This window comes from Balaenoptera musculus, chromosome 4 (genome assembly GCF_009873245.2).
Source record: "Balaenoptera musculus isolate JJ_BM4_2016_0621 chromosome 4, mBalMus1.pri.v3, whole genome shotgun sequence".
Taxonomy (NCBI): domain Eukaryota; kingdom Metazoa; phylum Chordata; class Mammalia; order Artiodactyla; family Balaenopteridae; genus Balaenoptera; species Balaenoptera musculus.
In genome coordinates, this window is record NC_045788.1 from 140745294 (window position 1) to 140816772 (window position 71479).

At 49.3% G+C, this 71479-nt stretch overlaps 1 protein-coding gene across 5 annotated transcripts; it reads right to left on the reverse strand.

Moving 5' to 3' along the window:
- Window positions 1–614: 614 nt before the first annotated feature.
- Window positions 615–33727, reverse strand: TMPRSS2 (transmembrane serine protease 2). 5 transcript variants are annotated; one of them, XM_036850886.1, is made up of 14 exons: window positions 33558–33727; window positions 24759–24829; window positions 21774–21996; window positions 18206–18292; window positions 17407–17520; window positions 13596–13722; window positions 12319–12429; window positions 8810–8853; window positions 7611–7782; window positions 5445–5620; window positions 4667–4762; window positions 2570–2712; window positions 1988–2140; window positions 615–662 (listed from the first exon to the last, which is right to left on the reverse strand). In XM_036850886.1, the coding sequence occupies exons 2-14, from the start codon at window positions 24771–24773 to the stop codon at window positions 651–653; spliced, it is 1473 nt and encodes a 490-aa protein (XP_036706781.1). In that variant the 5' UTR covers window positions 24774–24829; window positions 33558–33727; the 3' UTR covers window positions 615–650. The 5 variants fall into 5 exon arrangements, with proteins under 5 accessions (XP_036706781.1, XP_036706784.1, XP_036706785.1 ...); XM_036850889.1 differs by lacking the exon at window positions 33558–33727 and adding an exon at window positions 31788–32479; XM_036850890.1 differs by lacking the exon at window positions 33558–33727 and adding an exon at window positions 31743–31826.
- Window positions 33728–71479: the final 37752 nt, after the last annotated feature.

Genomic DNA, 71479 nt, shown 5'->3' on the forward strand with positions numbered 1-71479 from the left:
CAGCACTGAACACATCTGCTCTGAGGGCTCTGTCTACACCCTCACCCCCCCACCAAGAAGGAAAAAAGGTTTCAGTGCCCTGACGAGTGGCTATCAAGTCATCACCCATGAAGGGCTGGTCCCTTTATTTCCAGCCACCTTCCAGGGCTGCTAAGAAGGCACTAAAAAATGATCAGCAAAATCCCTCATGGGGTGACAGGCCCTGGGGCTACCCCAAGTGGCCCTCACTGGCTATGGCCCCAGAAGGTGGCCCCCGCAGGTTCTACCTGGCTTCCTCCCTTCCCGTCTCAAGCCGTCCAACAGCTGAGAAGTCAGCAGCCCCATGTGCATCCAAGAGGGGCCCCTGGAGTGGGGCTTGGAAGGGAGGTCCCCGTGGGACAGACCCTTTCCCTCTTCTCTGCACTGACCCTGCGTGCCCACACCCAGCTGGGCCTCCCCTGTCAGACGAGGGGCCCGGGAGTGTGGGCCCAGGGTGGGGGAGGCCACGTGGCCTGCAGAGAACTGTGGAGCGTGCCAAAGGCAGATAGGTTCACTATTTAATAAAAACAAAAGGACCTGGGAGTCATTTCTAAAAATAATTATGCACGGTGATTAAAAATCAGCCCCTTCATTTTCTTGTGGAATGGTGTCAAGGACCCAGGCTGTATGGATTAGCTGTTTGCCTGTTCAAAAAGGAAAAAGAAACGATGTTATTTTCTTGAGACAAACAAAGGTAGAAAATTATTTTTTCCCCTAAATGAACGTGAGGCCCTTATACAGCAATGAGTAAGCTTAATAAGACAAAGGGATATTGTTTTTCTACAGCATGAAGGTCAAGGGGTTAGGCTGACAGTGGAGGACAGCATGTGCAAAGGCCCTGAGGCATAAGGGGGAACGGGGTGTGTAGGGATCCAATCATTCAGCACAGCTGGGACACAGGCCTCTCTGGGCAAACCGAGCGTGACCTTAGCCACTGAAAGACGTCAAGTGTCTAATTAGTCATGCTTTCTACCCCACTTTCTCTGCTGCTACCCAGCCCTCTCGCTCCCCGCTCTGGCCGTGCTGAGCCACCGGCAGTACCTTAACACACCTTGCCCGTTTGCTCTCTCATCCTGGAGGGACAGTCTCCCCTTGGCCTGGCTCACCTCCCTCAAGGGGTCCGGGCTGCCTTCTCCTCCCAGCCCCACCGCAGCCCCCCAGCTTCCCTCTACCACATAGCCCGCCGCGGGTCAGAGGGGGTCATCTATTTCCAGCACTCGGCCCTTTGTGGGGTGGGGACTGGATGGGCCCCATGGCCACTTGAAGGTGTTAGGTCCTATGGTTTCACTCTCGGGAGATGCAGGCTGGACCTTATTGGGCAATGCCCTCTGGTTCTGCACCTGGGTACCTTTGGAGACTTGAGAGGGGACAGAATAGAACTTTTTCTTCCATCAGGAGCCTACCCCTAGAAGGAGCCGAAATCTGGGAGCTCTGCCAGTCCCGAGGCCCGTGCGATGGACAGACATCTGGTCCTCACCCAGGATCCAGGCAGAGCCCAAGGGCTGGGCTCCGTTATGTGTTTCAGGCCAGACCGGGAGCCCGAGGTGGCAGGGTCCCCGGGAGCCCCTGGGATCTTTCCCCTCCTCACCACCTCTCCTTGTACCAGAGAACCCCAGCTGCTCCCCTGCCCCAGGGCGTACTCGATAGCCCAGAAAAGGACAGGGCAGAGTCACGGCTGGCTGACCTGCCTCTCCCTGCTCTCTGCCCATCACCAGAAGTTTGATTCAGTGACGCCTGGGTGGGTAAACAGAACCACCTGAGCCAGAACTAAGCGTGGTCAGCAGAGCACAAGGAAGCCCATCACAGTCAGCTCTGGACCCTGCAAAGCTGAACCCCAGACGTTTTCATCCAAACACCAGTGGTGGGCCCTGGACAGTGGGGGAGGGGATGCCACCTGGCACGGGGACCGCACCTCCTAGGCTTTGACACAGCGAGTCAGAGAACCCACTCAGGAGGACGGGAAAGTTACCCTCATTTGTTGATAAATCCAGTCTGTAAACATGGTCACGTTTCCGTACACTCCCGGTCGGTAAGCCTTAGCACAGCCAGAGCCCCAGCTCGTGTCCCCGATCAGCCACCAGACGCTGCTCTTCAGAGTGACCAGAGGGCCTCCGCTGTCACCCTGGGGGACACAGCAGGTTGCAGAGCAGAAGTGAAACCACAAGCCGTACATCACAGAGGGCAAGGAGGTGGGGGTAATGGGAGGGTCTGCAGGTCTCCTCCAACGAGGTGATAGTAATATAATCCCCCAAAGAGACTGTACCAGCGACGGATTTTAGTCTGCATCAGTTAATAGTTACCAAATAAATGGCTGTCCATACTTTTAAATAGTCAAAATACTTATTTCTGTGGCACTGACACTGCGACCACACAGCGCCTTCCGGAGGAAGCAGCGGCGTGCATTGTTGGCGGTACCAGGGCTTTCGCACCGTCCATGGCCGTCACTTCCCACGGCCACCCCCCGGGCCCCAGGTCGGGGACAAGGCGCTCCTCACGGGCCCCGTGGGAGCTAGGCAAGGCCCAGAGAGGCCGAACACAAGCTGGTCATCACCTGGCAGGAGTCGACGGTTCCCTGCAGGTACCCCGCGCAGATCATGGCCGGCGTGATGAGATCGCCGTACACTTGCTTGCTGTCGCACCGCCAGGGCTCGATGAGCTGCACCATCGCCGCGTTCAGCACATCCGAGGTTTTCCCTGCCACAGAGGACGGCCTGGCTTTCCCAGGGAGCCTGGACTCCCTCCCGGGGGCATGGAGAGACCCCCCACGCCCCTCCTCCCATACCGGCTCCTGGGGCACCGGGGTATCTTCCAGCTGCTGGGGCCTGTGTTTAAAGCGGCTCCAGATTCGGTTTTGGGGCAGACTGCCTGCCTCTGGGGCTGGGGAGCCCCACCTGTGTCCTAGAGTCATGCTCTCCCGTCACCCCGCCACTTGGTTCCCTGGGATCAGTTTTCCTCCTCCATTGCTCCCTCTTCTCTGGACCGTTCCCAGGGCCACCCAAGGGGCCCTGTGTCTCCACCTCAAACACCCGGCCGTCCTCAACCCCACACGATCCTCCACTCTGACCACCTGCCCTCGGCTCCCGGCAGGCGGAAACTTCCTAGACGCTGGCTGGGACTTGCGCTCTCTGTCCCCCGGTTGCTACCTGGATGTCTTCTGGGCTCTGTGGGCTTACCGCGCTGAAGCAGTGCCTCTCCTAGAGGGCTCCTCCACCCCCAGCCACACCGCCCCGTCCTCCGGACTCGGGAAATGGTCCCACCACCCACCGGGGGGCTCAGGTCACAGCCGGAAGCCGCCTTCCCGTGACTCCTCACGCTCTCCCTGCTGACACTCCATCCATCAGCAGATCCGGTGGCTCCGTCCCAAACGTGCTCCCACACCACCCACCCTGCTCTGAGCCGCCTTCTTGTCTCGGAGGACACAGCACTGGTCCCCTCACCATGCTGTTCCGTCTGCCCTCACCCCTAACCCTTCCGTGACTCCCTACGCAGCTGTCAGATCGAGTCACTCCAGTGTCCTCATTATAGCCTAGAAGGCCCTATGAGAGCTGGCTCCCGCCTGCCCCTCACCCTGGCTCATCGTGCCCTGGCCGCACTGGCCCTTCTGTCCCTAAGGCACTCTCGTCATGCAGATCTTGGCTCAGGTGTCCTCTCTTCCGAGAAGCCTTCCCTGACCACCGCTCGCTGTCGCAAACCTCCGCTGTTTGAAAGCACCTAGTTCAGTTATTCATTTCCTGTCTGAGCACATCCTGCCCCCACACATCCATAGGAGAATGTGAAGTTCCTGCGGGCAGAGATTTTTGTCTCATTTGGTTCACTGCTGCATTCCCAGCTCTTGGTAGGTGCTCCACAAATCGTGGCTGACTTTCCCTCTTGTCTTGGATGCTGGGAAACCTTGCTCACAGTTGGAAGGCTCAACCCAGGAGCTTTCTTTAGACCAGATGCCGGGACACCCAGCGCCACCACCATCTCCCCCTACCTCCCCAAACCACCCCGCCTTTGAGCTATTCACCGTGCTTTAAAGGATCCCTTGTAGGTGTGCCCTAAACACTTTTGGAAGGATGTAAACAATATATAAATGTACGACTAAGCCCATCCAATGCTCCATAAGAATTCAACAGCAAGGATCCCTTCATTTGAAAAACGTTATCTGAGATGAAAGCAAATCATAACTGAAGGCAGCTGGGCCAGCCTGCGTCAGGAGGGTCTAGTGCCTCTTCCCTGTCTGTGGTGTCAGGGCAGGAGGACAGAGCCTCTGACGCCTGCAGCTGGCATTGCCAGTCACACAAGCCCATCCTCACTGAGTCCGTTATCCCTCAGCCATCAAAGGCAGGCAGACTTCCGGGCGGCCTGTTAGCGACCGTGGGATACAAACGTAGGGGGCCGTGTGCCCCTCACATTTAGGTGGCCTTCACCCTTCAAAAAGCAGTTTCCGCGCATTGTTCCATTTGGTCTTAATAAGGGCATGGGGTAGGTAGGGCAGCTAGGATTTTCCCATCTAGCGCGTGCGGAAACAGGCAAAAAGACTGGGTGAACTGCCCAAAGTCGTCCAATCATTTAGTGGTGGAACCAGGATCAAAACCTAGACCTCCCGCTTCAGGACCCAGTGCTCTGCTCCTGAGACCCGCAGATCCCCTGCTGGGAGCCTCACCTTTCTCGTAGGTGGACCCCCACCCGGAAATCCAGCAGGACTGTGTCGGTTCCAGCATCATGCCGGGGTTGGGCAGACACACTGGTTTCACTCTGTCTGTTTCAAGAAGGGAAAACAACGTGAGCGGTTCCGGTCTAACTGAAGGCCTTGGGAGACAGTGTCTGCCTGGATCTTCCCTGGGCCTGGGACCACCAGCCTCCTGCCCAAGGAGACTTCTGGATTCCAGTGTGTCCTGGCATCCCCTTTCCTGTCCCTGCCAGGACCCTCCTTCTAACAGGCAAGACGTCCCCCTCTGGAAGTGAGGGTTTTGGAAGATTGAAGATCGAGAGTCCTGTGATGCAAATAGTTGACACTGGACGTGGTAGGGCTGCATCAGACTAAATTGATGAGGATGAAGGTAAATGATTAGCAATTTATAATTAAACTCACAACAGGTGCAATTGCAAACCAGTACCGAGTGAAGTCTGACCCACCAGATGCTGACTATGAAACAACTTTTCTAGACGTTCACGTGTGCTGATTACGTCGTCACCGTGCCGAGGAGGAAAAGCGCCACAGTGAATGCATCCCTCAGTGGCCAAAGGCACATTTTGGGGTGACTCGGCCTCTGCTGAGCCCTCTTCTAGCAGCCAACCCCTCCCCTGGCTCCACAAACTACAACTCAGTGCAAATTCCCTCCTTCTGGTCATCACGGCACATTTTATTTCCAGTCAACCTCTCCTTAAGATGCGGTCAAAACTGTTCACATACGCTGGGCTGTAGGAACACAGCTACGCACCGTTAAAAGTCAGAGGCGTCTGCAGCTTCATAAGAGCGATGTCATTGTTCTTGGTCTTGGAATCGTAATTTGGGTGGGAAATCACTTTTGCTACTCGGTATCCGTTTCCATAGAACATGAGAGATTGTCTCAAAATTCCTGCAAAGGCTGTCCAAATCTTGGGATTGTTAAGAGGTCTGGAAGACAGAGATGAACACCACTCAGCATGTCAGAACCACAGACATGAAACGCTCATTTGACGGTCTTCAAAAGTCATCCGCCGGAGCCAAGGTCTCCAAGGTGGCGTGATCTGTCAAAAGCCCCAGGACAAGACTGGCCAGGTGGTCTCAGGCCCTTCCCCCTCCCCACCTCACACAGCCTCCCACTCCCCTCCTTTACCTCATCAGTGAATCCTATTCCTCCCGTGCTTCCGCGCCAGCCTGCAAACCCTCGCAATTCCAAGAACGCTTATTCCTGCGCCTAAGTGCCTTCCTGAGGTTTGAAACCCCATTTCTGGCGTGGCTGGGTCTTACTGACTTTTACATGCTAGAGCATTTCCTGGCACACAGTAGGTGCTTAATAAGTGTGTACTGATGAATAGACTCTGAGTCTAATAGCCATCCAGGCATTACCTTTATCTGGGTGTTTCCCTTCTAAGAAAATCCTAAATCCTACAGCCCATGGAATACGGTGGATGGAAGGAAGGGAACGCTCTTGGGCAATAAACACTGCTTTCTTCAACCATACAACAGCCCTTGGAGCAGCACACCTGTCTTACAGGTGCAGATGCTACAGCCAGACACCTCGAGGGAACTGTCTGAAGCCACTCAGCCAGAGAATGGCCAAGCCAGGCCCGGCCTCACTCTAAAGAAAATTAGCTCTGATGAGTGAGGCTTTTTCAAAATAGCCATGTGGGACTTCCCTGGTGGCGCAGTGGTTGAGAATCTGCCTGCCAATGCAGGGGACATGGGTTTGAGCCCTGGTCTGGGAAGCTCCCGCATGCCGCGGAGCAACTAGGCCCGTGAGCCACAACTACTGAGTCTGCGCGTCTGGAGCCTGTGCTCCGCAACAACAGAGGCCGCGATAGTGAGAGGCCCGCGCACCGCGATGAAGAGTGGCCCCCGCTCGCCGCAACTAGAGAAAGCCCTCGCACAGAAACGAAGACCCAACACAGCCATAAATAAATAAATAAATAAATAATAAATAAATAAATAAAATTAAAAAAAAAAAGCCATGTGACCAAAAAACAAACAAACAAAAAAACCAAAAAAACCCTCCATGTTTAAGAGAAAAGGAGGGGCAACAGTATCTTCTACAAAAGCTGACACTATAATGATGGCTGCCCTCGTCCCTCCCCCCACCTGTATGGGCAGCGCTGTGGCCCAGGGTGTTTAATGGACCAGAGAGAACCTTCCGGCATGGCAGCGTGAGGTCTGAGTGTCTCTGAGTGCACCCTCTCTGGGGACGAGCACCCAGGGGAGACCAGGCCTCCCAAGAGGGCAGGGGCCTCAGGAAGGGTGGGACAGAGCTGAGAAGACTGTGGGCTAGAAGGAGTTCTTTTTTTTTTTTTATAAATTTATTTGTTTTATTTTTGGCTGTGTTGGGTCTTCGTTGCTGTGCACGGGCTTTCTCTAGTTGCGGTGAGCGGGGGCTACTCTTCGTTGCGGTGAACGGGCTTCTCATTGCGGTGGCTTCTCTTGTTGCAGAGCACGGGCTCTAGGCGCGCGGGCTTCAGTAGTTGCAGCACGCAGGCTCAGTAGTTGTGGCTCGCGGGCTCTAGAGCGCAGGCTCAGTAGTTGTGGAGCACAGGCTCAATTGCTCTGCGGCATGTGGGATCTTCCCGGACCAGGGCTCGAACCCGTGTTCCCTGCCTTGGCAGGCGGATTCTTAACCACTGCGCCACCAGGGAAGCCCCTAGAAGGAGTTCTGATCACAGCATCACCCCAGCCCCACACCGCATCCCTGTGCCAGACCCCGCGAGTAATGGACACACGCTGAAGGGATGGTCTTGGCCACGCGCTTCACGAGTCATTTGACCTTCCCAGCGAGGCAACGACCTGGGCGCCTTTAGAATCCCCACTTGCCCACAAGGAAACCGGAACTCGAAGGAGTCGGAGACTTCACTCAAGGCCGCAGGGCCCAGAGCCTCCGCCTCTCAACCCCGGGACCCGCCCCCTCGGGACTTACTCCTCCACACAGTGGGCGGCGGTCACGATCCACTCGGGGGTGATGATGGAGCCTCCGCAGACGTGGGTACCCTGCACGTGCAGGCTGACCTGCCAGGGCCAGTCCCCCGGGGCAGCGCTCGACCCGCCCACGATCCGGCTCTGGCGTCTCGTCTTCCCCGAGACCCCGCACTCTGAGGGCGACAAGCACAGAGCAGCCGGCCAGTGAGCGAAGCAGGGCCGCCCCCTCCCGGCCCCCTGACGCCCGTCACACCGAGTGCCCAGACGGCCCCCAGGCCGAGGGTCCTGCCTGGCCGGAGGGTGATTGTTGTCTCCTCTTGCTGCTGTTTGTTGGGGGTCCGACTTTCAGAGAATGTGTCCTGGTCTCTTTGGGTTGGGGGGTGGGGTGAGAGGACAGCCCTCCAGCCCCCCCTCCCCCCAGGAAGCACCACTTCTGCTGGCACTGTGTGACCCTGCTCCTTGGCACTTGTGCGATTCCATCGGCGTCTCCCGTACACCCGGGGGCGGGGGGCGTGGATAACAAAGGCCCTGGAACCCCCTCGAATGCTCAGAGGCCCCAAGATTCCTGAACAGAGCTAAGCAGGCTTTTCTCATGTGTGCTGCTCTCAAGCTGCCAGGAGGTGGATGGCGTAGCGTGCGCGGGAAGGCAGGGCAGGCACCATGCTTTCTCCATACCTAAAGAAACTTGAGCCAGCCTGGGTGGGAAGGTACCAGCGGGACCACTGGGGCATGCGTCCACCTAGGGGCGTCTGCTAGCTTCACCTGTTCAAACTGAAAAGCCAAGCTTCAGGCCTGAGACCCGTATGGGAACAGGATGGGGCTGTCCCAGAGGAGGGAGCGCACGGACACTGTCCTGCATACCAGTAGGAGGTTTGGAAACTATAAATAATCCAAACACAGGGATGGGGACACCCACAGGCCTCCAGCTCCAGCATGGGGATGCCCTAGAGCGAGGCCCCGTCAGTTTCTTGAGCTTGCCCGTCCTCATGGGACAGCTGCTTCTTGGACTTGAGGCTGAAGGCGTCTAAAGTGCATCAGAATTCAAGAAAGGAGCCCCTTGGGCAGAGTGCTGGGCATGTCCTGACCTGTTACCCCACCTCATCTCTCCACATCCCCCAGAGACACAGGGAGATACATTTCTATAAGTACCAAATGTTTCCTATTTTAGAAACACAAAAAGGAAAACCAAGAATCACTTACCTATACAGCGTAAAGAAACCACAGTTTTTGAAGAACAGACATCACTACAAAAGAAAAGGGGAAAATTCTGGTCACTCTAACAAACGAGACACTTGATTCTCAAAATACTTAGAAATAAATATTTTCTTCCACTGTTCTCCCTCTCTGCCTCCCCAGACATAGAAGAGTCCACAGCTGAAGACTTGAATAAGGAAAGTCAATCTATATACATAGGGGACAGTAGTAAAGAGCAGACACTGAGTCAAAGTGCAGGGTTCATATCCAAGCTGTGTGACCTTGGACAAGCTTCCTAACCTCTCTGTGCCTCAATTTCCCCATCTGCAGAATGGGCTAATATAGTACCAACTCATAGGGTGGTTGTGAAGATAAGCACACATCCTATCAGTTGTTATTATTTTTCCTTGGGATTTAAAATCATCTTTAATTTTGTAAGGAAGACATTCGTAAACTTCCAGGTTCCTATAACTGCTTTACATTTACCGCACAGGAAACTATACAGTCAGTCATTTGCCTGGGAACAGAAGAAAAGTTACTCATTTGGGGGGCAGACATTCCAGGTTACATATGAAAAAGAAACAACCAAGGCGTTCCACTGTACACTGAATTTTCCCCCAATATGCTGAGGAGAAGAGAAACAGCCCTGACATCCACGTGCTCGAACCTGGCCATGTTCTGTTGAACGTAAGCAGTTCCCAGGGCATCAACATGCGGCCAGACCACTGTTACACGATGGAGCAGGAAGCAGGCCCGCCCACCGCACAACCCCATGAACCTGGTCCAAACCACACAGTGACCAACAGGCCCCTATGCTGGCTGACACGAGTGGCCGCACTTCTTTGCCAATCCCAGCCATAGCCTGGCTTCATGCCTGCCACCCACCTTCTAAAAAAAAAAAAAAAAAAAAACCATTAAGGTACCAACTACAGAATCACCCTCACTTCCGGACAGCATCCAATGCAGGGCAAAGCCCTGCTTCCTGGAACCTTCCCCAAAATGACTCAACACAAGCCCACATCCTGTAATAAGTCCCTTCTCACCCCGTTCCATGGAGACACCCACAGTTCCAGGACAAGGCATGTCCTGGTGGTCTCTGGCTGGGGGGCATTGGATGCCAAGAGAAGACACGTTCCCATTAAGAGAAGATGCTTTCTAAGCATCATGAGGTCGTTCTCCTCTGCATTTTCCTCTGCACACTGTGCAGCCACCAGCACCAGGGCACGAAGCAGCCACTCAGACAAACCCTGCGAGGACTCAGGTATCAAAGAGCAACTTCTGAAAGCAAAGAGGAAAGAAGTTCTCCCACCTCACGCCGTGCATGCCAGGGACACCGCATGCCAGGCAATGACCTTCTCTTCTTTCCTCCAAACACTGCAGCCACCTTGTGAGTTACCGAGAGGTGGCAGCCTTCCCTGCCCTGCTCAGCCCTGATTCCACGTAACCAAAGACGATGAAGAGACAGTCGGGGGCATTTACAAAGAGCCCAGGCAGCTGTGTTTAGCTTCTCGGGAGGGCAAACCACGGCCTGCTGTTTGGATGGGCACACCTGGCCGTGTGCACTCCTTCTTCTGGGCTCACCCTCTCACATTCCTGGGGACAGCCAGACCAGGCGCCCCAGGCAGAAGTCAGCCCCCCCGGGCCACCAGGAACGCAAAGCTGCTCCCAGCCTCCCACTCACAGGGGAGGAGGGGAAGTGTGACCCGTCCATCCTCCCCTAAATGCAGCATCTGGCACCTGGCCAGCAGGGTGGGTGACGGCCTGGCTGGCCACCTGGGGATGGGAGATAGGGACCTGGGAGCTGAGGAAGACTTAAGCAAGAAGGACACTGTGTATCTTTCACGTTAAGGAACATTCGGATAGTAATAATGATCCTAGGAAGACTGCAACCATTTTAAACATATGCAACACAAAATGAGTAGCTCAAGCCCAGCCCTCTCCCCCACGCTCCTAACCAGTTAAGCCATCAGCCATGGGACCAGCTCAGGTTCATTTCCACCCACCAGACGCACTGTGACCCGCCCAGCGCTGCAAGTGGGCCTCCAGGTAGAGGAAACATTGGTGCACTGGACCAGCCACTCGCTCCCAGGCCCACCCCTTGCACAGCATCCTCTGACACGATTGCCTGGGCTGGGGGACCAACCACCCCTGCTGCCTGGGGCTGAGGGGCTTCTTGGGAAGCAGGATTTCCAGTGTGAAACTGGCAGAGTCCTGGGCAAACCAGGATGAGTTGATCACCCCAGTGGGGACCCTGAGACATTCTTTTGGACTCCTAGACACACACCCTGACACACAGTAAGGTACATGTCTAATGTCCGGAGAGAGAAAAAAATCAGGAAAGAGGAATTTCAATTGTGCCATGTTACCCAATACCATGGAGGGCAGAGGGCAGAGGGCACAAACAAGACGGCAAATAGACCTTAGCCACTTCCCTAGAATAAACCCAGAGCTGCTGAGAGGGACGGGTCCTACTTAAAGTCCAACCTCCTCCCCATGAGAAACTCAGACAAACCCACAGCTGCAGCAGAGAAATCAAACTCTGGACAATGATTCTCCCTGACGTCTCGTGCTCGTTCCCATTACACAGTTTTTGAAAGGAAAGAGGAAATCACCATGGCCAACAGGCACGTGAAAAGATGCTCAACATCACTGATTATTAGAGGAATGCAAATCAAAACTACAATGAGGTACCACCTCACACCAGTCAAAAAGACCATCATCAAAAAGTCTACAAATAACAAATGCTGGAGAGGGTGTGGAGAAAAGGGAACCCTCCTACACTGTTGGTGGGAAGGTAAATTGGTGCAGTCACTATGGAGAACAGTATGGAGCTTCCTTAAAATACTAAAAATAGAGTTACCGTATGATCCAGCAATCCCACTCCTGGACATATATCTGGACAAAACTACAATTCGATAACATATGTGCACCCCAATGTGCATTGCAGCACTTTTTACAATAGTCAAGACATGGAAACAACCTAAATATCCATTGACAGAGGAATGGATAAAGAAGATGTGGTACATGTATGCAAGGGAATATTACTCAGCCATAATAAAGAATGAAATAATGCCATTTACAGCAACATGGATGGACCCAGAGATTATCATACTAAGCAAAGTAAATCAGAAAGAGAAAGACAAATACCATATATCACTTATATGTGGAATCTAAAATATGACACAAATGACCTTATCTAAGAAACAAACTCACAGACATAGAGAATAGACCTGTGATTGCCAAGTGGGGAGGGAGGTGGGGGAAGGATGGATTGGGAGTTTGGGATTAGCAGATGCAAACTAGTATATATAGGATGGATAAGCAATAAGGACCTACTGTATAGCACAGGGAACTATGTTCAATATCCTGTAATAAACCATAATGGAAAAAGAATATGAAAAAGAATGTATATATAACTGAATCAGTTTGCCATACAGTAGAAATTAACATAACATTGTAAATCAACTATACTTCAATGAAATAAATTTTAAAAAAGAAATCACCAAATTAAATACCTGTGGTAGAGTTTTTTATAGAGATCGATATTGTTGGCACTGACATTCAGCTTCATGAAGCTTGTGGCCCCGCTGTCATCCACTATTCCTTGGCTAGAAAAAAAACTGTTCCTGAAAAAGACAGAAAATCTTATTTAAAATAATGGGTTTTTTGGTGAGCATTCGTTAATCCTATGTTATAGCTATATCAGAATATGACATTCTGGTTACGAGGAACACCTTAGCATTTGGGAAAACAAAAACACAACTTCCAGTCAAGTGACGCTGCGTTATAACCATCTTTCCATCCGATAAGCCTGAAGTGTCAGGGAAAAGTCCTCCATCAGTTGTGTTTCTAATCTAATCTGGATTAGGATAAAGAAGCAGTAAGAATAAGGATGTGTGAGTACATATAATGTAACAAAATTACACATGTTAAAATGCTCCCAGTGATAAAATACAGACCCTGAACCACGATGGGGCCTCACTACGTCATTCACGGTGACATGCGCTGCTACTGGGGGCTGGCATTTTGAAGTATTTCACTAGCTAAGATGCCAACTTTCTTATCAAGCGGTAATTCATTTTGAAAACTGGCATAAAGGCAACACACTAGAATTGCACAGAAGTCACACGGTGACACCCCCAAGGAAGAGACGGTGGCAATGAAATTGCACAGCCTTCCCCTGGGAGGCCAGACGGCTGCCACGCGTTGACAAGGATGGTCTGGTGTGTCCCTGGCTGGAATCCCGAGGAGGGGGCACTCCCACCCCCCTCTCCCACCTCCTCTGGTGGCTGCATGAGGAATGAATTCTCTAATGGATAAATCTGTTGATCAGCTCTCTTCTGTTCAAAGGCCTCCAGCAACTTCTGCACTCATGCAGTGAAGGTTATACAGATCTGTTCCCTCCGACCTTCCCTGCAGCCCTCCCCTCTCGCCTCCACCCAGGAGGTGAGTGGAGTCAAGGCTTCGACCCTGCCTGGGGGCTCCTTAGGAAATGAGCCACCCAAGGCCCTCGGCCAGCACCCTGGACCCTGGTGACCACAGCACTGGACAGCCTCGAGTAACCAGGAGCGGGTGGAGGCCCCAGAGGCAGGGCTGGGGGGTGCCATGGAGGGGGATGGGGCAGTGTGGTGCCCACAGTCCCCTGCCGGTTTCCCGGAGCAGCTCTGGAAAGGAGACAAAGGTTCATGGTGCCCCTGTGTTGGCACTTCCAGGGAGGGGCAGAGGGAAGCACTGATCTTATGTTTCTGTGCCTGTCACCATCATCACGGAGGCCACGGGGCTCGGAACTCACGGGTAGCCCATGTCCTGGCACGCTGCTCTCCCGTAGTTGTCACTCCAGTCATCCTGGCACACGGGGTGCCAGGACTTCCTCTGAGCTGAGTACACCTGAAGGATGAAGTTGGGTCCGTAGAGACGAACTGCAGGAAGGGAGATTCTGGTGAGTCTCAAACCATCGTCCTGTCCGCCACATGAGCCCCACCTTCCCTGGGACACAGAGGCCCTGGGACCCAGAGGCAGGGCTGGGCTCCCTCTTCCCAAGGCACCAGCTACACATGAGGGATGCCGAGAACCCAGCCTTTCCCCGCAAAATATGCCCTAAAGAGCTGAAAACAGGTATTCAGACAGAAACGAACATTGTACACAAATGTTCGTGAAAGCATTATCCACAAGAGCCAAGAGGTGGAAACAACCCAAATGTCCATCTACTGATGAATGCACAAAATATGGTCCATCACATAATGGAGTATTATTTGTTCATGAAAGGGGATGAAACACTGACACAATACAACACCCATGACATTCTGCTGAGTGAAAGAGGCCAGACACAAAGGCTCACACACTGTATGATCCCATTTCTGTGAAACGTCTAGAGAAGGAAATCTATAGAGACTGAAAGTAGATTAGTGGTCGCTTAGGGCCTGGCATCTGGGGCTCATTCTGCTGTGGAATGACCAGCCTCGGTCTGATCATTTCCTACGGCTTCTGTGATGAGTGATTCCACACACCATGTGAGTGGATAAGCAAACTGTAGGACATCTAGACAATGGAATACGATTCAACACTAAAAAGAAATGAGCTATCAGGCCACGAAGAGACGTGGAGGAACCTTAAATGCACATCATTCAGTGAAAGAAGCATCTGAAAGGGCTCCATCCTGTAGGATTCCAATTCTAAGACACCTGGGGAAAGGCAAAACCGTGGAGACAGTAGGAAGATCAGTGGTTACTCGGGGATGGGGAGTAGGGGATTAAAAGGTAGAGCTCAGAGGATTTTTAGGGCAGTGAAACTACTCTGTGTGATACTGTAATGATGGATACATGTTAGACATTTGTCCAAACCTACTGTCCAGATGTATACATTGTACATTTATCTGCAATACCGGGTAAACTTTAATGTAAACTAAGGACTTTAGTCAATAATAATGTATCAATATCGACTTATCACTTACAATGCATGTACCACCCCAGTGCAAGATGTTACAAACAGGGGCGACTGTACGTGAAGGCAGGGGTGGAGGGGGGGAATGGGAACTCTGCTCGTTCTGCACACGTGAAACTGCTCAGGACTCCGTGCAAAGGAACACTGCGAGGGCAGCAGAGGGAAAGGGGAGGCTCACGTCCCAACAGAACAGTGACTTCCAGGATGTGTCATCAAGTCCTGAGGAGTCAGCTGGACGGTAACCATCGGGAAATGGGCACATTAACAATGCAAACACATGTTTACTTTTTCGTACAAAAACTCTGTGCAAGGAGAAGCAAGATACTCTTATTAGTTGCCCCTAAGGAAAAAACATGATTGGCTGATGAACAGGCGTGTGTGTCTGTGTGTGTGTGTCTGTGTGTGTCTGTGTGTGTGTGTCTGTGTGTGTGTCTGTGTGTGTGTGTGTGTCTGTGTGTGTGTGTTAGAAAAACTACCCCGTTCTTTCCTCTTCCTCGCATCCTTGTTTCCTGTGTGTCTTCTTTACTGCTCACACAGAACGTGTCACTCCTGACACGGCTGGTCACCAAATGTGTAGGGGGTTTTCTCCACACCGAGCAATTCTCCACGACACCAGCTGGGCGTCCTACAATTTAATTCTGACACTCTTTACCTGGAGATAGTGTGAGATTCCACAGGTTGAGGGCTCAGTCCCACAAGACTGACCCCCGCCCATTTCAGATGCCAGCCCCAAGTCCAGATTGTCACCTGTGCTTCTGACCAACCAGCTAGAACTCAGAGGTTCCCACGACCCCCTCCTCAGGTTCAGTTAATTTGCTAGAGCAGCTCACAGAACTCAGGAAAACCATTTACTTACTGTTTACCAGTTCATTATAAAGGATAGGATAAAGGACACAGATGCACATCCGGAGGAAGAGAAGCATAGGGCAAGGTACGTGGGGCGGGGCAGGAGCTTCCGTGCCCTCTCTGGGCACACTGGTCTCCCCAGATCTTCATGGGGTCACCAACCCGGAAGCTCCCCAACCCTGTACTTTTGGGATTTTATGGAGGATCCATCACGTAGGCATGTTCAATCATTAACTCCATTTTCAGCCTCTCTCCCTCTCAAGACAACGGGGTGCGGAGCTACAGTCTAAGCTTCTAACCATGGCTTGTTCTTTGTGGTGACCAGCCCCCATCCAGGAGCCATTCAGGAGCCCACCCAGAGTCACCTCGTTTGAACAAAAGACACTACTATCATCCAGGAAATGACAAGGGTTTTAAGAGCTCTGTGTCAGGAACTGGGGTCAAGGACCCAATACTAGAACCAAAGATGCTCCTGGTGGTCTTTTCACTTAGGAATCACCAGAGTTTCAGGAGCCCTGTGCCAGGAACTGGGGGCCAGAGACCAATACCTATTCTCTATTATCTCACAGTGTGTGAGTATATATTATGTGTGAATATGTGAGTGTGTGTGTGTGTTATGTGTGAGTGTGCAAGAGTGTAAGTGAAATGGGGGAGATGAGATTTTTCACTGCATACCCTTAGGGACTTCCTGAATTATGATCTATTTGAGTACATTAACTCTCAAAGTATTTAAATAAATACAACTTCAGTATTAAGAAGAGAGAGAGAAAGTCTCTCCAGGTAACATGAGTTTGTCTTGCTGGAGTTTATCAACACATGCACGTGCACAGGTAGGAGAGCATCAAAGGTTATTCCGCCTGATAGCTAAACCACGTCTGCTCAACCTCAAAAACTCCCTACTTTACTTAAGAAAATGGTGACAAATGTATTATCACCAAAATAAAGGCAAGGCACTCTGTCGACAGTTTACAGAGTGAGAGAGTCACTGCCAAGTGCAAACCCTCTCCGGGAAGGAACTGCAGGAGCTCGGCGCTTAGAGGCCAAGGCACCAGCGTGGACGCGGCTCCGTGCAAGTGGAACAGAGGCTGACCTCCGGCCTAACGCCCAACCCTGAGGATGCCACGGCCAAGTCCACACTGCGTCTCACACAGGTGCCCTGACCTGGAAACGGGATGTACGGGAGATCCATCCCGCCCCAGGATGGCTGCAGAAGGAAGGTAGAGGGGGGGTAGAGCCCGGCCTTTGTCTGGCATCACCTGCATTCAGAGTTAACAGCTCCCAGAGGACGCAGCAGGCTTTAGGCTCTGGGTATGGCCCTCGGTGGGTATGAGCACAAGCCTCGTCCTCAAGCATCATTTTCCCTGGCGTGACCACTTTACCACCCATGAAATAATTCATTGAAAATAATAAAAGCAGAAGAGGTGCCCACCCCGTGACAACAGACATAGATCACTTGAAAGGCAGCTTGTTTAGAAAACGCAGAGCCCACTCCCAGCTTTATGTTTTAAACAGTTTGCCTGTTTTAGTGACTTCCTGTGGCAGCCGGGGCAGGCACGTTGGCCTGGCCCTGGGCTGTGGTCTCCCTTCCCCCATGCTGTGCGATGCTGGTGGAGGGCTGGCGCTCGCCCCCCTGAGCCTGTCTCCTCATCTGAAAACCGGGCTTAGACGCAAGGCTCGGCCTCCAGGAAGGGACTCAGTTGTGGAACGCTCAACGTTCGGGACACAGGTCTGACACCGTCACGCCTGCCCTGCTGTGGCCCCTGTGGTGGGGCAGAGCGGTCCCCTCCCGAGGCGGCCGGCACGACCCCGCCACTCACCGCACCGGTTCTCGTCCTCGCCGCCGGGACAGTGCAGGATGCCGTCGCACCAGTGAGAGGGGCTGACGCAGGTCCCCGAGGAGCTGCATTCCATCCCCAAGCACTGGTCCTCCACTGGCAGAGAAATGGAAGGGAGATGTCCGTCAGGCTGAGAAACCGAGAAAACCTCCTAGCACCCAGGTGACAAGAGGGAGTGAGCTTCTCCTCCTTTAGTGTAAAAGGAGGGGCTGAGCCCTTACCGACAACGTACGTCACAGGAAGCGGGGCTGGCCGCAGGGATCCTGACCCCCTCGGGTCTGTCACTGTGGTCAGGGGAGGACCCCTAGCCTCAGATCTGGACAGCACCCGCCCTCTCTGCCACACAGGTGAGTCCTGGGATCCACAAACCCTGCCCCGGGCTGATGGAGGAGACCTGGCTGCGGGTACGGGAGGGGCCTGTGGCAGCCACCGCTGTACGCTGAGACACAGGGACCAGGTGTGGCCCCGAGGCGCTGCACTCACTGTGCTCACGAGTGCCAGGTGCCACCTAGCACCCTGAAGCACGGGGTAAACTCAACGTGCTTCTCCCACATGTATCAATATCACACCCAAAGGGCATGGGATCTTGACAACCCACGGATTAGGAGGAAGCATGCAAACGAGATTGGCCGCTTCCGAGAAAGGTTGTTCATGCGTCACGTAACCAAACAGGAGGAAAGAGATGAGGAATTTCACGAGGGGCTGTCGGTGAGCCCCCAGCCCAGAGAGTAGGGCCGCTAAAGGGCCGGCACACCACGACTCGGCCCTGGACTGCACTTACAGAGCTCCCACAGCAGCACGGCAGCCAGGACTGCTCCCGCCAGCAGGGCCCCCAGGGTGAAGGTGACACACAGGACTTTCTTAGTCCCTGGAAGAAAAGAGTCGAGTAAACAACTTAGTCGCCAAGTTTCTTAGAAGTTAGACTCTCAAATACATATGGTATATCCTATCAAGGAATAATCATTTCTTATACATTTAAAAATGTGACTTTTCTCTTTAAGAACGTATCCTGGGAGGTCTTACTTCTTCCACAGCACTGAACTTCAGGCTTTTTTGAGAACCGAAGCAGGAAGCCGTGATATGAAGCAACATACATTAAAATTAAGCTCTTCAAAAAGTATGGCCTGAAGGTAGTCAAATAAATGCTGAATGTAAAAAAATGGCTGAAAAAAGGAAACATACTTTGTTCCGGTGATTATAAGCATAAGCAAAATACTAATAATGCTCCTCAGACTATCATCTCCATGTCAGTGGTACCCAAGGCAGCAGGAAAAAAGCCTCTTCCTCAAGGTGGTTTAGGGAGGGACGGGACAGAGTCACACTGACTCATTTAACAGTCACTGGTCACATGTGGCTATTTGCGCTTCAATTAATTATCGTTAAATGATATTAAATCGTTCTGTAAATTCAACTACTCAGTGATCCCATGTGACCAGTGGCTACTGCACGGGACTGTGAAGAGGCAGGACATTCCATCACTGCAGGAAGTTCTACTGGGCAGCGCTGGCGTCGCTCCCGGGTCTGGGGGCAGGAACTCTGGGCTCACATTTCAGCTAAGAATACAAGTCTTTGGAGAAGGTCACCAGCACTCTCTAGTCAAAACAAACCAACACGCCATTGTTGGTCAGAGTGTAAGCCAAACGTCATGCCAAGGTTCAGAGGAAGGCACCCACCACCGCCGCCCTCAGCAGTTCCTGTGCAGAGAGCAGCCCCAGGCCCAGGGCTCCCTTGGGATAGGCGGAGAGGCGGAGGGAAGAGTCGGGGCGAAGGCTCTCACACAGAACCTCCAGCTCCTTAGTTCATACAGGAGGACACCCAGGCTGCAGAGGTGGAGTGCGGGGGGGCCTTGCGCCCCACCTGTGCACATTCTTGCTTCCAGAGGTCCACCGGACCAAGACGTTCAGCTTCTGGAGTTGATAGACCAGAGCTGACCCATCTGATCAGGGCTCAAAGCCTCGCCTCTCATTTTGTTACCATGTTCTGCAAATTCCACAGTCTGTGCTCAAACCGGCTTAGAAATCACCGGGGAGCCTGTTACCCAGAGATTCTGACTCAGCTCGGGGGAAGGAGGCGTGAGTCTGCAGTGCCACAGGCTCAGGGGTGAGGTCACAGCCGCCGGTCTGAGGAGCTCCGTGTGCCGCCAGCCACATTATCAGGACTTGGCACGGTGGTTGCGTCTTACCGAAGGCAGGGCAGGGTCACCAAGGAAGCTCAGGGGAAATTCCAAATGGCCAATTTGACCCATTAGTCAAGGACGATTTCATCCTTTAGGAGACTTTCCTATGTGTCATCTTACCCAAGATAAAATAACGTGCCTGGTGAGTTGAGGGATATTAAACTTAGGTATCCTGAACCTCTCATTGAGAGGGTGGCAACCTGCCCAGCCCTCACTAGGAGCGTGGGCAGCGGGAGCCCCGGATCTCACCGTTGGTGGACAGGCATTTCGGAATCATTGTCTGGTCGATCAGACATGACTGGGTGTTGGTTTGCAATTGTACAGATTGTGAGTGTCATTATAACTGACTAATCATTTACCTTCATTGTTATCAATGGTTGATGCAGCCCTATCGTGTCCAGGGTCAAGTGTTAGTATCACAGGATTGTTGACCTTCAGTCCTCCAAAGCCCAAACATTAACATGTGTATGCATTGTGGTTCAATGTGAAACACCTATGACTCTTGCTAAAACAAATAGAGCCATTAAGATAAAAATTTCCCTTGTATTCCTGCTGGGGTTCTCTTGAGTTTGTGCTGTTTAAGTAACTTGCAAAATACTGTCAAGGCTCTGACAGGCTACATGCTGCATGATTCCAACTCTACATTCTGGAAAAGGCAAAACTGTGGAGACAGTTAGATCAGTGGTTGCCAAGTGTTGGGGAAGAGAGGGAAGGATGAGCTAAGACCATGATAGGCTAAGACGAGGGGTCCTCAGCTGGGTACCATGGACATCTTGGCTGGGTCGTTCTTGGTGGGGGAGTGGTCATCCTATGCCCGGGAGCATGTTTAGCAGTGTCGCTGGCATCTACCCAGGAGATGCCAGGAGCACCCCCAGCCCAGTTATAACCGCCAGAACTGTCTCCAGACATTGCCAGATGTCCCTGGGGGTCAGAATCACCCCGATTAGCAGCCACTGGTCTCAATCTACCAACCACCACCAGAGAGACATTAGTGCAGAGACAAGTGTTTCCTTGATCCGAGACAAATTAATGGAGGGAAAGAGAACCACACAGGAAAGGAGCAGGGGCAGAAAACACAGGAATGTTAGAGAGTAGCGGTGGGGAGAAGGAAGGATGGAGGAGCCATCTGTGAATTGTGAAGGAGGCAGAGGCAAGGACTGAGGCAGAAATCCAAGGGCGACGGCACTTGTGAAGAGCTGGAGTGGTCTGCGGAGGGGCATCTTCAAAGGGTGCGGGTCTTATTCACTATCCCTTACTGCCATTATTTATGGCATGGTGGTGGCGCGTGGAAATTCACTCTGTCATTAATCTTTAACTGTGCAAGTTGTGTGCATAGGTAGGCATGTCTCATGAATTAAAATAAAAACGTTATCAGTGAAAATGTTCCTTGGTCCAGCCACTGTACTAGCTCTGTGCTCATACTAGTACTGGCAGTACTACTCCTGCCTGGGCAGTTCTTACCACGTCAACTAGCCTGCATTAAAAGCTTGGGGAGGGGTGCGACAGGAAGGGGTCTAGAGGGAGAAGAGGTAAAATGCAATGCCAAGAAAGCAGATGAATGAGAGGGTAAGAAAGATATGGGATTAAGGTGATGGGCAGAGGACACACCACCTTCAGTCCCTCCACCCTCCTCCGAGGCCCAGTCAGGTCTGGCTACTCTGTCGAGCCAAGAGAAACGTTGAAGAGGCTTCTGTACAACAATTCCACCGGCCACTTCCTTCACCAAACACAAAATACACAAGCTACTCTTTGAGCACCTTGAATGTGACTTGCAGTGCCCAGGGAATGGTACACAGAGAAAGGTGAAATCGTTTCTCCCTGCATTGGGGTTTACCATCTACTCAAGATGATTCAGCGATAAACCACGAGGACAAGAAGCAGTTCAGAGAAGCCCAGCTAGAAAGACCACCCTGGGTGGTACAGGCCAAGCCAGTACCAGAGCATAAGTGGGAGATGAAGGTCTTAGCAGCCAAGAGGCCCCCAAAGGCCCACAGGAGGCGAGACCCAGGCCCACAGCTTTGACACAGAGAGGTGGAGGGGAGAGGTACGCAGAGCCAGACCAGCCTGGCAGAGGAGAGCTGGCACCAGAGCCGGTGGGGCAGACGGGCCGCCGGAGAAGGCGGACCCAAAACTCGGGCTCCATTAGAGGAAATAAATGCAAAAAGGGTCCTACTTGAGGTGCATGCTGTCCCCGACGGGGGTTTGGGCTGCATGAGGATGACGGGTGTCGAGGTGTGCGTCTGAACCCTCGGGGTGTACTGGGGCACCGCGGGCGGGTAGTACTGAGCCGGGTACCCCGCGTAGGCACGGCGGGCCATGGGCGGCTGTGGAGGGTAGAGGCTTTCGGGTTGGAATCCATGGTTCTCATAGTAAGGCCCGACACCTGGTGGTGATCCCTGAATGATTAAAAAGAAGATGAATGACACAGCATTGTAAAGCAACTATACCTCACTAAAAATTTTTTAAAAAAATTAAAAAGGAAGATGAATGATACAAAACATTAATTATCCTGAAGGTTAAATATACACCCCATCACACTCAGACAAGACATTGGGACAGCGCTGCAGATTCTTTTTTTTTTTAACATCTTTATTGGAGTATAATTGCTTTACAATGGTGTGTTAGTTTCTGCTGTATAACAAAATGAATCAGCTATACGTATACATATATCCCCATATCTTCTCCCTCTTGTGTCTCCCTCCCACCCTCCCTATCCCACCCCTCTAGGTGGTCACAGAGCACCGAGCTGATCTCCCCGTGCTATGCGGCTGCTTCCCACTAGCTAGCTATTTTACATTTGGTAGTGTATATATGTCCATGCCACTCTCTCACTTCGTCCCAGCTTACCCTTCCCCCTCCCCATGGCCTCAAGTCCATTCTCTATGTCTGCGTCTTTATTCCTGTCCTGCCTCTAGGTTCTTCAGAACCTTTTTTTTTTTTTTTAGATTCCATATATATGTGTTAGCATACGGTATTTGTTTTTCTCTTTCTGACTTACTTCACTGTGTATGACAGACTCTAGGTCCATCCACCTGACTACAAATAACTCCATTTCATTTCTTTTTATGGCTGAGTAATATTCCATTGTATATATGTGCCACATCTTCTTTATCCATTCATCCGATGATGGACACTTAGGTTGCTTCCATGTCCTGGCTATTGTAAATAGAGCTGCAATGAACATTTTGGTACATGACTCTTTTTGAATTACGGTTTTCTCAGGGTATATGCCCAGTAGTGGGCTTGCTGGGTCAGTGCTGCAGGTTCTTTTAGGACATCTTTAATTATGCCAAACACTGAACTCACGTAGAATGAAAACTCACCAGCGTTTCCAATTAATTGGCAATAGTTTTTGGGTTTGTTTGTTTGTTTACTATGCATCTTTTGAAATAAAGAAAAAAAACAAATGGCTGACACTGAGACTGAGTAAAAAAATGTGTAGAAGTCTGGGAATGAGCCAATACCCTATCCCCTGAGAGCGGGGTACAAAGTTATGGGCTAGCAATGCCAGAATTGTAATGAGAATAATAATAGCTGACATTCGAGAACTCACCTGCTTTGGGCATCTGTATTCATGCCCTCCTTGAAGCGTGACCATAACCCCCTAAGATGGTACAGCTGTGATGGATATACCCATTTTGCAGACAGGAACGTGAGTGACAGAGATTAAGAAATCTACCTGAAGGATTTACAATTGGGGGGGCGGCTAGCAGATCTGCTCCCACGAGCATCTTTCTAGGGCACGTGCGTTTATGTTGAGAGTGTGTGGAGTTCAGCAGCTCCGTCCCTGTGAGTGGAATTTCTGGGACACAGTGTGTACACACATAAACGTGGAAAGGGGGGCCCAGCTACTCCATTTCCCTCTCAGCTCCATCCTTTGGCTGGTTTCTATCTTCTTAGAATGCCCTCCCCTCCCCCTCTGCCTACTTAAAAATTGCCCTCTCCAGGCCCTGCCCCCCACTGGACACTCCGGACCCCCGCAGCCTGCCGCCTTGTCCTGCTTCAGCCCCCTGAACCGCCCACTGGCTGGGCCACTCCGGGAGCCACACTTGCCCTCTTATCTGAGTGTCCACGTGCAACACTCCTCCCCACTCAGTAATTTCTCCCCTTGCTCCTTGTTGACTGAGAGCTCAGAGAGGACCAGTATTCTGAGCAGAGGCAACCTGATGCTGAGAATTTTAAACAGGGCCTCCAGGGCAGCGTGATTAGAAAGCAATGGGCCAAATGCGAGTTTAATAACTCACCAATGCGCTCCCTCCAAAGTCCAAAGATTACACTCGAAACCAGAGCAGTAACAGAAAGGGAATACGAAATGTAATCTCTCATCTAAATGGGGGAACCAGAGGCCAAAAAGCGGCGCAGGCATTTGGCCTCTATCTGAAGCATCTAAGAACATGCCGTCCTTCCCAGGAAAGGTGGGAGCCGGCACAGCAGTTTGGCCCAGTGAATTCCTGTGCTGTGGATTTAAAATTTAAAAAGGATCTAGTATAAATAAATACATAATACTAAATAAAGGGGCAGGGGAAGCAAACGTCTATTTTCCAGATACAAGAGAGAGAAAACTTTTGTCATTAACCAGTAGAATAACTACTAAATGCACTTATTCCCAGGTATGAGACGATGAGTGAGATGCGATGGGGAATAAAGATAGTGCGTTTGTCTCCAAAGTGTGTGTGTTGGGGGGGGGGCAGGGTCGCAGGGAGAGCGGCAGCAAGGCCAATGCCCCATATGCAGCCATAGCCTGTCCCAGGCTACCAGGAAGCAAGGCTACTCTGTGCTGTGCTGGCCGGCGGTGTCCCAAGCGCTCTTTTCTCCCCAGGACTCACTCCCTCTCACCACTGTCCTGCCCTATCTGTCCCCACACCCTCACCCCTGTCCCTTGCCCCACCCCAATCTGAGCAGGAAGAGAAGAGGCCCAGGGGAGAATCACACAACCACACCCCCTCCAAGAGCTCTGAGATGCCCGGCTGTGCAGCTGTCACGTGGTTTCCCCCCCCAACCCCTGCTCACCCCTCACCCCAAGAATGCCTTCACAGCACCCAGGGAGCAAAGGCAGTCCTGCAAGCAGCCCTGAAAACGCTGACCCACACATAGCTGGAAATAACAGAAGGAACCGGGAACAGAGGAAAGGCCAGGAAGGTAATGATTAACCACTTACTGAGTTTAAAGCCATCCTGATTTTATCAGCAGCATCAGGTAAAGGGAGGTGTTTGGAACGTCCAAGCTGACCTAGAAGAAACAACGACAAGACTGTGCTATTTCCGTACTGGTGAGTTGGCAGATGATGAGTCGAGAATGGAGTAAAGGATCACCTCTCGCCAGAAGCACGGCGGTTCTGCCCGCTCACCTTCGCCTTCACCTCCCCACCTCCTCCTGCCACTGTTTGCCCTGAAGAAGACTGGGACCCACTTGCTTGTTAAGCTCAGGGCCTGCGGCACTCACCCAGCTCCCACCGGGAGGCCCAGACTTCCCCGACGTCACCTCCACCCCAAGGAGAATCCAGGAAAAGAGAAACATGCACAGGGACTTGTAGACCGTTGAGTCAGGTGGAGGTGAAGGAAGGCAAAAATCCAGGTCAGCTCCTGGCAGTGTCACACCCTGAGGTGTCCTTGGGCAGCCGACCTCTCTGAATCTCGGACAGAAGCGGACGCAGCTGTCACTCTGGATTGCTCAAGTGAGGATTTAACACGAGGGCGCAGGCAGACACCGCACGTGCCCAGGCCATGGCAGGTGTGATAAGATTCTGCAGAGCATCCACTGGGACGATGGAGCCGCCACCGACCCCACCGTGGAGCACGTGGTCTAGAGCTTAGACCCACGTGGGGGCCACGCCTGACTTTTCAAATAATCCGCACGGAACCGCCCCAATCTTAATAAACAAATATATTGAGAAATTCCATAAAACACACCCATACCCACGTGCTACTCCACTCACTATCCCAAATCCAGAAAAGAAAGAAATTCAGAACTAACCACTTGGGTGGTTTCTAAGGATATCGGTAATGAAGAGAAAGCCCTGGGTCACCTTGTTTGCAGACGTTTGTGAACAGCAGTATCTAGAAAGACCATCAACGTAAAAAGTTTTATAGTAAAGGCTTATCTGATGTCACTCTTCCCATCATAAGCAAATAATGGCCTTTGTCCACCACTCCTGGCTGCCCTGAATTGACCAAACAATACTCCAAGAAACGGCCTTCACAATCACGCCTCCACAGGACCCCATCCACAGTGAGAAAGCTCTGGGTTTCAGAGCTGGCCAGATCAGGTCTGATCATTTTTCATCTGTAAAGTGCCTGGCACACAGCAGATGCAGACAGCAAGATGACTAGACTCTGGATCCAAACCCCAGCTCAGTCACTCACTACCTGTGACCTGGGGCAACTCAGTTAATGTTTCTGGGCCTTGGTTTCCTTGTTTGCAAAAGGGGTTAACAGTAGCACCCACTACAGGGTTGTTAGGGCCGTAAAATGAGTTGATAAAGAAGCTCTTAGTGCCTGGCACACAGGAAGTGCTACATACGCTTTTGTTAAATGAAAGTGAGCAGAAAGGGCTTCCCTGGGGGCGCAGTGGTTAAGAATCCGCCTGCCAATGCAGGGGACACGGGTTCAAGCCCTGGTCTGGAAGATCCCACATGCCACAGAGCAACGAAGCCTGTGCGCCACAGCTACTGAGCCCGTGCTCTAGAGCCCGCGAGCCACAACTACTGAGCCCGCGCTCTAGAGCCCGCGAGCCACAACTACTGAGCCCGTGCTCCGCAACAAGAGAAGTCACCGCAATGAGCAGCCCGCGCACCGCAACGAAGAGTAGCCCCCGCTCACTGCAACTAGAGAAAGCCCGCGCGCAGCAACGAAGACCCAACGCAGCCAAAAAATAAAATAAAATAAAATAAAGTGATCATAAAGCTGATAAATGTTGAACAGCCCACAGAGGCAGGATGGGCCTGATTGGTAGCATTTGCAGATTTGCAGATTTGCATCTGGAAAGGGTGCTCAAGATACCAACTCCACCAGCTCTGAAAATCCAATGGAGCCAAAGGCAACTGAGCCAGCTCCTGCCGGGCACTGCCTCTCTGACTCCAGAGCAAAATTATTCTTTGACTCGTTACATTAAAAAAAGAAAACCCTGGGGACATATGTAAATGTATAGCTGATTCACTATGTTACAAAGCAGAAACTAACACACCATTGTAAAGCAATTATACTCCAATAAAGGTGTTAAAAAAATATTAACTTGCTATAAATAAAAATATAAGTATGGCTGTTTAATCTCAGGAAACCTCGTTGAACAAGTCACAAGAAAGATGCACCAGATCATTTATTTACTCTTCATGCAAAGATAAAATAAAAGAACCCGTTTGTACTGATAGCTTTCAGATTTTTTTAAGATTTAAAAAAAGAGTCAACACTTTTCCGAGTATGAGGAAATAAACCTGAGCAATATACAGGAGGAAGAGATCACCATTCAGAATATATATGACGTTTAAGCCTTTAAGTGGGTGTGATTATCACATATTAATAACCTTTCCTACGTCTGCTCTGTAAAGAGAGAGGGTTCTGAGACTTGACAGCAGCACAATACCCTCTAGTCTAAGCAGGAAAAGCTCGCACCTTCCTCGGATTAGTTTCAGGCGAGTCCTGCCCCAGCGAACATTCTAACCCCTGGTTTCTCTGCCCTCGGTGACTGTCACTCCTGTGCCTCTGAGCTATCTCGCCAGTTATAGGGCTGGTTGAAGTTTCAGGAAATGAAAATTTGATCCCACTGGCGGCTTTCCCAGTTTAAGAGCCCTCTGAAAGGAGTGATGAATCAGTGCCCGAAATCCACGCTCCCTATTCATTCAAGATCCCTAACAGCGGGAGACCAGGAAGCCAGGAGCTCCAGGGGCACCGGGAGCCGTGGCCGGGAATTGTCCCGTAAAAGCCCAGGACCCAGAAGCAATCGCAGCACAAGCCGGTCTCACCCAGCGATCCCACGGCCCACAAACCCTTAGAACCCGGAACACCAAGTGTGCCCAGGTCGGCTGCATGGACTTTGGAAGGAAAGACGAGAGTTCTGCACCCTCTAACTCTCTGTGGCCAAAGACAAAGGAAGGGGGAAATGTCTCTCTCGGGAACTGGACCTGACGGGAGACGCACTGCTGTCCAAAAGGACCAGGAGATCACGTTCCGTGTGGTTCGTCTTTGAAACAGGCAATTCCACGCCCACACAAGATAGTAAATCTCTTTAACTGGTTTCTGAAAGGAGAAAGACAACCCAGATGGTGAGAGACAACACTGCTTCTCCAACGTTTCTTCCTGTCAGTTAAAGGACACAGATGATTGCCCGCGATTCCAGAAAGCCAGCCTCAGTGAAGCACTTTTCCTTGAAGCGACAAAGAGCACGTGTGCCGAAGCTTGGTCCCCCTCTTTGTTCCCGGCGAGGTCCCGCTCCAACTTCACCCACCTGAGTCACACAACGGAGCACGGCTGTCCCGGGCCACCCCGGGCTCCCCTTTCAGAGGGCTGGCTCATGCCTCGAGTCACCTGCCCGGCCACCACTCAACAGAATGCTGCCGTGGAATCCTACCAGCTTCCCATGAAGTCATGAAGTTATTTCCAAACAAGAAGAGCCTCTCCTTACACTGTCGTGTCTTTCCTCCGGACCTCAGAACGCATTTGCTGGAGGTTTATTTTGAAAGCTACCAAACCAACGCAAATGAGGTCAGCCTCATAGATACTGACCCCCATCCGGGGGTCAGGGGTTTTCCCTGTAATGAAGGCTCCACTGACTTTCCCCCGACACACCGTTCACACAGGGGCTCCTGCACTGGGCCCCGCCGGGTACCTTCGAGATGCTGGTGGTGTGATGAGGTGTGATGGGAGGAAGAAGCCCCACCTTCCTTGACCTCAGATCCAGTATCCTTTCTGCAAACTCCAGACACCAACAGACACTCCCTATCCGATGATCCCTGACCAATGGAACCCCTTATGCCTCAACCACTGCATAAAATCACCTTACATGTAAAGATGTTTTCGTGTCCTGTTGGGGACAAAATGCACTGTTAGAGGGAAGGTAACAGACCGTGGTGGATTTAAGTAACAGTTCAATATAAACAAGTATAAGCCCATCAGAAAAATGGCACACACTGTGATTGACACAGGAATGAGAGAAAGAGGGAGAGAGAGACAGCAGCTCAGAAGTACTGCCTGCATCATCCAAGTTTCTTTTTCTATGAATGCCTCATGGTGCAAACGAGATTACAAATTTTTAGGGCAGGAATTGGGTCTGGTCCTTTTTTTTTTTTTCAAATCTAGCTTTGTACCATACAAAGAAAGCATTCCCATATATATATATATATATATATATATATATATATATATATATATATATATATATATATATATATATATATTTGCATCCCAAAGGCCAAATGAGTAGGATGAAATTTAAGAGAGAGAGAGTGCCGGAAAGCCTGCACCTGGACAAAAACAGCCTCCAAATTGAGGATGTGGGTGACATCACATGTCCAGGTGTACAGAGCTGACTGCATGCTGAATATGACAGGCAGGCCGGAGAGGTGTCCCAATCCCTCAGGGAGGGAGGGGGCCTTGACAAAGTGCAAAAGCCACTGTCTAAGGTTTGAAGAACTTGCCCGAGTCAATCTGTGAAATGGGCATAACACGTCAATGGGGTTTTTGCCAGGATTAAGTGTGTACGTGTCCTAGCACCGTGCCCTTCACATGATGAGCCCTCAGGAATAACATAATGATAGCAGCTAAGGGACTGCTGTGTGGAAAGGGGACTCGATTTTTTCTGTGAAAATCCAAAGGAAGAATCCAGGATCAAAATGGTCAGAAATATCAGGAAGGCAGATTTAACTCAATCCAGGGAAACCAAGTTTCCAACAATGAGAAAGTTTCAATATCGACTGGGTTGCCTTGGAAGAAACAGTTCCTCAAACCAAAGAAAAAGTTTGATCCAACACTGGAAGGTCGTTTCTCCAGCACATTCTAGAACCAAATTAGGCTTCAGCTGTGAGACCAGACATGACGATCTTTTATTCTTTTTGATGGGAAATGCAAAGGATAAACTCCAAATGCATCCCTAGAAAACACAGGCTCCATGTGCCCTATGTACAGATCAAGTCTCCAATGAAGCCAGGTGTGAGCCCTGCCAGGAGGGCCCCTCGGGAATCAAGGACCTTAAAGGGATTCTGACATGGGGTCACATACAAACAAGTAATCACAAAGCCTGGGCTTAGTCTCATCTTCCAGATCAGAGCTCACTAGAAAATATTTCTCTAACAAACGTCCACTGGAAGGCCACGCGCGGTCTCTCTTCCCAGGCCCACCTGGTTGGGCTCCCAACGATTCTGTCCACTCTGCCCTTGCATGAGTTCCTAGACTTCAGCTGGTGCCTTTCAAACATTTCCTGCTTTCATATCACACTTCTGCACCCTCACCCCTCCTGCACCCTACCCCACCCCACTGATGCCTGATGGTACACACAAACTAAATGCCTGCAGTTTCCACCCACAGAAAGTCCTTCCCTCCTTCTCCTCGACTTGCCTCTAACAGGAGCAAAAAGCATGTCCTTGGGTCACCTTCCCTCTTCAAAATCCACACTGTTTACAGTCCAAGGAACTGCCCACACCCTCGCCAGAATATCGGCGTCTGCCGTTCTCCCTGGATGTCTGTAAAGCTGCCCGTGACACTTTCCACGCTCCCGATTCCTCTTCTCCTAACCGCTGTCCAGTGGCCGGCGCAAACCAAGTCCTAGGTCACCTCCCCTTCCTCCTGACCTCAAGCTCTGTCTCTGGGTTGTTCCCTGGAACTGCCTGTGTGATCCGCCGAGCCCTTTGCTACTCCACGTGCAGTTGGATGGCCAATGGCACAGGGGGCACCCGGAGTCCCCTCCCACACACCCAGGCCTACAGCCCCGGGGGGCTTGCAAGCCAGGGTTCCCCAAGATGGCTTACGTATAGGGCTCCCCACCCCCGAGCTAGGAAGGGGCTCACCAAGCCTGGCCCAATTCACATCTCAGCACTCAGGTGTGTGACACCCTTGCTCCCTATCCCCAGAGGCCACTTAGCTTGTCCTAGGGCCGGCCCAGCGGCAGGGGTCCCCTGGCAGGTGCCCAGGAAGAGCAGCAAAGGCTCAGCAATTGTGGGAAGCAGCAGCACCCCAGGAGACCCAGAGCTGTCAGAGCAGCAGAAGGCAGATGGGTCTGTGGGACTTGAGTGCCCTTCTCCATCCCCCACTCAAGCAGGGCCAGCTTCCCCTCCTTAGGTAAGCGAGGCTGAGCAGACACTATGTTGAGCCAGTCGCCTTTCCTTTCTACTTCCCTGCCTAAGGCTCAGGCATGCCCTGGTTCGCAAGCCTGGAACTTTCTAGGGGACTTAGAAAAACAGATTTCCTATTCCTTCCGAGTCTGATGCAGCAGTTGAAACCAAGGCAATGACCCCAAATGGTTACAAAGCCCCCAGGACCCCTGCCCCAGGCTTAGGTGGAAAAGAGTGACAGACACCAGCCCGGAGCCCTGGCTTGCACATCCTGATAGACCCCCGTGCCCCAGGCCAGGCCCAGAGTCGCGGTCAGTATGCTTACAGGATGATGACGATGACAAGCGACATAATGTCCTTCGTGTGTCTAGGCTTCCTTGCCTGCAAGACATTTTCACCCTTGGCCCCATCACCCGGGGAGGTCAACCTTCTGCATTGCCCCAGCCTCTCCTGCCCGGGTCACCCCGGAAGCGGGCAGCACGGAGCCCAGGTGGGGCTGGGTCATGGGGAAGCCAGCCTGGCTCGCGAGCAAGTCCCCCTCCCGCGAGGATTCCAGGCATCGCTCAGCTTCCCTGGAGACAGGTGGCCTGCCTGCATCCGCAGTTCTCCCTACAGGCCATGGGGCCTGCAGCAAGTTAGTTCACCCCTCTGCCTCAGTTTCCTCTCACCTGAGTTAAATACGTCATAAAGAGCTTGGAATGATGCCTGGCTGGAAGAAAACGCCACATCCACATTTGCTGTTATTATGATAACACCAGTGCAGTGCGGCCCAACTTTCTCCTACAATTAAGGCGACTGAGCCCAGGGTGCCGGGGGCCAAGCTCCACGCCATCTCCTGGGCTCTGTAGGCTCCCGGCAACTACACAAACTTGCTAGAAGACTGACCTTGGAGGCGTCAATAAGAAAGACGTTGCTGGGGACGCTGTTCACCAGGTGATATTTTTCGAAGCAGAGAGGGAGGTGTCCGCGGCCAGTCTCCAGGCAGAGGCCTCCACCGCAGCTCCCGGACTCCTGTGTTGAGTACTTGCTGGTGCTCCCCGGCCTTTCAACCTGACCTCGGGGGTCCAGCAAGCTTGGCCGGGGCGGGGGGACACAGGCCTGCCCCGCCCCTGGTAAAGCTGAGGAAGGCAAGCATCCCTTCAGTGGTCCCCTGGGCCCCCCCAACCCCTCCACCTCACTCAGCTGCAGCAGAGCCTGCGCCCCCAGGTCCCTTGGTTGTGTCAGCCCTGCGCACACTCCCAGCCCCCATTCTCCTCCGGCTGCGGTGGGCTGTTGGCTCCACCCTCACTTCCCGGAGAGCCTTCTCCGGCCTCCCAGGCTAAGTCAACAACCCTCCCCTCACGGCAGGTTTTCTAAACACCTTGAAACTCTCCTTAGCAGCCTGTGTAATTTTCCGTCATTTGTTTGGCTCTCTGCAGCCCGGAGCTCCGGCAGACCCTGGAGGCACTGGCGCCCCGGTGTGCCCCCTACCGTACTTGGCCCGGGGACTACCGCGCGGGCTTCGATCCGGGCGGGCTTCGCAGGCTGGAGGCAGAGCCCTGGGGGACCCCAGCCCGATAGGCAGACCTCGGGTCGCAATCCTTTCCCTCCCAAACGATCCACTGGGATTCCACCTGACAGGCCCGCCGCCGCCTGGGCGTCCGAAACGGAATTGAAACGGATTCGGGATTGGGGATCACCGCGCTGCGCCCTTCGGCGCGGCGGGCCCTTCGCAAAAGCCCGGGCTCAAGCCGGTGCCGGCGGCCACCTGCAACCAGGCCCTCTGGGGCCTGGAAGCACGCAATTTGGGGCCATAAGGCAATTCTTCCGCAGGGCCCACGAAGCCGCGGTAGGGGCGCCCACTATCCGGCTGGCGCGCTCAGCCTCCCGGCCCCGGTCCGGGGTCCTGCCGTGGACCGAAGCGCCCGGGTGCCCGGCCCTGTCCCTGGCGGGGAGCGTGCGCCTAGAGACCAGGACCACTCCTCCCGGGGCAGGGGTGCCCGGTGTCCGGGCGGCCCAGCCCTGATCGTCGCCTCCGGGTCGCCGCAGTGGGGCTCGGGCTGTGGGCAGTGCCTTCCCGGGGCTACCGAGCCGTTAGCACCTCGCCCGGGGGCCCTGCGGGCCCGTCCCCGCCGCGCCGGTCGTATCGCTCCCGGCATCTCAGAGAGTTTCCAGTTTCTCCCTACTTCGGGAGGGAGCCAAGAAGCAGGAGTTCAGGTAACACTACGGGGCTGCAGAGATTTTCCCGAAACAAAGAAGCGGAGGGACAAGCCTCCCTCTTCCTCGTCCCCAAAGGGAAAAGGCGCAGCCCTCGTCCCCGGCTCGGGGCCCAGAAGCCAGGGGAGCAGCAGCCGACTTCAGCCGCGGGGACCCACCCCAAGGGACCCCGCGGCACTCTTGTCTCCTACCAATTGGCTAAGGACCCGCAGGGCAACCTGTCCCGGGCGAGTGATGCCAACGGGGCAGCCGGGGGCCTCTGACCCGCGCGCCAAGGCGTCCCAGGCGCGCGCCGCCCTCTTGACCTCACGCGGGTCGCTTTGCTCGGCTCAGCCCCGTGCGTCCTGCGGGCGGGAGGACGCACCTGCCGGGCAGGAGCTGCTCACACCTGACTTCACCTCCCGCCACTCCCACCCAGCGCGGGGGGCGGTTAGCTCGCTCCCCGGCGCCCAGGGTCTCCCTCGCACCCTGGACCCCCAGGAACCCACCGCGCGCGCCGCTTACCTGCGGAGCTCCGGGCCCGGCGCTTCCCGCCCCTCTGCCTTCCTCCTCCTCCTCCTTCTCCTCCGCCTCCGCCGGAGTTCGCGTCTTCCTCGGCCCAGCTCGGAGTCCCTGATCCTCCCCGGCTCTCGCTTTAATCCGGGAGGCGGTGTCCGAGTGCCCAGGGTGACACCCCCAAGCGCCGGTCCCGGGTCACCTCGGGCAGGGGGAGGGACGGATCGGAACGGCTGTCCCGGGCGAGGCTGGTCCGGGCGGGGGCGGCAGGAGGAGGAGTTTCTTCCTGGGAAAGCCCGGGACGCGCTCTCGGCGGGACCCAGAGGGAGCCCGGGGACGCTTTCGTCCCCAGCCGGCCTTTTAGGGTTGGGGAGGAGCGCATCTCCCTCCCCACTTCCTCTGGACCGAGCCTGTCGCCGGCGCTTCGCGCCCGAACACTCAAGTCTGGATTCAGGAGGGAGATTCTGGGGAGTGCTGACCGAGTCTCGTATGACCCGGCCGAGCCCTGGCGCTGGGGACCCGCTTGGCCTCTGTGCCCTCGGAGAGGACCCAGGAGTCTGCTCCCAAGGGCCGCTGGCCCGGACACTAGAGCCCAAGACGCAGCCCTCTTCGCCAAGGACCCTCCCCAGTCCTCTTGGGCGGCTTTTCTCCGCCCTCAGGTCCCAACTCCCTCCTCCTCCCTCAGAACGTCCCCAAGAGTGGCTTGAGGTCTTCCCGCCCACCTAAGGCAAGAGACAGGGGGTGAGGAAAGAGGGTAAGATAAATCTTGCCTCCTTTTAAGAGGCTCTTTTCAATGCTGTTTGCAATACGCAAATTAACGTGGATTGCTTTAGAATCAGGTAGAAGCTGAAGAAAGCCCGATTCATTCCAAGTCACATGCTGCGTTGGCTCAGTGCTCCTTCCTGAGCAGGTGACCTGGGACTGGACTTTCCTAGTAAGTTCTTTTCACCCTCTCCTTTGGCTCCCATCCTTATATCCACAACAGGAGACCATCCTGTGTATGCCCCAGCCCTTCCCATCTCTCTCCCATCACTGGTGTCCAGGTTGTCCAAGTAGAAGACCCTTGAGGACCGTCTCCAGCAGATAGGTCAGGTCAGGTGGTCTTCTGGTGGCGACTCACGTATTTCTGTTTTAAACAGCATAATTGGAGCCCTCTGGGAATGGCACCATTGCTCCAGCAAACCCCAAAGTCCACCTACACACCAGGCGGTATGTGCGTCTGTACCTTCATCCCTCTTGTGGTTGTTTTCTCACTATTCATTTTCCCTTCTTTTGGCAACTTTCCCGAACTTTTGTTGGGGTTTACACATCTCCCAGGAGCAGATCACCGGCTTGGGGAGCCAACTCCACCCCACTGCTAGAGGGGAGCACGTGGCCAGTGTCTGGCTCAGCAGCTGAATCCCATCCGTGCCCGAATTCGTGCTTCAGGGAGAACACACAACCCACTTTTGGCCAGTGAAACTTGGAAGAGAGGTTTTCTGAGGTTTGGGGTCAGGGTGGGGAAGCTGGTATTTTTTTACTCCTCTGCTGGAGCTTCCAGAGACCCTCTTCCTTATGCTTGGAGGAAGAAGAAGCAAGTAGTCACAGGAACTGTTGATAGCCATCTTTCCATCACCAGGGAGCTAGTACCAGGATGAAGATAGCTCCTCCACCAAAAAGCACAGCATACACTTCACACCAGTCAGAATGGCCATCATTAAAAAGTCTACAAATAACAAATGCTGGAGAGGGGGTGGAGAAAAAGGGAACCCTCCTACACTGTTGGTAGGAATGTAAATTGATACAGCCACTATGGAGAAAAGTATGGCGGTTCCTTAAAAAACTAAAAATAGAGTTACTATATGATCCTGCAATCCCACTCCTGGGCATATCTCTGGAGAAAACTCTAATTTGAAAAGATATATGCTCCCCAATGTTTGTTGCAGCACTATTTACAATAGCCAAGACATGGAAGCAACCAAAATGTCCATTGACAGATGACTAGATAAAGAAGATGTGGTACATATATACAATGGAATATTACTCAGCCGTAAAAAAGAATGAAATAATGCCATTTGCAGCAACATGGATGGACCTAGAGATTATCATATTAAGTGAAGTAAGTCAGAGAGAGAAAGACAAATATCATATGATATCACTTATATGCGGAATCTAAAAAAATGGTACAAATGAACTTATTTACAAAACAGAAATAGATTTACAGACATAGCCAACAAACTTATGGTTACTAAAGGGGATAGTGGGGTGAGGGAGATATAAATTAAGAGTTTGGGATTAACATATATAGACTACTATATATAAAATAGATAAACAGCAAGGACTTACTGTATAGCACAATACTCAATATCATATAATAACCTATAATGGAAAAGAATATATATATAAGTGAATCACTTTGCTGTACACTTGAAACTAACAGAACTTTGTAAATTAACTATACTTCAATTAAAAAAAAAAAAAACCCACAGCATAGAGGTGACAAGAAACCCAATTCTTTTTTTTTTTTAAATTATTTATTTATTTATTTATTTATTTATGGCTGTGTTGGGTCTTCGTTTCTGTGTGAGGGCTTTCTCTAGTTGCGGCAAGTGGGGGCCACTCTTCATCGCGGTGCACGGGCCTCTCATTATCGCGGCCTCTCTTCTTGCGGAGCACAGGCTCCAGACGCGCAGGCTCAGTAATTGTGGCTCACGGGCCTAGTTGCTCCGCGGCATGTGGGATCTTCCCAGACCAGGGCTCGAACCCATGTCCCCTGCATTGGCAGGCAGATTCTCAACCACTGCGCCACCAGGGAGGCCCCAAGAAACCCAATTCTTGATGACAGCATTGAACAACTGAATCCAACCAGCTCTGAAGCTAAGCACCCTTTACCATATCTTCCATGAACACAAGTGGAAGTCAGAATTCTCGACCAAGGGGAGTAGCCATAATACAATGAAAACAAAACAATATTATTATAGGTTAAAAATAAGTAGCAGAATTCTGTTCATGGCAATGTGCAGGCCAGATATCCTGAAATAATGCTCATACTACAAAATAACCAAAAGGGCTCGATAGAATATATATTGTTACTATGCTTTAAAATTACAGCTGACTTTGCGAGAAAACTTGGAAAATACTCAGACACAAAAGTGAAGTGGGAGCAGATATGCAGGGAAGTCAGGGTCGTGGCAGGCATCCTGAAATCACCTAAACACCTCTAGTCCTGCAGAGTTTTGTGGGCAGGGGGTGGGGTGAATGACAAACAAAGTCACAGGCCTCAGCAAGGTGGGAGGTTGCTAGGATACCACAACGTCAACACCCAAAAGCCGTACCCTCAGAAAAAGGATGATTAAAAAATAATTGTATCTACCCCACTGATGGGTGTTGACCAATAAACTTGTCTATATCTTAGTCCTAGCTCTCAGCAGAGGGGGACTAATGCTCTCCTGAGAATTGATAACTACCAGCAAGTCCTCTTACGAGAATTTAAGTTTTGAACCCTAATTCCCACTATCTTTGTAGTCAGAAAAACATCAAGTCAAGAATTTATTCAAAAGTCGTCCCAGATTGGCAATGCCCCAGGCACATGGCAGAAGCAAACTCATAGCCTCTCTAGTGGAATGCACTCGTGATGGATAATTTTATGTGTTGACTTGACTAGGCTAAAGGATGCCCAGGTAGTTGGTAAAATATTATTTCTGGGTGTGTTTGAGGGTGTTTCTGGAAGAAATTAGCATTTGGATCCATAGACTGAGTAAAGATCTACCCTCAACAATGCGGGTGGACCTCATCCATTTCTTTGAGGGCTTAAATAAAACTAAAAAGCAGAGGAAGGGCCAATTTGCTCTCTCTGTCCAATGTGGGACATCCATCTTCTGCTTTCCAACATCAATGCTCCCGGTTCTTAGACCTTTGGACCCAAACTAAATTCTGCCACTGGCTTTCCTGGTTCTCCAGCTTGCAAACAGCATGTCATGAGACCTGTTTTCCATAATCAGGTGAGCTAATTTCTATAATAATAAACTCACACACATATACACACACACACATAACATATATCTCTTACTGGCTCCTTTTCCTCTGGAGAACCCTGACTAATACACTCCTCAACCCAGGAGAAACTCCCACACAGTCAATTAAAATGAGCTTAATTTAATTAAAAATAATTAAAATAAGACACCATGAAAAAAATCAAAAAGCATAACAAAAAGTGGAATCAGGCCAGAGATATTGGCGTTATTAGATACAAATGACAAAATAAATATGTTTGCTAGGTGAAAAAATAAAGCAGAGACTCTAAAAATGAATGAGAAGCAAGGATTGTTTAAAATTAACAGAATTAGGGGTAAAATACTAAACAGAACTTCTAGAAACAAACAAACAACAATGTAAATTTTCAATAGCTGAAGAGGGAATTGGTGACTTGGAATATAGACCTGAAGAAATTATCCAAAATTCACATAGAAGGACAAAATTATTTTTAAAAACATATGACAAAGAAGCTAAGTGGTATGGAGAACGGAGTAAGAAGATCTAAAATATGTCTGATTAGACCTCGAAAATGTGAAAATGGAGAGAACAAAGGTAAAAGCAATAATGATTAAATTTTTTTCCAAAATTGATATGTCATGAATCCTTAGATTATTGAAGCACAACAAATTCTGAGCAGAAAAAAGAGGAATCCAGAGTTAAATGTAATATAGTGAAACTGCAGAACTCTTAAAATAAAGAAAAGATCTAAAAAACATCCTGAAGTGAAAGACCTAGCCCCCAGATGGAAGACAGAATATGGTGGAATAAAATATTCAAAGTGTTAGAAAAAAATGACTGTCAACCTAAAATGTTATATCCTGTAAAAATGTCCTTCAAGAAAGAGGAAAAAGGCATTTACAGACAAACCAAGACAGTGTTGACCACAACAAAGAAACTTGAAAAAGGATGAAGTCCAGGAAGAAGAAAAATAATCCCAGAAGGCAAGTCTCACATGCAAAAGGAAATGGTGAGGCAAGAATAAGGTAAAAATGTAAATAAATCTAAACAAATATTGACACCCTAAAAAAGCACCGCTGATAATGGTTAATCTATATAGGTAAAGCAGTGACAGCAACAACAAAAAGTAGAACTAAAATATTGGAAAATGCTTTAATTCTGTTCCTCTAAGTGGGAGGAACAGAATTACAGCATTGTAATAATTGTAATCTTCTGGAGGAGAATAAACACATAGCTTAACTTGAGACTTCTTTGAGTATGCTTGTTAAAAGGAAAATTGTAAAAGAACAAAAATAGAATGTATGTTGACCTAGTCCAAACCCAAAGAAGAAAAAAGTGAGATAAGGAAGAAAACACTCCGTGAAATTTAACAAAATAAAGCAAAGAAAGATGAGGGGAGGAAGAGGAGTAAAATCAAACCCAGAAAAAAATAAGACAAATAGAAAGCATAAAATACAAACCTAAAAATATATACAAATACATCAGTAATCATAATACATGTAAATACTCCCAACTGTCCAGTTAATATGAATAGATTTTTTGAAAGATATAGATTATCAGATTGTCTAATTTTTAAAGACAGAAACATGCAATTTATGAGACCTATGTAGAATGAACATATGTAAAAGAAAACTGGCTTGGCTAATTTAATAATGGACAAAACAGACTTTTGAATAAAAGGCTTTATTGAGAATAAGGAGAGTCACTTAGTAATGGTAAAAGAAACAAATCACTTGAGAAATATAACAGTTGTGAACTTGCCTATACCTAACAACATAGTCTCCAAAAAATGTACAAAGAAAAATTTATAGAACTGCAAGATCTTTTCAAATCCACCATCATCTCTCTTAGTCATGATAGGTCAACCAAACAAACAAACAAATAAAAATTCAGTAAAGATAGAGAAGATTTGAACAATGCAATGAGCAAACTTTATTAATGGACATATACAGATGCCTACACCAAATAATTGGCCAGAGGATTTTCCAGGTTAATTCTTAGAAAGAGTTAAGAAACACAATATTCCAGTCTTTCAAATATTTTTTCCAAGGAATAGGGATTTAGAAAATACTCTCCAGCTCATCAGTGCCTAAGCCAGCAAAGAAAGTTCAAGAAAAATTATAAGCCAATCTAATTCATGAATATAAAAGTGAAAATCCTTTAAAAAATTAGGAAAATGAATCCAACAATGTATAAAAAAAGATTATGACTAAATTGGGTTTGTCCTAGGAATGTAATACTGATTTCATGTTAGAAAAGCTATTAGTGTAATTCAACACAATAACACATTAAAACAGAAAAATCATAAAACCATCTTAATATATACAGAAAGAGCATTCAATAAAATTTAAAATGGATTCATGACAAAAGTCCTTTGCAAAGATAAAATAAATGGAAGGTTTCTTACCTGATAAAGGAGATCTGGGGAGAAATGAAGCAGGAATGAAAGGTTTCCCACACTTGTTGCTGGTCAGCTGGCTCACCTCCTGCATGAGGCAGTGGCCAGGCCCTTCCCCCGACCCTCCCACTTCTGGGACTCCTGGCCACATGTGTTTACCTCTGTGATGATGAGCCCCACATCAGCTTCTGCAGGACACCCCTGTCAAGGTCAGGGGCAACAGTCTAACCTTGTGGGCTACAGCTTGTCCTTGCCCTCCCCCATTTTACACCTGTTGTGGACAGAATTATGAACCCCAAATTCATACACTGAAGCCCCAACCCAATGTGACTGTATTTGGAGATAGAACTTTCAGGTAATCAAGGTTTAATGAGGTCATAGGTAGATTGGTGACTGATAGGATTGATGGCCTTATAGAAAGAAGATCTCTTTCTCTCTCTCTCTCACTCTGTACACACCGAGGAAAAGCCATGTGAAGACACAGCAAGAAGGCGGCTGTCTGCAAACCAGGAAGAGGGTCCTCACCAGGATCCAAACAGGCCGGCACCCTGATCTTGGACTTCCAGCCTCCAGAGCTGTGAGGAACAAATGTCTGCTGTTTAAGCCACCCAATCTGTGATATTTTTTTATGGTGGCCTGAGCAGAGTGATACGAGATCACTCAGTGCCCTGTGGTCTGTGAGCTTCAACATCAGATGAGAACACAAGAACCAGTCAGAGACTGGTTAGACAACTTCCTCAAGCACAAGGTCAAATCCTCTAACCAACCCCTTTTGGGGGTTGTTATCACTGTAGAACAGACATATCTTTGTAGATATATCATTGTAGAATGTGGAACGCAAATTAAAACTTAGTGAGGGCTCCAACATGGAGGAAGCTTGAGGACATTATGCTGAGTGAAAGAAACCAGACACAAAAACACAAATACTGTGGGATTCTGCTTATATGAGGTCCCTAGAGGAGTCAAGTGCATAGAAACAGAAAGTAGTTGGTGTGTGGCAGGAGCTGGGGGCGGGGAATGGGGAGTTAGTGTTTAATGGGGACTGAGTTTCAGTTGAGGAAGGTGGAAAATTCTGGAGATGGATGGTGGTGATGGTCGCACAACGCTGGGAATGCGCTTAATGCCATTGAACTGTGCACCTAAAGATGGTTAAGACGGTAAATTTCATGTAATGTATATTTTACCACAAAAACAAACACATACCAGATTGACAAAAATCAAAATTACTCGCTACCATGTATGGCCCAAACTGAGTCAGCTGGAGAGGAGGGGAGGATAAAGGAGGAGGATGTAATTGGTGAACACACTTTGAAAAACTTCAGAGTTCTGCAGTAACGTTGAAGTTGTTTAAATCTTTCACCTGGCAATTTCACCCCCAAGTTTGTGCCCTGAAGAATTCTTGCAAAGTGCCCAGAACCTTCTACAGGAATGTTTACAGAAGCACTATTTCTATTGCAAAAGCCTGGAAACAACCTAATTACTGTCAGGAAACTCCTGTCAGTCCCTTCTAATGGGAAAAGAAATATGTATGTATTGATCTATTCAGATGATGCAATTAGAATGGGCAAACTACAACTGTACCCATTACCAAGGATAAATCTCACAACATGTGGAGCAAAAAAGCAAGTTGCAGGAGGGCAACATACAGAGGATTCCATTTATATAAAGTTCTAAACATTCAATATTAAATAACGTTTTTAGAGGTATATACACACATGACAACACTGTGGAAAAGAGAAAGAAATGGATAAACACCCAATTCAGTATTGTGGTTTTCCCCCAGTGGAAATGGATAGGGTTCAGTGGGGGGGAGATGCAAACTGGGGGGACTGGACATAATGCATAATGTATCAGTGATAACATGTTTCTTAACCTGGATGGTGACTGCCTAGTAGGTAAAACATAAAGGTTCCCTTTATGTTTTCTTTATAGCTTTTTGCGTTATATATATGCTATTGAATGCATGGAATATTTCATAATTTTACAACTGATGTGATATCATTAACCAAGTTGGTTTTAAAATGTGTGTAACTGAACATGACTCCCCTGATGGGAATGATGGAGCTAGTCATGATCTGTCAGTAATAAGACCATCTCTGGGCCCACACTGCTTAAGATGGAGATGGTAATTCTGTGCTGTGGTGTTTGTTTATCTGTTTGTTTTTGGCTGCGCTGCACGGCACGTGGGATCTTAATTCCCCGACCAGGGACTGAACCCGCTTCCCCTGCAGTAGAAGTGCAGAGTCTTAACCACTGGACCACCGGGGAAGTCCTGTGCTGTGGTTTTGGTACTCACCAGCTCCAAGAGTCCCATGGGTACCCAGACGCAGAAGGAGCAAAAAAGAATCGAGTCTATTGAAATACAGGGATGCAGGACACAGAGAATTTATTCCAAGCCAAAATGATGGGGAGGACTGTTCAGAAGACACATGAAGCCATCCCTGGGCGAGCTCAGGACCTTTGGCCCGTCCTTCTGAAGTGGATGAGGTCCCTTACCCAAACGCCACTGCTGGAAAAGCATCTCCCATGGTTGCTTGGTACCGTCTCCGTGCTTTCAGCAAGTTCTTCGGGTGAATTCAGATCCCACTTGTTCAAACAAGGAAAAAGTTTTCAATGTTTGTTGTTTTTCGTGGCTGGAGCCAGTTGTAAGGCTTTGCTCCAAGGCTCAGCGTGTCCTGGGTCTCTGGCCCTGTAAAAATAACAATTACCTTTCGCTAAACATTTACTGTGCCAGTCACCACACTGGAGTTTACACTGCCTCACTGTGAGACAGGTACATTGATTTCCCCATTTTACAGCTGAGGACCCTGGGGCTCAGGGCAGGGGGCGGGGGCTGGGACCTGACCTGCCTTCCACACACAGGTGGGGCTGAGACTAGAACTGGGTCTATGGGCTCAGCCATCGCTTGGGTGACTGCATCAGACAGGGGCCGGGGCTCCTGGCACGAGGATGTGGGAGGGGCCAGTGTTCCCAGTCTGTCCCAAGTCCTACTGGCCCCCTTTGCCCCAGAACCCAGGGAGAGACAACTGCAAGGGCACAGGGAGTGCCAGGGGCGTGGGGAGAACCCACAGCAGCTGGCAGTGAGTGAGGAACAGCCCACCCTACCTCCTGCTTCCCTCTGCCGGCCTCCTCCAGTGCCCTGGGTCCCATGCATGTGAACTTGGCCCTCCCCACCCAGCTGCTCTCACCTCCACGGGAGACACCCCGCACCCAGGGACCTAGGACCGGGCAATGGCGGATGTGCACTCACTCAGGTCAGCAGGCCTCCTTGAGCCTGGCTCTGGGGGCTAAGTTCCAACTTTGTCCCCCACACACCAGATTCATAATGATGGACAGAAAACAGGACAATGGCAATAAAAAATGCCACTTGGAAAAGGGGAGGAGGAGAGCAGCATCTGGTGGCCCCCTGGCCGTCCCTTACCCCCTTGCAGTGGGGAGGACCGGGACTCCCTGCCCTGCTGTCGTCCTGAGAGGTGCTGGTGGCCCCCAGCTCTGCCCTGGAGTGACTTCCTTTTGCAATTCCGGGCGGAGGCTTTATGGTTTTTCCATGCTGCGTGGGGCATCTCTGGAGATGCAGGTTCCAGGTCTGTGGCCAGCTTGCTGGGTTTTGGTTTCCATCAACCAGTTCTGGTCAGACGGGCTCCTCACAGCTAGACCCAGGCCTGGTCCTTGGCCCTGACTGGCCGGTGGCCTGCTGCAGACAACGAAGGGTGCTGGGAAGGGACCCCACTCCCTCCCAGGGCCTCCCCTGTGCCGGCCAGGCCAGGGGCACGCGCCACGCTCTGGCTTTTTCCATGATTCTGTGACTTTTTTTCTCGCTTGATATTCTTTCTCTTCTCAAGAATATGAACTCTTGAGCTGATAGGTTTATTCACCCGTGACTGTCCCCTCTCACAGCGATGAAGGGACAGCCCTGTAACCCTCTAACTGCAGTGCTTCTGAGGGCACCGGCTCTTCCATGACATCCTGTGCGGCTCCCGCTGTGTCCCGCCCAAACGCCCACCTCCGGCCCTGACGCACCAGATTCCCAGACCCAGGACCCCCTCTCCCAGGAGGGCGTCTGCACAATGACCGCTGAGTAGGAGGTCTCTGCTCCCCAAGGGGTGGCCGAGGCCTCTGTGGTGACGGCACCACAGCTCAGCCCATCCCCTGTCCAACTCTGCTTCCTTCACTCCCAAAACACTGACCCCAGTAACACTCCTCAAGAAACTTCCCGCCTTCCCGGGGAACCTGGCACAGGACAGAAGTCACTCAACCTCTCAGTGCCTCAGTGGAAAAGCCATGGAGAGGGAGTTTGGTTAAAATGAAGAGCGAGCAGCACATAAAAGGTTTAGAAAAAGTATTACTCTTACCCCGTTGTTACTACTGGTAGTACTACTAGTAGTTCTCAGGACACAGCACCTCCCCCTAAAACATGACCTGCTACCCCTCTAGCAAAACCTCTCCCCTGACTCGGACCCACATCATCATGGCGACGTGTTCCTGACTCTCAAGATGGTACCCATGCGCCTAAGAACCATAAATTAAGGGTACTCACTTCCTACATATGTGAATTCATCCATTTCTAACTAATCCACTCTGGAATTAACCCCTTGATGAAGGAACCATCATCCTCAGCCTGGTGAGTTTCAAGCTCTGTCTCTCGTCAAACCACATTTCTACCTCAGAGCACCAAAGACTGTTATCATCAGACCCCCCAATACCTACCCTCTGTCAAGAGGCCAGTGGATTGTGTTTCTATGCCTTAGTGAGTGAAAGACTTTTTTTATCAAGTCAAGACTAATATTTTCATCATACCGTTGAATGCCAATATTTTCAGACAAGAAATGGCAGCAGAACTGCAGGTAAAGTGCAAATGCGAGCTTATATACAGGTGCCTGCCATGCCCTTTAAAGCGTTTTAGTAGATGCCCCACTACTCTCACAATAACAATTTATTGTTAAATTAACTTCCCTAAAGGTCAGGCAGCAGAGTTACATTTCAAGCCCACATCTTGAGCTTTTTGAAAACCGCAGAGTTGAATGAAAGATTATATACGGCCAGGTGCTGAGGCATAAAGGGCCACTTTTCGGGGGAGGTCGTGGTCACAGATCCTTTCCTTTCAAGCTTCGTGCTTTCCAGAAGACCGAGGCCAGCAGCTCTGCTGGCCAGCTCGTCCCTCGGGGACTGTCCAGGGGCTGGGAGTTCCCAACCAGGACCAGGACTAAGGCCAGGCTGGCAGTCTTGGCCAGATGGGGGAGGAGGGGGGCCAGTGAGTGGCTCCAGTGGGGGACAGAGACAGCATAAAGAAGCTGCTTCTCCCCAGCCCCGGCAGGGAGGCCTGTAACCACTGCACATGCTTGGAGAGGACCAAGTCCTGTGGGCGCATAGGGGCCAAGGTGGGACAATCCCGGCAGGTCCGAACTCTCTCCTTTGTCCACGTCTGCTTGGGTCCATTTTGGAGCGTGGACAAGATTTCTTTGGAAATGTGCTGCTTTGAAAACATTGGGCTGGGTCAGACCTCGGAGACCTCACAGACCCATTAGAAGAGCTTGGTTGGACCTCAGTGCAGGGCCATCCTTCAAGGGCTTAAGAGGGGAGATGAGATGGATTTGCTGCCCTGGTTTCTTCTCCCTGCCCTTCCCCCACAGGTATACAGCAGGAGGGGGGAGGTGCCTGTGGGGGAGGGGTGCTCAGTGAGGTCAGACACCCAGGAGGCTCTTCTGATAAGCTTCATTTACATAGCAAATAATATTCCACCCCTCCTACGTTTCTTAGCATTTTGTTAAAATTGTTTTCTAAATGAGCGATACTGTTTTCATTATTCTTTGCAGAACGCACATTACAGTCAAGAGAAATTAAAATGTGCTCATTACCAAATGCAATATATTTGCAGAAAGGTTGCTCTGATGAAATGGACCCCACTGAACCCCTATGTGAGCCCTGAATCTTCACCCTGCTGACAAAGAGTGGTGTCGATGATCCGGATAATTTTTTTCCTTGCAAAAGAGAAAACTTAGAAATGTTATTCCATTCATAGTAAGTTCTTAAAGATCTAAAACTCAGAGGTTTTGTTTTTCACAAGTATTTCTCATTATAAAACATGCTTGATTTTTTCATGCTTGTACCTGATTTCTCTTTTCTGGCTCATAAGCATTCAAATAACCTTTTGGAAAAGGATTCAGCCTGGCTGGTGATGCTACAGACGCTCTTTTTGGCACGCATGCTTAAATGCCCCTTCAGACTTTGAGGAGACATTCGGGATCCCCAAGCTTCGATAGCCAGACCTTGGCACTGGCTGAATGTACCACCCCTAGTACGTTCTCTCCGCTAAAAACCCCTCCTGCTCTGGGTCAGGAAGGCAACTTCGGGAGCTGCATCTGTTTTCTGGGTTCTTTCTTCCTGTTAATGGCTGGCCCAAAGTTTCATAAAACCCTTCAATCTCTTTCTCCCCAGAGAGACACAGTGTCCAGCCGTGAGCCTATGCAGAATGTGAGAGAGGCGGCTGCTCTGTTGGGATGGGGGCCACGTGCTGCCAAGCGGAACAGAAGCAACCCCGGGGTGGCCCGCAGCTTGCAGGGACCGCCTGGCCCTCCTTCCACTTCTCAAGGCAGGAGGCTGCTCTCCGTCTGGAAACGAACTGTAACTGATCAATACGCCGCCCAGTTCATCTGCACTCACATGCCTCTAGTTCAGTTCATTTGAGATGTGTGACCCACTGAGCACAATTTGGATATCTATGCACATATATGTATGCATATGTATGTGTGCATAAACCCATACATGTGCATACACGTATAAATACACAGTATGTATATGTAATGTGTGTGTATATTTTTTTAAAGATCCAAATACACAGATATTCCTTTTCTCACTGGTTTTTAGAAATTGTAGCTGCTTCAGTGACTCTGTCCTTTAAAATACAAACACTGAAAGCACCCATGCCCATGCCCAGACCTCCCTGTCTCTGCATCAACAAGATTTTACTTCCACTGGCTTCATAGCATGACTGCTATTCCAGGAGGCCCAGGCACATGACTTGCTCATTCATTCCAGAAAACTCCAAAAGGCCCACTGGTTGGTTTTTTTTTTTTTCTGTTTATTTTATTTTATTTATTTTTTAATTTTTAATTTAGTTTTATTTTTTTATGCAGCAGGTTCTTATTAGTCATCAATTTTATACACATCAGTGTATACATGTCAATCCCAATCTCCCAATTCATCCCACCACTACTACCCCCCACCCCTGCTTTCCCCGTCTTGGTGTCCATATGTCTGTTCTCTACATCTGTGTCTCTATTTCTGCCCTGCAAACCAGTTCATCTGTACCATTTTTCTAGGTTCCATATACATGCGTTAATATACCATATTTGTTTTTCTCTTTCTGACTTACTTCACTCTGTATGACAGTCTCTAGATCCACCCATGTCTCTACAAATGACCCAATTTTGTTCCTTTTTATGGCTGAGTAATATTCCATTGTATATATGTACCACATCTTCTTTATCCATTCATATGTCGATGGGCATTTAGGTTGCTTCCATGACCTGGCTATTGTAAATAGTGCTGCAATGAACATTGGGGTGCATGTGTCTTTTTGAATTGTGGTTTTCTCTGGGTATATGCCCAGTAGTGGGATTGCTGGGTCATATGGCAATTCTAATTTTAGTTTTTTAAGGAACCTCCATGCTGTTCTCCATAGTGGCTGTATCAATTTACATTCCCACCAACAGAGCAAGAGGGTTCCCTTTTCTCCACACCCTCTCCAGCATTTGTTGTTTGTAGATTTTCTGGTGATGCCTATTCTAACTGGTGTGAGGTGATACCTCATTGTAGTTTTGATTTGCATTTTCTAATAATTAGTGATGTTGAGCAGCTTTTCATGTGCTTCTTGGCCATCTGTATGTCTTCTTTGGAGAAATGTCTATTTAGGTCTTCTGCCCATTTTTGGATTGGGTTTGTTGTTTTTTTGATATTGAGCTGTATGAGCTGCTTGTATATTTTGGAGATTAATCCTCTGTCAGTTGCTTCGTTTGCAAATATTTTGTCGCATTCTGATGGTTGTCTTTTCGTCTTGTTTATGGTTTCCTTTGCTGTGCAAAAGCTTTGAAGTTTCATTAGGTCCCATTTGTTTATTTTTGTTTTTATTTCCATTTCTCTAGGAGATGGGTCAAAAAGGATCTTGCTGTGATTTATGACATAGAGTGTTCTGCCTATGTTTTCGTCTAAGAGTTTTACAGTGTCTGGCCTTACATTTAGGTCTTTAATCCATTCTGAGTTTATTTTTGTGTATGGTGTTAGGGAGTGTTCTAATTTCATTCTTTTACATGTAGCTGTCCAGTTTTCCCAGCACCACTTATTGAAGAGGCTGTCTTTTCTCCATTGTATATTTTGCCTCCTTTATCAAAGATAAGGTGACCATATGTGCATGGGTTTATCTGTGGGCTTTCTATCCTGTTCCATTGATCTATATTTCTGTTTTTGTGCCAGTACCATACTGTCTTGATTACTGTAGCTTTGTAGTATAGACTGAAGTCAGGGAGCCTGATTCCTCCAACTCCGTTTCTTTCCCTCAAGACTGCTTTGGCTATTTGGGGTCTTTTGTGCCCCATACAAATTTTAAGACTTTTTGTTCTAGTTCTGTAAAAAATGCCACTCGTAATTTGATAGGGATTGCATTGAATCTGTAGATTGCTTTGGGTAGTATAGCCATTTTCACAATATTCATTCTTCCAATCCAAGAACATGGTATATCTCTCCATCTGTTTGTGTCATCTTTGATTTCTTTCATCAGTGTCTTATAGTTTTCTGAGTACAGGTGTTTTACCTCTGTAGGTAGGTTTATTCCTAGGTATTTTGTTCTTTTTGTTGCAATGGTGAATGGGAATGTTCCCTTAATTTCCTTTCTGATCTTTCGTTGTTGGTGTATAGGAATGCAAGAGATTTCTGTGCATTAATTTTGTATCCTGCAACTTTACCAAATGCACTAATTAGCTCTAGCAGTTTTCTAGTGGCATCTTTAGGATTCTCTATGTATAGTATCATGTCATCTGCAAACAGTGGCAGTTTTACTTCTTCTTTTCCAATTTGTATTCCTTTTATTTTTTTTTTTCTTTGATTGCCATGGTTAGGACTTCCAAAACTATGTTGAATAATAGTGGTGAGAGTGGACATCCTTGTCTTGTTCCTGATCTTAGAGGAAATGCTTTCAGTTTTTCACCATTGAGAATGATGTTTGCTGAGGGTTTGTCATATATGGCCTTTATTATGTTGAGGTCGGTTCCTTCTATGCCCACTTTCTGGAGAGTTTTTATCATAAATGGTGTTGAATTTTGTCAAAAGCTTTTTCTGCATCTATTGAGATGATCATATGGTTTTTCTCCTTCAATTTGTTAATATGGTGTATCACATTGACTGATTTGCATATATTGAAGAATCCTTGTATCCCTGGGATAAATCGCACTTGATCGTGGTGTATGATCCTTTTATTGTGTTGTTGGATTCTGTTTGCTAGTATTTTGTTGAGGATTTATGCATCTATATTCATCAGTGATATTGGTCTGTAATTTTCTTTTTTTGTAGTATTTTTTCTGGTTGTGGAATTAAGGTGATGGTGGCCTCATAGAATGAGTTTGGGAGTGTTCCTTCCTCTGCAATTTTTTGGAAGAGTTTGAGAAAGATGGGTGGTAGCTCTTTTCTAAATGTTTGATAGAATTCACCTGTGAAGCCATCTGGTCCTGGACTTTGTATGTTGGAAGATTTTTAATCACAGTTTCAATTTCAGTGCTTGTGATTGGTTTGTTCATATTGTCTATTTCTTCCTGGTTCAGTCTTGGAAGGTTATACCTTTCTAAGAATTTGTCCATTTCAACCCACTAACGCTTCAATGGAAAGTATCAACAGTTTGTGCCCTAAGGTTCTTTGAACCCCTGCCTCAAATTCCTTGCCTGGCTGTTCCCACCAATCCGGCTCTGGTAGCATGATCCACACCCAACCCTAATCATACCTGTCCCCACCCCCAGACCCCCACCCCCTAAGAGCCCCCAATTTCCAGTCCAGAGCAGATCCCACCTGCCCCCCTCTCCCACACAGGCGAACTCTGCCTTTCCACCATGACTAGCGAGCTGGGCTTTGTCTCGGAGGGTGAGGGCTATCGAGGGAGCCTGCACCTGACAGTAATGGGCCAATTTTCTGTAGATGGACAGTGATAAATTACTCAGTAGAGCTAATAAAGAAAATTAAACAGCAGTCATGTTCCCGGCTGTAAAAGTCTTTCAGTCCTGGGTACAAAATGTCTGCTGTAAAACAATAAATCACTGTGCATTAAAGATGGAAGAGAACAACAATCTCTTTTCTCCTTTACTGACTATGTCCTTCAAAAAGGATGGCTCCCAGTCCTCTCCAGTCCCCCCCAGGAGGTGCCCTGGTGGGGACTGGAGATGGCCCCCCAGTGAACTCTGGGTGCTGGGATAGGAGTGAAAGCACTACGTACCCAAAGGATGAGGAAAGGGATGTCCAGAGCCACGCAGGGTGGAGCATTCCACGCCTCCAGGGACCCCTGAGGTCAGAGCGCTGAGGTTCCAGCTCCCTCTGCCTCTAACTCCTTCTGTAATCTCACAGGCAAATTGCTTAACTAGTTCCTTTATCCACAAAATAGGCATAATAACATAAATACTTCTGTTAGATTAACCAGTGAATAAGGAGAGACTTTGCAAATTGAAAAGAGCTAGGCAAATCCAAGATTTCATCTTTTCCAAGGAGTGGAGAATTCAGACAACTCTCAAACTGGTGTAGGTCTGGAAAGGGCTGGAGAGAGGCATCCATACCTAGGGTGTCATGTGTGGATGTGTAGGTTGTGGACTGCACAACTCCAGGGGGTGCCGTTCACATCTGTAGTCATGAGGGATGCGTATCTTTAACATGACAGTTTGCAGCGGAAGTCAGAAAGTGTCTTGTGGAAAGAGTGACATTCTAATTCACGTGAAAGTGCTGAACAAGCTAGTGGTGAGGTTGCCTGTCCCCGCAGCATCTTGTAAGTAGGAGGAATGAACCCTACGGCAGTATTCTCCTCTCCATGGTTTGCAAAGTTAAATCACTGTTTTTGTGTCCTAATTTCTCTTTGACTTAACTATATGGCTAGAGGCCAGACGTAAAAGTGTCAATCACTTTAAAAATGTGTCAAGGCACTTTAGATTGATCTAGAACAAAGCTCTTAATTGTTTGTAGTGGCCAAGCCAGGTATGACATGTCTTCCCAGAAACACAACATTCTAAAACCATTTTGAACCAACAGTTTAAAATCAGGAAATGTCACATAAATCCAGCTTTCCAGCTTCTCTTTAAGACTTGAAAGTTCTGGGTGAGTGGGCCCACACCTTTTAGATGGAACAGGGGTGGCCCCAGGAGCCCCGTGCCTGTCTACTTAACGAAAAAAACACAGCACGTATGAGTTGTGAGTTTAAGTTTTATTCAGGGACTTTCTGTGGACTATAGCCCGGTAGACAGCCTCATAGCAGCTCTGAGGAAACTCCTCCCAGGAGGCTGGGGAGAAGCTGATTTATGCATGATTTTTGTCTGGGAAACACCTGCCAGCAAGCATACATCCTGGTCAAAGATTACTTACTGCTGGTCACAAAGAACAAATATCTCGAATTAATGATGTCAGTGCTCTTCTATGCATGAAAGATGCAAGAATCTGGGGTCACTGACATTCTTTTGAAACATGCGTGTAACTATCTAGGGGGGCCTCCTTGTCCACAGCACAGGGTACCTCCTCCCGTCATTGCCCTCATTTCTGACTGGGCACTGCCGTGGGTTACGACTTCATCCTTGTAGAAGCGGGTGCCTGACAGAGCTCTTTGCTCTCCTTTGTTTACGTGGGCATCTGCCTGGCTGGCCTTGGCATGGAACACACTTGGAACCACTGTACGATCTGCTCCAGAAGCTCTGGAGCACAGTCAGTGCCGGATGCCCAGCAACGTGTTCTGGGTCCCTGTCTCCCTGGAAGGTTGGGACCAGAAGCTGCGGACAAGCAACCCAAACACCTCCGCCTTCCTCGGTGCTCCCTCTCTACTCCTCACATCCTTACGTAGAGGCCGTGGGGGAACCAGCGGAGGGTCCCCCCGCCCACGCCTGCCTCTGCTCTTGGGGGCCCCCAAGTGAACTGAACCCCTGCCGTGAGCCAGGCCTGTGCTGGGGGCTCTGGGAGAGCGAGTCTTCATGCAGCTTCTGCTACACCAGAAAAGGCAGAAACTCATAAACAATAAACACGGAGTGTCAGATGGGGCTAAGAGCGAAAAAGAAAAATTCAGCCAGGGCAAGGGGGCAGAGAGGGGGCTCCTTCTCATTCGGGAGGCCCCGAAATGAGGCTGGAGGGAAACAGGTGCCCCTGTGTAGGGGAAGAGTTTTCCAGGCAGAGGCCCAGGGGTGCAGTCCTAGGCTGTGTGGGAGAAGAAACAGGAACCGTAAAAAGCACGTAAGAGAGGAGAGCTGGGGGCACTGGGAACGGGGCAGGCTCTGGGAGCCCTCGGGACCTCGCGAAGGACGTGGGGCTGTATTCTGAGTTGGATGGGAGCAGAGAAATGCCAGGGCCTGGTTGACCTGTGGAAGGGGCACTCTGCTCTCCGCTGTGTTCAGAGCGAATTACCGGGGAGCCACGCGGATAAGGGAGGTCCACGGAGAAGGCGCGTTCAGTGAGGCCAAGAGTGTCCTGGCAGCTGGGATGGTGATGGAGCTGACGGGAGCGGCCTTAGCAACTGCGTGTGGGCTGAGAGGCAAGTGGGGGCTCAGAGAGGACCCCCAGGGGCTTTCATCTGAACAACTGGGGCACTGGAGGGGCCATTTACTGAGATGGGGAAGCAGATTTGGGGATGATTAAGAACGTGGTCTTGGGCAGATTGAGTTTGAGATGCTGTTATGGGCTGAATTGTGTCTCTCCCCAATTCATATGGTGAAGCCCTAACCCCCGGGACCTCAGAATACCCTGCATTTGGAGGTAGGGCCTTTAAGAGGTGATTCAGTTAAGATGAGGCATGTAGGGTGGGCCCTAATCCTATCTGACTGATGTCCTTACAGGAAGGAAAATTTGGACACACAGGTAACAGGGATGTGTGCAGACAGGGAAGAAAATGTGAGGACACAGCCACCCACAAGCCAAGGAGAGAGGCTCAGCAGAAACCAAACCTGCCGACACCTTGATCTCGGGCTTCTGGCCTCTAGAACTGTGAGGAAAAAACTGTGTTGTTTCAGCCCCCCGGTGTGTGGTGTTTAGTTACAGTGACCCTAGGAAACTAACACGGTTGCCAGTTGAGCCTCTAAGTGGAGATGTTGACTTTGCGTTGGTCTTGAGGGAAAGGAGACCCAAAGTTGGAGTCACCCGCAGAGGATGCTACTGAGAGCCGGGGGTCTGGACAGGCCCCTGGAAGGGAGTGTCCCCCACGGATGGAGCTGGTCGGGGGGAACCCAGGGAAGGAAGATGAGAGGACACAGACCACGATCGGGGTCGGGAGGGACCAAGGGGCGAGAGGGCCTGGGAGGCTGAAAGAAGAAGGTGTTCTGAGCAGAAGGGGAAAGCTGGCCTGTGATGTAAGCAAGGACCAGACTGGACCCTGGCTTGATCCCAGGACCACCATGAGGGCGATTCCAGCGGTGATACATCTGGTTACTGGGGAGTCGAGAGAGAGTGGAAGGGGAGGAGAAGACACTTCATGCCCTTTGGAGGCGCAATCTTAAGGTCCTTCCAAGAATGGAGGATTTTCTTCTATATTATTTATAGAAGGAAAACCCAGCCTAGGAATGGGCATTGCTATCAGCTCTCCCTGTGGGCGTGGACCCCACATCACACACGGTCCTATCTGTGCCTGGTGAAAAGATGTCAGTGTCAGATCTGGTCCTTCTGGAAAGGACTGGCTGCTCCCAAGGAGAACTGCTGTGCTGCCCCCCACGCCCTCGGTTTCCAGGAAGCTCGGAAACAAAACACATTTGCTGTGTTCACCTCTGTAGTCAGTATGCTTTGCTTCCTCTTTGTCCTTCTATCCTGCTTGTTGACTTCAGTCACCTTATTGCTTTGGTCTTCTTATTCTCTTCTGCAATCTTGCATCAGACTCTTGTGACAGGTGGCATATAAATCAATTCTAGTAAATAACACACCTGCCCAGTCCTTTCAGGCCTCCTTGTAGGGATTCCCAGTCCTGGATCGTTTTTTCAAGATATGTTTCATTATCACAACGGCTACATTAAATTCTCAAATTTTCAAACCACATGAATCCACTCATTTCAATATAAAAATTTACAAGTAGATACCATGCAGCCCCGTAAAAAAAAAGGCACAAATGTAAAGAATAACAACTGCTGGTAGCTGTCTCCTTGGGCCCTGCGGTGCCCAGATGAGGCCCCAAGTGGGGAAAAGGCAAAACCGGCAAAACCACAGCACTTGCTACTCAGGATGCCCGACTGTGTCACCATCTTACCTGGAAACCCACATCCCCTGTGGAGAAGGTGACCAGTGGTCTATACAAGAGGAAGTTGAAACAATTGATCTCCACTTAGAAAAGGGCATGGCACAGACACCAAACACAAAACCCCAGCCCTCTCCTCTCCTTCTTAGCAAAGTCTCTCCTCCCCTCATTTTACAGCCTTTTAAAAGGATGCTCTCTAAATAATTCTTCTAAGGATTTAGGCTTTTGGACTAAAAGAACCAGAAAGACCCACTTCTGTCCATCTGCCACCTCCATCTCCAGGAAATAATGTCCACAGCCAGCTGAGTAGCCAAATGAGGGGGAAAAGGGGAGGTGTAAGAAAAATATATGAGTTAAAATCTCAACATGTGTAATCTTGAAAAGCTACTGAAATCCTCTAAGCCTCAGTTATCATCAGTGATATGGGACCGGTAGCGCCTGCCTCCATGGAGTTATTGGAAAGATTAAAGGACACAAGCTGTGTAGCAGACTTGGCACTATGTTTGCTGGATTCTGCACAAGTGCAGCCTGTCATTACTGTACGTGGACAGCATCTGACAATTCTTTCGCTGTGTTCTCCAGGGTCCAGTTCACCCAAGAAAATGGAGAGGCAAGGAAAGGGTCTTGCTATCTTTAGGGAATAACGGTGGTGACAGTTTGATGCAGAACCGAAGGACTGCTGCAGTAGCTGATAGCTTGTTGGTCACAACATTCTTTTTTTACTGGTATGGCAGGTGACATTCTTCATCCACAAATCCTAACCCCCAATGTGATGGTATTAGGAGGTGGGGCCTTTGGGGTGATTAGGTCCTAAGGATGGAGCCCTCATGAATGGGATCAGCGTCTTTATGAAAGAGATCCCAGGGAGCTGCCTTGCCCCTTTGGCCGTGTGAGGATGCAGTGAGAAGTCGGCCATCTGTGGACCAGGAAGGAGGCCCTGACCACACACTGAACATGCATGCAACTTGATCTTGGTGTCCTCAGCTCCAGCCTCCAGAACTGTGAGAGATGTCTGCTGTTTGAGCCACCTGGTCTCTGGTATCTATGATATAGAAGCCTGAATAGACTAACAGGTTTAATTATTTTTTAGGCTTGGAGGGTCTACCATGTGCTGTATATACATCAGTGGTGCCTCCTGAGTGTGAATAAGGAGTTAGGCGTCACTAGCTCTGCTTGAAAGATGAGGCCCAGCGTTGTAGCATCTTGTTCAGAGTCGCAAGGTGGTCGAGGCTGGGGCGGGGAAGGGGCTGCGTGTCCTTAAACGTAGCTGTGTCGTCAGGCTCAGCACCCACGTTGCCGGGGGGCTGCGGTCAAGGTGGCTGCCAGGCCTGCACCATACCTGGAGACGGAGGCAGCAAAGTCAGGCCCAGGCCTGAGCCCTAGAGGCCGTACACCCAGCCCCAGGGGGTCTAGCACGGCGGGCAGGTAGGTTCTGACATTTCCAAGTTTACTTCTAGGCCGCAGAGCAAGTGCTGGCCAGGTTGTTAGATGAAGTGTGGTTCCCTGTCCTATCAGGGAGCCAGGTTGACAGCTGGGAGATGGGATAGGGAGCTGGGGGGCTGGTAGAAATGGGGACTCAGCAAGAGACTGAAGCGAGCCCTGACCCTCCTTCTGCTGGGCCTGCGTGGCCTGGTCCATAGCCGGGGTGCTTGCATGGGGGGCCTAGACCGCCCCCAGGACCGGCTCTGTCCCTCCCCCAGCAGATCTGGCGGCTGTGCTCCTTGCCGAATGGTTCACCTTCTCTGCTTCTCCCCTTTCTCACCAGGTGCACCAGGAAACATTTCTCCTCTTCCCACTGGCCCATCACCCAGAGCCCAGCCTACCTGGTTTTTCCAGTTGGACCAGAAACACCCACAGAGGCAATTAAGCCCTGGGGCCTGTGGGCTTCTTTCTCTGGGCCCGGAGGAGAGAGCGGTTCCTCGAGCACATCTCTGCTGTTGCTGGAAATTTCAGACGACTTCCCTCACTGGACATACATGCATCCAGGCCAGGACTGGAGTTTCCAGGAAATCTGGGTTCAGGTTCCAGGCCCCCAGGGTCCAGCGGGATGGTTGCCGGCCGGCGACCGTGTCCAGCTCTGTAATGCAGGGACTTGGGGGTGTGCCCGTCCTTACTGCGTCAACGGTCCAGGAAATGATGGATCTGAAGGTGGCTTGAAAAGAGAAGAAAGAGCAAAGCTATTGCAGAGAACCAAACAAAACCTCAATTCAAACCGACCGGGACGGGCAAACGGGCAGGTGGGAAGCCCGGTTTTCTGTGGCACTGGCTTGTCAACAAACCGCCTGTTTGCAAAGACCTGGGAACCCAGCGCTACTGGAGGAAGGGGATGCATATTTGCAAGAGGCCCTACTAGGACCAGACCCACTGCTGGAGCTTATCTGGTTTGGAAAGACCCTCTTGAAGGAGTAAAATACAAAATTATAAATCCCAAAGCAGGTATCAGATATCTATTTAAAATGAGAATCCACATTGCAGAGATATTCATCAAAGGAACTAAAACCAGTGATAGAACAATCCAAATCCAGGAGTAGAAGGAGGAGTAACAGAGGTGTTGGAATAGGCAAAATCCTTGCCGATTGGAACAGGAAAACATGAACGTCAATAAATAGTGATATTTTTGTAATTTGAAGATAATCACAAAATACTGCTCACAGAAATACTTTAAAGTAATTGCATTTCCTGTAAGAATCTGTTCTGTAACTAAGGGACGGGGAGAGATAGTTACTCTTTTCTCATTCCTTTTGTGCTGCTCCGTTTTTATACTACATGTCATGAATCCATTTTTTTTAAGTGTAATAAAACATGAATAGAGCAGAAGTGTTTATGGATAGGATTAAAATGTTTAATTTCAAAAAAAATAAAATAAAATGAGAAACCACAATAAATGGCAAATGCTAACAAGCTAACAGTACCACGATAGTACAAATTCAGAAAAATAACCTAAGGGTTTTATTAATTCTAGAATAACGTTTAAACTACATTTTGGCGGGGAGCGTACTCTTTGCTTACTTCTTATGACAACAATTTAAAAATAGCATTTCTGTGCAGAGGATGGAGGAACCCCGTGCCTTTCCTTAGCAGGGCAGCTTCTGGCTCCATAGGTCTAGACCCTTTGCTCTGCTCCACTTCCCACAAAGGTCGGGTGCTGGGCACCACAGGACGTACTGTGCTCGTACGATGGGGAGATGTCTGTCCAGTGTCCTTGCGCCCCAGCTCGCCCTGTGGGCGGTAGGAGCATTCCTGGAAGCCATTCCCACACCTCCCAGTTAACAGCGAATTACCTACACACGATGGCAGACAACTTAAAAATTACTCGTCTCAACTGCAATGTATCCCCGACTCAGCTTCCCCTGAACAGCCATCCAAATATGTTCATGACAGCTGCAACATCACCGAGAGAACTGGCGTGGAGGCAAGTGTGAGCAGAGACAGCGGTCCTCACGATGGCAGGTATAACATCTCACTTGTGCGATGTTTGCAAAAATGCTATGCTCACGTGAACACCACGGTCCCAGGGCCCCAAGGCTTTCACCTCATTAGCGTCCAGGTAAACCCCACTCTGTGCTCCAAGGTGAAGCTCTGGTACCAAGCCCTGCCTCGTCGCAGGGCTGTGAAGTGCTCAGCTTTTGCCAGAGGACAGACGCCCAGCTAGCACAGGTCTGCTGGGAAGGCCTTCTTCACCTGGATGCTCCAAGCCCTTCCAGCCTCTGTTTCTGCAGGTGATGGGGATCCGACACGAAGCCCAGACCCACCATCAGCCGGCAGCAAGTCTCTGGGCCTTGATTTGTCTGCAGCCTCATGTGATTAGTTTAGAAGAAAGGTACTCAAGTGCATTGCTCTCCTGATTAGTGGGAAGGACCAGTCTTATGCCTCCAGGGTTCTCGGCCCGACCCGTTGGAAGGATGGGGTTGTCAGCTACTGAGCTGAGAAGGGGCAAGTCTGTGGGGAGGTGATGGTACAGGTCTGGATAAGTTAAATCTGCGATGCTCACTTGACACCTAAATGGAGATATCACAGAGGGAACTGAGAACTCGAGGCTGGAGCTGGGGCGAGAGGGCGGGGCGGGAGGAGAGATGTGGGAATCATTTGTACAGAAGTGGAGACAGCAATGTCTAAAGCCTGTGGCTGTTTGCGGTCACCAAGGGGAGGAAGCCAGAGAAAGGAGCTCTGGGTGGAGGCCTGGGGGCAGCAGAGATCCTGGAAAGGGGCGGGAGGAAGACCGGGCAAGGTGGGGCTCTGGGCTGGGCTGTGACCTCCCCCAGATTCCCATGTCGAAGCCCTACCCCCTCATTGCCGCCCTCACCCCACCATACCACTGAGTGTGACTATATTTGGAGATAGGGTCTTTAAAGAAATGACTCAGGTAAAATGAGGCCCTCAGGGTGGGCCCTAATCCAGTCTGACTGGTGTCCTTCCAGTTAGAGGAGAGGAGGACTTGGAAAGCCCTCGGGGGTGCATGTGCACGTGGGAAAGGCCACGTGGTGGAAAATTTTCCCTTCTTCCCTTCTAAATTCTTGGTCTGATAATTAAATTGATGTAAGACAGACGAACAGGAGAAAAACACATTTAATTTGTCTGTATGGGATCTGCATAAAAATACGAGACCCAGAGGCCTTCCCGCAATTGAGGCTGATACACCGCCCTGAGCTAAGGAACGGGACGGGGGCCTAGGCTCCCAAGGGGAGGAGGGTCACTCACAGGATGCTAAGAAGAGCAGAGGTTTGGTCATTAGATGTTTGACCTTCCATGCAGGTAAGTCTGTCAGATAAACAATTATCTCTGATAAGAGCCCTCTTTCTGGGCCGGGCCCTCTATCTAAATTCTTTCAGGCAGTTAAGGGAGAGGTAAAAGTTTTATATAAGTCAGCTGGGTCTTGATTGCCTTCAGCTCAAAATAATCCACAGGCTAAAGAGGCACATTTTGGGGTGGCATGTTCTGCTCCCCTTCAACCATGTGAGAACACAGTGAGAAGACGGCCCTCTACAAGCCAAGGAGAGAGGCTGCAGGAGAAACCAGCCCTGCCCACACCTTGATCTCTGACTTCCAGCCCTCAGAACAATGAGAAAGTAAATTTCTGTTGTTTAAACTGCACAGTTTGCAGTACTATGATATACTACTCCGGGTGGGGTCACGGAAACCCAGGAGAAAGTGTGCACCAGAGGGAGTGATCAGTCATGATCATTGGATCCAGTGCCACCGAGGATCAAGTCAGATGAGGGCCCACAACATCCCTCCTTCCCAATTTGTGTTTTGAAATTTTTTTCTGATAATAAATGAGCAGATAAATGTTTGCAAATAGTTTAAATGTTGCAGAAATGTATATAAAGAGGAAAATAGAACCTCCCCCAGAGTCTGGTACCTTGAGACTTTTTTGTTGCCTCAAAACATATAGCAATAAAGGATGACATAAGTAAAGAGGAAACAAAAAGGAATACACAGAAAAACCCCTTTTGTGGGGGCACGCAACGTAAATACAAAGTACTCAGTGGCCAGTGGGTGTTTTGGCCACAGGCTGAATGACAAGAACGCTTCCCCTGAGGCCACCAGGGGCCTGGGAGATGGCGGGGGGGTGGGGGGCATCCAGAGAGATGAAGAGCCAGACTCGGACTCAGGGCTTGAAGCACAGGCTGGAATAACTCTGTACCCCTCCGCGCTGGGGTGCTGTCAGGAAACTGGTCCTGGGAGGCCTGGGCCCCCAGTGAGGACAGGACAGGGCCCTTGAGTGCCAGGGTTGGACCTGGCTCTGGATGGAGAGCAGGGGGCCAGGAGGAAGGAGCCACAGGAATCCACGGCATCAGGACAGGTGAGCTCGCCTCAAAGGGGCTGGACACCCAAACCCCATCATAAATGCCAATGCTGGGAGACATGCAAGAAATTGATCTTTGGAACATGAATTCTCTCCTGGCAAATTAATTTTACAGAAGATGTGAGTCCTCTCAGAGCTGTAACTGGAGGAGGAACTTGTGTGTTTCTGTTTGGATTTCGTGGTGTCCTGGAGGACCTCTTTTGTGCATGGGAAAAACTACCCACAACTGCCTTTTTAAAAAATTTAATATTTGATTTATCAATAGTGACAAGTTTTAAAACTTGTTTTTTTTCCTTAGGCTTTGAAGTTCACCTTATCTTATTCTACTTACAAAACTGGAGAATTTTGATAAGCCTTAGTGGAGGAAGGGTGCTTCAAAAACTGTTTATTCAATGTCCTTAAACATTTTGAACTGCATTTCTTATTTTTAAATATTTATATTTTTGTTTCAAATACTTTAGTTATCTCACAAACAAAACTTGTTGAAGCACCCAAGTAATTTTAACAATCTAAGGTTATAAATACAGTGACTTGTCAGCCATCTTCCAATATTTAATAATGTTTTTAAAAACTTAGTAAGATTCTATCTTTCAAGTTGATATCAAAATCTGCATCAATTACTCAAAAACACATTAGATTGGAATCACAAATCCAGTTTGTTATATTCTCAAGTAGGTCAAATTCTCTTAACCGTTACAAATATTTTAAACCCTAAGATTGCCCCGGCTATTCCTTCACTTGATACACATAGGCTGGACTTTTCACTGTCTCTAGTGCCCAGGGCCTTGGTCGGGGCTCTTGCACTTGAAGAGCCTGAAGCTTAAGCTGGATTCATTTCATGGTAAATTCAGCTCTGACCTCTGCTCCTCTTTCATGCCTTCCTTAGGGTTAAAAATGACTTACCTAGAATCTTATTCTGCCACAAAAGGGAAGAATGAAGCACTGACACCTGCTACAATGTGGGTGAACCTGACAACGTTATGCCAGGTGAAAGAAGCCAGTTCCAAAAGTCACATATCGTATGATTCCATTTGTACAAAATGTCCAGAACAGGCAAGACAGAGACAGCAGACTTATTAGAAGTTGCCCAGGGTCACAGTGGGGGATGGGGTGGGGATATACGACAGGGGACAGGGTTTCTTTCGGAGGTGATGAAAATGTTCAAAAATTGATTGTCATGACGGCTGCACAACTCTGTGACTATACTAAATATCTATTGAATATATACTCTTCAATATACACCATTGAATCGTACATTTTAAATGGATGACTTGTATGGTATGTGAATTCTATTTCAAAAAAGCTACTAAAAAAGTCAATTACCTACCAATTAAAAAATTCGATATGCAGAGCAATTTGGGATGACCCACCCAGGCACCGAGGTTCCTGACTGACCAGAGCCTGTTGGTGGGGACCCTCACCCCGGCTGTGACACCCGAGTGACCTCCAAGCCCTGAGCACTCGAAGGAAGGTAAAGGCTGATGCAGGATATGGCAGTGATGCTTCAGAATTTTAAGGATAATGGGAAATCCTGAAGGCTGCCAGAGAGAACAAGCAGATTACCAATAAAAGGACAAAAATTAGCAGACAGCAAACTCTTCATCACCAGTAATAGACCCCAGAGGAAGGACAATCTTCAAAACATTGAGCAAGAATCGCTGTCACGCTAGCACCTTGTACTCAGCAATGGTATAATCAAGAGTGAGAGTGAAAATACAGATATTTTTAGACAAGGAAAGGTTAATGGAGTTTCCCACTCACCATTTTTCATTAAAAAAAAAAAATTAGCATAAGAACTTGAGTGAGAAGTAAATCGAAACTCAGGGAAGGCAGGTGATTCAAGAAATAATGAAGAACACAGAAACTGACAAAACAGCAGGAAATTAAATGTTCTATTGACAGAAAGTGCAGCAGGCAGAACGATGGCGCTCCCAAAGATGTCCATGCCTTAATCCCCAGAACCTGGGACTCTTCAACGTTGTGTGGCAGAAGGGGCGTTGCAGATGTGATTAAAATAAGGACCTTGAGACAGGGAGTTATCCAGGTGGACCCAACCTAATCATGAACGAACCTTTCCAGTGCAGGTAAGAGATAGCTGCGACTACTGAAGGAGGATCAGAGAGATAGAGGGTAGCTGGCTTTGAAGATAGAGAACAGGGTCACACATGCCACGAAGCTGGAAAAGGCAAGAAAACAGATTCCCACGTAGAATCTCCAGAACGGAGCATAGCCCCCTGCTGACACCTTGGTTTTAGCTCAGATGCACGTCTGACTTCTGACCTCCAGAACTCTAAGATAATAAATCTGTATTATTTAACCAACCAAGTTTGTGGTCATTTGTTAGAGCCGCAATAGAGAAGAAAACTAATACAGAGAGAAGTATGTGTGGGCACACACACACACACACACACACAAACACACACACCTTTGTTGTGTGTTTAAAATAGGTTAATCAGTAGGTGACAACAGTGATCATTAGAGGTTGGGTGTCAGGGTGTCCATGTCTCCTGCAGGAAGGAAATAGAAATGTTGGTTTCCTTTATGTTTCAAAGAAAATGTGTAGTCAATTGTGCATGTTAAAAAAAAGACCATCACTAAAGGACTAGTGGTTACACCAGTTTGGGCCCATTCAGGGAACCACAGACAGACCAATGCAACAGAACAGAACTCGAAGGAAGGAACCGTCCCACACGTTGGTGGGGAACCGATACAAGCTAGAGGCATCCTGACAACAGTGCGGATGGAGGGACCATTCCCTCGTCAGCCCCGGGACTGGCCTGGGGAGGCAGTGGGTTTTGAGAGTTGGGACCACCTGACCCGAGGCAAAGGAAAGCTGATGTGCTGACTGCCTGCCCACCCTCAAGACTCCCCACCCTGAAGAACGAGTTCATTCTGGAGTGACAGGTATGGCTCTGTCAACTGAAAAAAAATGCACAACCTGAAAGTTGAGAATTATGTTTTATTTGGCGGACATTCTGAGGACGTAAGCCTGGGACACAGTATCTCAGATGGCTCTGAGGGACGGCTCCAAAGAGGTCAGGGAGAAGCCAGGATGTACGGGATTTTTGCAATAAAGACCAGACAGTCGGAACATCAAAAGATTGCTGTTAATAAAAGAAAGCCAGACATCTCAAGTTAAGGAATTTACTTGTATGGGAAGACACAAGAGTCCGGGCTCACTGAAATCATTCCTTTGATGTGCACCTCAGCTATCTGGGGCCAGTACCCTGTGCTTTCTCATCCTGTGTCTCCTCAGGGGGCACCGTCAGGGGTGACGGCAGCAACTGACTGCTGGATGGGGGACGTCCTGTTTCCATCCCGAGTTCCCTCAGGGCTCACCATCAGGGCGACTGCGTGTGATGGCGTGATGGCTGCAGCATCCTTTGTTTACTGACATGACAGGCAATATTTTTTCCCTCACAGCTCTACAGAAATAGCTGCAGTTAGAACTTGGTCCGCTGCTGACACCTGGCCTGAAGGGTTGTTGGCTTGGAGGCCATCAGGGGCCCAGGGCTGGGCAGAGTGTGGCGGTGTGGTGGGGGACACCTGTCTCCATATCTGGGGTGCCTGAAGGCCCGGGCAGCAGGGGGCAGGGATGGTACTCGTCTGGACACATTTACTGAGCGGCTTCCCCTTCCAGCGGCCAGGTCCCAATCTGAGACCTAGTTAAGTGTCTGCTCAGCCTAGGTCCTGCCTTTATGAGGTTGATGGAATCTCAATTTTACCAAGGAAAGATGCTCGAAGATGTTACGTAGCTTGAGTTGCCTCACGCTTTATAAGTGGCTGGGCTGGGATTCGAACCGAGGGCTCTGTAGGTCAGGAAACACATCCCCCAACGCACCCCCCTTTAAGTTGCAGCTGACTCTTGTGTTGGAAACAGAAGTTGTAGCCAGCAGAGAGAGGACCCTTCAGATGCATCTCCCAGGTCACTGCCGAGAAGACAAAGCAGCTAAGAGGCCGTCTCAGAAGTCGGGGAGGATTTAAGGGAGAAGAGGGCTCTGGGGAAAGGAACTGTATTTGAATGCAGATGTCCTTTGTTGCTTTCAAAGAAGAAAGGCAGCTCAGAGCAGGCTGTCCCCGTGGGGCTGGAAGAAGTCCAGGAAAAGGCTCAGGAGATGAGCTCCCGAGTCAGGGGCAGCGGAGAGTCCCTGACGGCTGCTAAGTCAAGGATGGTGTCAAGGTTATCACTGTCTAATCCTCACCCTCCAAACTTGCCTCCACACTCAAATTGCTCTGCTGAGAGGCAGCTGAAAACAAGCCCCCTCCCACCTCCTGACCTTGCCCTTCCCCTAAGTTGGAAGAAGTGAGGGGTGTAGTTTCCAGGTTGGCTTTAAACCCGGGCAGATGAGGGCCTTGAGTGGGTCGTCACGGAGAGATCATTGAAAGCGTGCTGAAAATTATTTCACACCCGGAGGGGGCCCCTCGCGTGTGCCAGGCACTGTTGGAGGCCCCACCGACATAGCCCACGAACACCCCCAGGGCTGGACAGCACTGGGCCCACCTGGCAGGTGGGGAGACCGGGAGAGGGGTGTCAGGTCTAGTGAGCCTGGCTTCCTGGCTTACATCATGCGATTCTGGCCAAGCGCTCGGAAGGACTTCAAAGACGGGCAGTGTGGCTGGACCAGCCCTTTGTTCCCAGCTTCTTACTGAGATCAGCAAGCTTCTCAGCCCTGACATTTATACACCAAAGAGCAGAGATCCAGCTGGTGCCCGACTTCTCACTCACCTGGAAACATAAGCAAGGTGGGAAAACTGGAGCAACCCGTTGCCTGTATTCCCACGACAAGCCGAGTTCCCTGCTCACCAGGCTGGGCAGCACCCAGCTCCGCGGAGCTGGGGAGGGAGTGTCTCGTAGGGGGAACAAGGTCGGGATTTTTTGTGAGTTGGAAGTCTGGCTGGCTGGCGGAAGAGAGGTTTGATTAGAATTGGGCCGGATGGTAGGGTAGGTGGACACAGACAGGAGAGGATTTTGAGGTGAGGGGTTTGAAAGCATCTTGTGCTGTCTGCGGATACCTGCCACTGCAGTGTTGATGGGCCTCTGGGGCATTTCCTGTAAGGAAAGATCGAACCATCTGCCTGGGAGCAGATGCCAGGAGTGGTACCATCATGCTACGAAGACAGTGGGTTGGTAACGTTTCCTTAGAAGGAGCTGTGTGTGCATGTGTTTCCATTCTCAAATCACACCATCTCATTAATAGTTCCAACAAATGGTTTATTAAACATAGAAGTTACAATCGCATCAAAATTGATACTATATACTCACATTGCCATCATCAGCTATGCATTAAGCATTGTGACAAAAACTCACAATTCAAGAGCCTTTTTGACACTCAGTGCCCTATGCCTCAGGTAATTTAAAAATTACATTTTCTTCCAAGGAAGCCCGACAGGTTAATCCAAAAAGCCATAAATACATATTGTCAAATCAAAAACAAATTGAATCAAGGCTTAGTAAGGAGAGACAGTATCTGAAAGGCTATTGCAAGGGAGGAAAAGGGCCTCTTGCAAAAGGAGAGCCACTCTGAGCAAAGACTTGCATCTCATGATGCGAAAGGGGGTTTCTTCCCTAGAGTAGAGTGAACAAAACTAGAAAAGCACGGGGCCCAGGGAAGTGAGATGAATGGAAGACAGGGGTTCTGGTGGAGGAGAGGCTGCCTGGGGCACAGGCCAAAATTCAGGAGGCTGGAAGGAGAGAAGCTTCGCTCTGGGTAACCAGCATTTTTTTCCGTGATCAGTGGGAATGACCACTTGAGCTAATCATTTATGAGGCAAAGAATGCGAACACGGAGGGTCTGCACACAGCCTCGTCACAGGTAAACAAGGGGGCCTCTGGGAGCCTTCTTAAGTCTTATGAAGAAGTCGGGGGGGGGGTGGCCCTTGCTGTGAGCCATTTACCGGAACAAGGAAGGGTCAGGGGATGTCTAAACCTTCAGGTAAAATTCAGCATTATCAATATTGAACCGATTATTTTGGGATTAAATCGGGAGGGCGGGAGGGTGGAAATGCAAGTTCAGGGAGGAAAAAATCCACGTGAAATTCCTGATTGTAAAAGAAGGACTGGTTCCTGTACTTTCTAAGTGGCCAGTGGTGGCGGTCAGATCTGTAAGTTATTTAGATTCTGTTGGATGCCTTTTAAAGATGATTAAAAAAATTGTATTTAAAATGTCAATATTCACAATATTCTGGATTCCATACTTCACTAATTAGATGTGTGATAGAAGTGTTTAGATAGCAGCTTAGGAAGTGCAAGGAGGCACCTGGTCTTTCAAAAATATTCTAGAAGTCAGAGAGGTGAAAATTTGAAGACCACTCCCAAGAATGGGTGGGAGTTGGGTCTTAAAGGTGACTCTCAAAGGCCGCCTGTTGGGGGGGGCGGGGTTGGCTCCCCACCGTCAAGGGGGGCCCCTCAGTCTAGGAGAGGGGCTGGAGGAGGACCGGAGGGGTCTGTCGGTCTGGGGGTCAGCCCTCTGGCCTGCAGGCTGCTGGCGACTCTTCTGAACGTACTGGCCTAGCATCCACCTTCCTTCCCCATCTCTGAAGGGAAGCACGTCCCTAACTCTTTGGAGGCGGTACTCAGCTCTGGCTGCCCCTTGCACTCACCTGTGAGCCTCCAGGAGAACCAGGGATGCTCAGGCCACATTCAGGCCACTCAGGTCCGAATCAATGGGGGCAAGACCTGGGGCTCTGGAGGATTTTCTGCTGCCAGGAGATTCCCAGGTGAGCCCAGGTAGAATGCCTCTGCTTAAAGGCATCTGCTGTACCAGGAGCAAAGTGTTTGAGAAAAAGGCGATGTGAGTTTTTGTTATTAAAGGGACCCCAGCCCCGAAGCCCAGGGTCTCCCCTCTCCTTTCATATGCAGCCCCTTTGCTCGTCCTACGGGGATTCCTGTACCTCGCTCTGCCCTCTCTCTGCTCCCTACCTGTTGGCCCATCTGTCCTCCACATTCTCAAAACGCTGGTTACCTTCCTTGGGGACTGAAGTAGGCAGAAAGAAATAGCCATTTTTTGGTTCTTACCTGAAAAAGAGGTCTAATTGTGTTGACTTGGTTTTTGTGTAAAATAACGGGCTATTTACTTGTAGCCTATGAAATGAATTTTTAAAGATGACTGTCTTAAAGGCCCTGGATAAAATTAGCATGTTGCGGGACTTCCCTGGTGATCCAGTGGTTAGGACTCCACTCTTTCACTGCCGAGGGCGTGGGTTCAATCCCTGGTCGGGGAACTAAGATCCTGCAAACTGCGCGGCCAAAAAATTTTTTTTAAAAATTAGCATGTTGCTAATTAGCTAAAATCGCAAAAACGGTATTGATGCTATAGCCCTGGGTGTCTCCTGCTTCAACCTAAACTCAGAAAGCTCCCTCATGTCCTCGAAGATAGGGGACCCTGACCATTAAAGACATTTTCATGTGAGAAAATCCATAAAAGATTTAATGACCCAGATTAAACAGTCAAATCTTTCCCTAAAATATAAAATGTATTAATTTCATTACATACATTAAAATATCAGGTATTATCTATATCAATTCCAAACGACCGTCTCGCTGATTTTCCGTGCTCCCATTCAATGAAGCCACATCATTCAAACTCCTTACTTGCCCCTTTGTCATCCAGTTTCTTTGCCACTTGTGAGTTAATAGTTTTCCAGGGTACATTATATGGTTTTCAGTTTTGTCTCATTTCTTTGAGCTAGGTGCTGTCAAGCAGGGTGCTGTCACTAGAAACTGTATCCCAAGCTGTAACTTTTTACAAAACATGAGAACATTGTTTCTGTTTCATCCTTTGTAGGTGAATTTACATAACATATTGCTTTTAATGTGGTCCTTACAAGGCTTACTTTACACCCTAGGTGCCTGAGTGTGAGGTCATCCCTTCTGGAATAATTCAATCCCTGTTAAATGTCTTTTTTTCTTTATCTTTTGTGAGTGATTCAACAAGGTGGCTGCTCTAAACATCCCAACCAAACCCTGATCGAGGTCATTTCAGGCTATTGTGCTTTCAGGGAAAAGAAGCTTGCTTTCGTATTAAAAAAAAAAAAAAAAAAAAAAAAAAAAGCTGCTGTTATATTTCACAATAAAAACATTAATTTAAAAAACAAGTATGAGTGCCTTATAATATGATAAACTTTATTAGAACTTAAATAGAAGGCAACCTATTTTTTACTGGGGGATGAAGTTTTTAGGGAAAACACTTTATTTAGGGATCTGTGCAGTGATTGTGATTTCTGAAGATTTTTCTTTCTTGGCATCGTTAGTGTTGTTTTGAGTTGGCTGTGGTTTTCAGTTGCTGCTATCATGCTGCCTGCTTATAAATGACTGTTTTGTTAGTTTGTTTTATTATCAGTTTAACTTGATTTGGGTTGTTTGGTTATTTAAAGAGAAATGAATCAATAGGATTCTTGGTCTAGAATTTTCTCATAACTAAACCCTGTGCCTTGGAGTTCACAGGTGTTATCCAAACCCTTCCTGATGAGCAGGTGTGGGTTGAGGTCTTGTGCCCAAGGAGCTGGTTGGAGCCGTAACAATGTGCTGCCTGTGAGTCCGCACAGAAGAAAGTGTCTGTAAAATTCTCTCTAGTTCAGTGTACTAACACTATTGGATTATTTGAAACTTTATAGAGCATTGGTTATAATATCAAGTAACGTATAGAAACTGACATTCTTTTCTAATTGAGGTGTAAATAGGGGGTTCCTATATACAGTTCTAGGGCAAGTTGAATATTTATCTTTCTCCATCTTTGTTGTCGTTTCCAACAAGTTTTTTCTACTGCAGAATGAAAATGGGCAGATGTTGGTAGACCTCTGGGTCTTTTGCTCTAATTAAGTTCAGATTGGGATCAAAAGAGATTGTGAGTTAGTTGATCTTTAAATTCTATTCTACTTTTGATTTCTAGGAGCCCAGGAGATCCATGCATGGTAGAGAGTACAGTTGTGTGTACATACACACATGCACATGTGTTCACACACATACATGCCCACAGGCACATGCATGTACATGCTCATGACCTCACATGGTCACACCCACATGTATAGACATATGCATGGACTTGGCATCACACGTGTACATATGCTCAAACATGATCTCACACACACACACACACACCTGTCATCCTTTGTTTTCTTTTCAACAGTTTTATTCTCTAGGTCAAATTTTCCCCAGGGAGAGTGGGTAAGCTTCAATTGTTTAAATTAAGCTTAAGCTTTAGTAAGTTTCACATGCCCCATATATAAGCCCCCTTTTATCCTTGTATGGAATGATCTGAAATGATTCACGTAATTTCCCATCTCTCTTCTCATGAAGAAAAGTCATTCACTGATCCATCTTGAAATCAAAACTGTCTCAAGATCAAGTTCCACAGAAAGGGACAGAGGGTGTGGTACCTGACACTTGGCACTCAGTCAGCCTTTGGCCCATCAAGCAATCCCTCAAGCCTCTGACGATGGTCCTCGGATTGTTGCCATGTTCACGCTGAGTTGTGGACATTGCAGGTTCAGAGGAGCCAGGCCCAGAGCAGTGCCTAATCCAGGCCACCGCCTCCCCACCCAGCGTGGATGTCCTCACGGGACACCAGATCTCATTCAAGCTTCAAGGCAACACCACTGTGATATTCATTCTGTTTCAGGTAAGGAGACTGAGGGCATTTTGCATCTTGGCTGTAATCTTGGATTTGGGGACTTATGAAGGGTTTAGGAACCATTGTTTTCAAATAGCAAGTATCTTCTGAACTGCGAAATTCTATAGACTGCCAGGCAACATGGCAAAGGGAGTTGTCATGGAAACACACCCTGAGATTCACCATGTCTCTGTCCTCTCCCAACTTAGCAGAGATGATGGTTGTCTCCTTGTCACTCATTCCATCCCTGCCCCAACATATAGCAGCAGCCCTATGACTGGAGGATGGATCTCAGAGGTAGAAAATCTAAGCCAGTCACAGAAATTCCAACTTCCTCAGTAGCAATTGGTCAGAACACCCCTGTCTAAGCCAATCAACACATGGCATTTCCCCAGTGGAAAGGAATTGGCTCAAGAATGGGCATGATTATGGCCAATGAAATATCAAGGGAAGTTGGCTGGCGGCTTCTCGAAAAAAGTCTTTGTTTTCTAAAGGGATGGCCTCTTTCTCTCTCACTGGATACTAACACATATCAACAATTACTGCCCGTAGCCATCTAATAACAAACCACCGTTAGGAGGAAGCTTATACTGTGGATGGCAGATTGGAGACACAAAAATACACTGATCTCTGGTGACTCTTTATCAAGCAAATTCCCAGTAGATGGCACATTCAAATAGGAATAATTTGAAGAGATTTTTTTTTTTTTTGGCCACGCCGTGCGGCTTTGTGGGATCTTAGTTCCCTGACCAGGGATTGAACCCAGGCCCTCGGCAGTGAAAGCGTGGAGTCCTTACCATTGGACAACCAGGGAATTCCCTTGAAAAGATTTTAATAAAGTAACTGCTTTAAAAAGTGCAGAAGAAATAAGTGTAGTGCCCCCCTTGGAGTTAGTAATGGGGGGGAGCTGTTCCATCCTGCCCTCCACTCCCCAAGTCCTGAAAGAAGAGAGGAGACTTCTGAAACCTGGAGACAGAGTTGCTGTGTGGAGATGCCCTTCTGAGAGGAGTTGGGCTGGTCCATGGAGGATGCAGCTGGCCTGAGGGTCCCTGCAGGGAGAGAGCAGGGAGAATAAGTACCTCCTCACTCCCCTTTCCCTCTAGGATCTCCTGTTGATGCTCCCCAGTAGCCACATTTGACTGGACATCTATTCAGGCAGCCAGCTGAGTAGGCAGCACAGGGAGGGCTGGGACAGTCTAGAAAGACAAGTGGAAGCTTCCAGCACATTGTAGAACAACCGGACAAGAATTGCCAGATGTGCAGCTGCACGACATGGGAACTTTCCTTGTTTTAAAGTCACTTTGAGTTGGGTTTTCTGTTTCTTGTACCCTAAAGCATCCTAATATGTATACAGAAAATATTTTATGTACATCGTTATTTTTTAAAAATATTATGGGCTTGAAACTGAATGAGGAAACTCAGAGAAGAGGAAAAAGCTACCAGCCTATATGTGTCCAGGTCCAGACATGGGCAGTGCCACCAGGATTTCACATCCTATATGGGAAAGGACACCAGAGGCACCCAGTGTGTGGGAGAAGCCCAGAGCCAGCTCACTCTAGGAAACAAAGAGGAGGGGCATGGCTTCCCACCCATGAACAAAAAGCTGGACTGCTTTTGACAAAGGTTGTTTGTCTGACCTTGGAGTGGGGTAGAGTTGCGGGTGAGTTAACCAGGAGTCTGTCAACCATAATAGGATGAGAGAAGGAAGAGGAG

Bases quoted from the DNA above. Each gene is read 5' to 3' on its own strand.
- TMPRSS2 (XM_036850886.1), bottom strand. The intron at 13,723-17,406 runs GTGAGTGGCGGG...CCCTTCCTGCAG, and splicing joins CGAGGACGAGAACCGGTGCG to TTCGTCTCTACGGACCCAAC. The intron at 5,621-7,610 runs GTAAGTCCCGAG...TCTGTCTTCCAG, and splicing joins GCCGCCCACTGTGTGGAGGA to ACCTCTTAACAATCCCAAGA.